Here is a 72089-nt window from a genome sequence, read left to right as displayed (position 1 = left end):
TAGGGTTTGCTCTGGATGAAGAGCTTCATATTCCCTGAAAGATTCCTTTGCTTCTTCCAGTGTTAAAAACCCTCATTTATGAATTATCATTGATTGATGTGTAAATGGTGCTGCTTTTTCCCAGGCATCATATACTCCTTTCATGGGGCCATTATAAATTACATAATATTTTTTATCTTGGGTGGATTTTTTGATAATTTCAGCAATTGTTTTATTTTCTAGAATTTTTTCTTCACCTGATTTGTCCACCACGCTTAGCTGGCTGAACTCTGATGGTTTTGGTTGTTGTGTTGATTTCATTGCTTCGATAGCCTTCTTGAGGGATTGGATCTGTGTCCTTATTTGCTGACAATGCTTGCATTTTTCGAGTTCTTGTTCGTATTTCTGAATTTCTTGATCTAATGCGTTGTAGACGAACTCCATTCTCTTGTTAATGTATCAATCGTCCATGATTATAATCAACTTTTAAATTATATCGTATGAAACCTGTTAGGTAACTTGAATCCGTCCTTAATGTAAAATCTCTGGGTAGTAAATCAATTTTTCATTTCTTAAGAGATTTAATTGCTGCTAGAGTTTCCTTTTCATGAGTGGTATATCTCTGTTCTGTTGGAGTAAAAGTCCCTGAAATATACCTGCAAAGTAATTCCTTTGGGGAATATTTAGAATCTAATGATTCTTTTTCTTGTTCCAACCTTTTTATAGCTTTCTTAGCTTTTAGACATCCTGACCAGGTTATGTCTGAAGCATCTGTTTCTACTATTAAGTAGTCATTTTTTTCTGGAATATAAAGTTCTGGAAGTTTTTCACAAAGTTCTTTAATTCTTTGAATTTGCATACTATCTTTTTCATCCCATTTCCATTCTTTTTTAGTACTTATTTTTGGAAATAAGCTTTTAGTGTATTCTGTTATATTCTTTAAAAATCCTTGATCGGAAATATAATTTATACACCCTAAAAATCTTTGTAATTATTTTCTATCTTCTATTTTATTAGAAAATAAATTTACCTTTTCTAGAATATTTGGTTGAAGTTTTAGCTTACCTTGAGTAGATAGAATTAATCCAAGAAACTCTATTTCTTGTTTTGCTATTCTTGCTTTCTTTTTGCTGAGAACTAATCCTTTTTCTTTACATCTTTCTAAAACTATTAATAATTTTTGAAGATGATCTTCTTTATCCTGTTTTATAAAAATTAGTATATCATCAATGTATACTAAAACAAATTCATTTAGTTCTTTTAGATTTTCTTCCATAAATCTTTGATAAATACCTAGGGCTTGTTTTAATCCGAATGGTAATACATTCCATTCATAGAGCAACACACTTGTTGATTCTTTTGTTGGGCAAGTAAAAGCAGTTAATTTCTTTGTTTCTTCGTCTAAACGAAGTTGCCAATACCCTGATTTTGCATCAAGAGATGAAAACCAAGTTGCTCCTTTTATTTTTTCTAAAATAGAATCTTTTCTTGGAAGTTTATGAGCATCACCAATAGTTGCTTCATTCATCTTCTTATAGTTAATAACCATTCTTTGTTTTCCCCTTTTAATTTCATTATTGTTTTCGACATAAAAGGCTGGAGCCGCATGAGGACTTTTACTTAATCTTATAATTCCTTTTTCTAAAAGATCTCTACATTCTAATGAAAATTCTTCTCTATCTCTTGCGGAATAAGGAATTTTATTTGGAACATTTATCTCTTTTGTAGGATCTTTTAATTTAATACTTACTAATTCGTTATTTGTATTTTTAATATCTAAAGGATTTTCAGAACAAATTTCATCCAAAAGTTCTTCTATCTTTATTTCAAGATTATTTTTTTGGATATTTATCTGAAAGTATAGATTTAAATAACATGTCTCTAATATAGAGAATATTTTAAATTTTAAGTTTTTATCTATAGTAGTAGTTGGTATTTTTATACGTTTTGATTTTTGATTTATTGAAGAATCGTGTGGAGCTTTTAAAACTATATATGTTAATTCTTGAACGAATGGATGATATAGCTTTAAAAAGTTATTTCCTATGATAAAATTCATTCCAGAATCTAACATATATATTGATGGAACAATGAACCTATAATTTTGAATAAAAATTTCAACCATCTCTGCTTTTTGGTCAATTTTATGTATTGATTTGTCAGCTATTCTAACTCTTAATGGTTTCTTTAATTTTTTCCAATCAAGTTTTATACTTGAACTAGCAAAGCATTGTGTTGCTCCAGAATCTATGAAAGCATTTATAAACTTTTCTGTTATTTTTATAGTAATAAATGTAGCATTATTACTCAATCTCTGAGTCTGTTTCTGAGACATATTCAAAAATATAGTCTAAGTTATCATCAAATTCCTCTAAAGGTTCCATGAAACAAGACTTAGCAATTTCTATTTGCTTAGTAAGATCTTTTTTATCCTTCTTTTTGGGACATTCATTCGCATAGTGTCCTTCTTCTTGGCAATACCAACACTTGCAATTTTCTTTTTTACTCGGGCAATAGTCATTTTTTTATCTTTTGTTTTTATTGTTATCTCTTTTTCTAAAGTACCTCTTTTTTCTCCAGTTTGGATAGTATTTTCTTTTTCTAAATTGATATTTTCTTTTTCTTTGAAAATTTTTATTAAGACCATATTTTTGGGGTATTTCTTCGTTATCCTGACAGCAAATTCTAATTATATTTGCAAATCTTTTTTGAGTCGCTTCTTGCATACAACGTTCTTTTATTTCCTCTCTTATTGCAGAGGTTGTTCCACCAAAATTATTTTCAATTGTCCATCTATTTATTTCTCTTATAAATCTTCTCATTATAAATTCATTAGCAGGATATGGAAGTTTTGTTATATACATACTAAGATACTGATTTTTATCTTCTTCTTTTAATTTGTAATAATGTATTCTATATTCACATATATAAAACTCTACATTACATAGATCATATATCTGAATATTAGCTAGATAACTTTTTGTTTCTTGATATTCTTTATTATAGTCTTCTTGTCTATGATCTATAATATTTTTTCCAAAAAATTCTTTATATAGAATCATCATTATATATAATATTTTATCATAAGCTGTTGTTTTTGTTGCTAATTCTTCTATTATTTGGTTCTCTATTGATGTCATATAATCTCTTATAGCTCCTTTAGTATGAAACCCTATGTAATTCCAAATATCTCTTCCAGACAATTCACTAAGTTTTGGATTAGTAAAGGCTTCTAATAAAAAGGAATTCAACCAATTTTCAAAAATTTCCTTTTCATTCTTTTTACAGTCTAAGTCAAGCATTCTTTCTCCTTCCATTTCCTGAATTTTAGGAACGTATTTTGATGGTATTTTTGTATATTTTGAATCTTTATTTATAAACCCTTTTTTGAAAGCATAATTATCAAAACCTGTTTCCCATTTAAATTGAGATTGATTATCCTTAGATGTTCCAGCTTCATTTTTTACTTGTATTGGAATTGCTGGTTCTTCGTCACTTGAATAATCTAGAATGTGTTCTTCATTTTCTATATTTTCAGAGTTAACTAACTCTTCTTCTATTTGAAAACCATGTTCCATAATATTATTTTTTTGAGCCATTTTTAACTGTTTAAAAAGCATTGTAACTTCTTCTAATTTTTCTTCAATATTCATAATTTCAATGGTGGTTTTACTTTTAGATCTGTTATGTTGATTATATTTTGAAATTTTTCTTCTTTGGTATTCTCTTTTTCCTTATCCCTTTGAAATTTTATGGATACTAATATTTCTTCAAGCATATCTACTATAGAATTTAATTGTGGGTTGAAGGTATGATAAAGATGTGGAGAATCATTTCCATGGTAACATTTTTTAGAAATTCCGTGTGAAACATAAGTTTTTTCAGGTTTTTGAAGTCCTTCAATAAAACTTATAGTAAAATAAAGATTTTGAAAAAAATCATTTTGTATTGATTTTAAGAATTCGGTGTCATTACAATTAACATTAGTTAAAATCATTAATTTTTGATCTATTAATTTTGATAACTTAATTATTTCTTCTTTTAAATCTTTTAATTTATTTTTTTCCATTAGGTGACGTTTTTCTTTGTAAAGAGTTATGGTTTTGAGTGAAAAGTGTAGTTTTAAAATGTGTGGTTTAGATTTTGCCACATCATTATATCTTTAAATCTGTATAGATTTAGATCTGTACTATATAATTCTCTTTTATTTAATGTTAAAAAAGATTCAACTAATATGCATGACGGTTGTGGTCAGTATTCTGACCATTACTAAAAGAAAATCATTAATATTTTGGGTGCGAGTATGTTCAGTTGTATACTCAAAAGCAGTAATTCTTTAATTTCTTCAAATTAGCACAATAAATTGCATCATTTTTTTAATAAATAAGGTTAGCAGTTTTTTTTTTTTTTTACTTTTTGAATACCTAAATAATAATTATAAACTACAACGTTTCAAAATAGTCTTATATCCATAATAAAAATCTTGCTCATATTCTTTTAGGATTTTATTAGTTTATTCTTTACCACTTGTGTCAATTATCCTTGGCAGCATAATAAATTACTATACAATGAAAGATAATGTGATAACCTGTAGCGGAATTAGCAAAACAGATTATCATACAATGGAGGCAATGCGAGAAATTATAAAGGAATCAGCACAATAAATTAGCATAATATCACTTAAAAATAACTTTACTGCTTTCCGTATAATAGGATTCGAGGAGTTTCTGAGAGAAATTAATTATGAAAGTGACATTCTAATGGTTAGGATTTAGTTGAATTAATCCCATATTACTTAGGATAGTAAATAAAGTGAGTGGCCTAGGCTATAAATATGAGACTAAATTCTCTATATTTTTTGCATAAGTCGAAAACACTTAAAATTTATATCTGACATTTCTTTTTTCTATACCTTTTGATTAGAGAGTATTCTGAGGTATAGTTAAATATTTGCTTTGAGAGTGTGGGTGTATTGGAGTGCCAGTGTTAGAGAAAAAGAAGTCTATGTGTTGTAACAATTTTTACATAATGATATTTTCTGGTTGTCATTTGACAACGGTCGTGATTTTTTTCTCCAGTAATTGGAGTTTTCACATTAAATTTTTGTAGTGTGATTGTGTTTATTTTATTTCTTTGTAAAATGTATTTTCTCAAAAAAAATGGTGTATTATTCCCAACACTGATGACGATGATAAGTTTAAAATGAAGTGCTAATATACAACATGCTGAGGTTAACTATTTCCAGAGTGGATTTTATGGTTATGATAAGTGGTATATAGGCTAGAAGTGAGCCAAATTTAACCCAACTAAGCCAAATTTAAATTCGCTTCATGAAAATTGAGTTTAACTCCTAATTCAATATATTTATAATTGAGTTTATTTATAAAACTCAAGTTTAACTTTTTAAAAATTTATTAGCAGGCTCGAATTTACAAGATAACTAACAAGAACATAATTTATAATTATATATAAATAAAAATTTATGTCTATTAATTATAATTTTTATTTTTTATAATTGTGTTTGGTTATAAAAATAGAAAAAGATATAATATTAAGAATAAAATATAAATGATAGAGACACAAAAATTAATATTTTTATATTTTATCTATTGATAAATTAAATATAAAAAAATAAATTATAAAATTTAATTTACCATATTTTTTATACAAAATCTTTAGAAAGAAAAATATAATGATAAAAAATTAATAAGAATAATGAAAAAAATTTAAATTGTATTTTTTATTAGTGTTTCGGTATTTTTTTTTTGTCAGAAAAAACACAAAATACATTAATTCAGTGTCTCTGAATACAAGTCTGTATTCATGTCTCATATACCAAACATGATTTTATATTTATGTGTTTCTATCTGAGTGTCTCGTACTTGTAAACAAATATAGCCTATCATACTTATATATAAAACTTAGAGTAAACTACCTTTTTCACTTACAAAAGTTGAAAACGCTGACACATCTACTTATAGAAGAAGAAAATTACCATTTGTATCCATGAAACATCGATTCTACACAATAAAATTATCCAAACACTAAAAAATCACTTAAAACTCTTAAATTATCCTTCTCTTCACTATTATTACCATCATCCCCCCTCTTTCTCTTTGCATTCTCTCTCTCTCTCTCTTTTTTCCCTCATTCCCCATTTTTCTCATTTCCACCCCTTTTTACATTGGACTTCCGCAGCCGGCCTCCCTCAACGCTACCTCAGCAGCCAAGAGACCCACAATCACCACCACTAGTACACCTTTTCCTCCACCTTCCAAGGCCTCCGACGTTCTCCCATTCCCAATCTGCTTCGCCAATAAGCAAACTCTATTTCTACCTCCAAAAACCTTAAACTTGCTCAATTCCTTGAAGCACTGTGACGTGATCTCCATCAGCCACAGCGACTTCAATTCACCAACCATCAGCACCGTTGTACGATCTATATCAGCCACGACGAGCCAAAAGTTGTAGAGCATGAGGACGCGGTCTTCGACAAGGCTGGATTCCGTGGCTTCGCAAGAATATTAGAGGAGAATTTCATCCACTGGTGGTTGTTGTCACCGAAAAATCAGAGGACAGGGAGTTTGCTGAGAACCATCATCGATGACTTAAATGCCTAGTTCTGCAATGGTATCTTTCAGATCCTTCATCTCTTCTCTCATTTTTTGTTACCCCTTCATCATTGTTGATTGTGCTGTTATTGTTGGAGAATGTGAAAAGAAACAAAGACAAAATGGTGGATTTGCACCTTGCGGATTGAATTTGTGGCCATAGATCTGTTTTTTTTTTTTTTTTTGCGATAATGTGGTTGCGCTGGCTCAATTGGTTTCTGGTTCTTCTCCATTTGATGTATTCTGCTACTGTTGTTGATGCCTCTATTGTAACAACATACATGTTAGAGAGAGAGAGAGAGAGAGAGAGAGAGAGAGAGAGAGAGAGAGAGAGAGAGAGAGAGAGAGAGAGAGAGAGAGAGAGAGAGAGAGAGAGAGAGAGAGAGAGATGTGATGATGATAAGAGTAATTTAGGATTTTAGATAATTTTTTAGTATTTGGATAATTTTGTTGTGCGAAACCAATGTTTCATGGTTACAAATAATAATTTTTTTTTCTATGAGTAAATATGTCAGTGTTTTCAACTTTTGTAAGTAAAAATGATAGTTTATTCATATATGTATACACATGTCTATGAAATACAAAATATTTATTAATATAAATAATTACAATAAATGTTATATACGAACTTAAATTCAAGCTCAAACTTAAGTTTGACACATAAGTTCATGAGCCAGTTTATTGAACAATTAATAAGTTAAATTTTGAACTGATTCATAAACTAATTTGAGTCACTTCTAACTCTAATGATATATTGTAATTTTTTAACTCACATGTAAAATTTATTTTAATAAATATAAAAAATTATTTTTAGTTAGCATGTACTAATCAATATTTTTATTATAAAATTAGTGTGTAACTGTTGTATAGCTAATTACATTGACAACTATTTTTTGTTAGACATTTAAAATCTAATTGAGACTATCAAAAATATCCTAGTTCGACTAAAAGGTTAGTGGTTCAAAAATTTTAAAAATATTAAATTAAATAAGAATTCAACCTTAAAAGGCTTTTAGCAAGAAATATGAGAATCTCTGAGTTTATTAAAAATTGTACTGAAATAAATAAGCATTGCTAATTTGATATATATGTATATAATTGAAGAGAAGAGAAACATCTATTTATTATTGTATTGAAATTCGTATTTTATTTTGCGTATGTTAATAAATAATAAATTTTTAAATAAAACTTAAATTTATAGCCAATTAATTCATAATTTATCAAATTAAAAAATATAAAAAAATAATTTATCACGACGAAGTAAATAAAATATTTTATTGCAATTTTTGGCCCATTAAACAAAAGGAAAAAGGAAAAGAAAAAGTGACATAAAAGTGCTACATTACAGCGCAACTACCACTAGGGAGTCACATGCATATGTATCTCATCCCTTCCCCATATGCAATAACTACTACAAACAAGTTCTTTCACTCTTTTATTACTACTATACCCTTCAAATAAGGTAAGATGTAGAATCAAAGCGGTGAAAATTATAGTCAACACAAATAGGAAGCCCCATCGAAATTCACCAACACCACGATGATGAATTAATGCATATGGCGTGTTTAATATACCAAAGACATACCATCACTTCAGCACACTCATTTCCTAGCGAAAAAATGTAGGCATGGAGCCCAACTCCTCTGGCACTCACGTTTAGTGGCCCCTGAGGTTGTCAGTATGTGAACTGAATGATCCTGCAGTTTTTTTTAATTCTATACATAATAATTGACCACCGGGCTTTCCAGTATCCAGTGGGAATTCAATTGCCAGGCCAATTGATGGTCCTCTGTGAACGATTAGCTAACCACGGGTGGATTTGAATCTTCTAAAATTTGAATTTTACTTTAAAGAATAAAGTATGATCTCTTATTATTAATTGGAAAAGTTTAGGGGGCCAGCAGTTTTATTGAATTTTGGCCAGCATGTAACCAGCAGAGAAAGGTGAGCCATTGGATAAAATTTCACACCAATCTCACACCATCAAATCATCATTGATGGTTAATTGATGGCTAACAATCACAAAAATTGCTGGCCCCCTAGCATTGCTCTTATTAATTTTATAAGTGGGATCAAAAATAAATATGATAGAAAAACTATTCAAGAATAGAAGATTACACTTTATTCTCTAAAGTAAAATTCAAACTTTAGAGAATCCAAATTCCGTACTACGGAGTAGCTTCTATAATTTAGAGTAGATTTAGTTTGCGTTTTCAACTTTTCAAATTTTCATTATTTTTATTTTTAATATTTTTTGTTTTTTAAATTTTGTAAAAAAAAAATAAAAAAATTTATTATTTTTATTTTTTCACAAAATTTAAAAAATAAAAAATATTAAAAATAAAAATAAAAAAAATACAAACTAAACACACTTAGTATTTCAAGTTTACTAATAAATACGTACGAATTAGTTTTCTACTAGTAAAGTCTCTTTTTTTTAATAATTTAATATTTTCAAAAAAAATCTTTGAAGTCTAATTTATTTTATTTTTATTTCTTATTTTTTAGAAAAAAATTATTATTTTTATTTATGAATGTTTAGAACGCTAATAAATTTATCGATAACTTAATAAAATTAATTCTGTACGTATGAAAGATGAATATTAATCGACAAAACTAAACAAACCATAAAAGATTATTCAAAAATCTTAAACTACTTCTCATATTCTAATCTATCTAATATCTAATCGTTCACCACAACCTCTTCAATACATAAAGATGGAAATAGGCCTGGCCAAACTAGACTTCATCGATAGGCTAGACTTACAATAAGATATGTTGGTATGGACTTGACATGTAATGTATTATAGACTATTTATTGAATACTAATCTTACATATTGATTAGTCTAGTTTGACTTAAAATTTATTAAAAAGTCTAATAATTAAAAAAATAAAATAAATAAATAATCAAATAAAATTAAAGATATTAAATATTATTAAAATATATATATATATAATTAAAGAAATAAGTAGTCTAATATATAAGTTTAAGTTCTTATAATGTTATTTTAAATTCAAGCTAAGGCTATTTTATAAATCTAAGTCTGGCCCTATTAAAAATTTAGACTTTTTAAATAGCTTATATCTAGACTTATTTTTTGTTAGGTCAAATTAGTTTAGACCAAATACAAATCAGTTGTGCAATTCCTAATAGATTGTCTTGACATTTTTTTCTTATCAATACTGAATCATTTATCACCATTACTCGAACTCTCATCCCTAACTATCATTGTAAGAACTTAATTTTTCGTAAAATAATTTTTTAAATTTTCTATGATTGAAATTTGCAAAATTTGTGAATTACAATTCGTTTTGTTTTAACAGGGCAAAGTCCTATCTAAAATAAAAAATGACAAAAATAAAAATATTATTTAATTATATTATTTTTTATTTATATAAGATAAAATGTACTTTTTAGAGATATTATTATGATGATCTAGTTTAAATTTAATTGATAACTTTTTTATCAATATTCTTTGATCAATTTAACTTCTCCAAAATATATTAGAGTTATTTTAGAACTAAAATAATATATGACATCAGTACCTTTTTGTTCTGAGTGTTGCCTGAAATGATGAGGTCAATTTCGGACTCTTCTGGCGTGATCGGAGCTGTCGTGTTCGACTTGTCGGACCTTGAGGTGCTGCTGGTCCTTGATCACCGGAGGATGGTGGTACCTGTAAGAGATTCCGAAACTTAAGTTAGCACGAGTTTCGAGCAGGTTTTTTTTGTAGAATTGGAGTATATGTTATACTTGGGTGCTCCAGTGTATTTATAGTAGTGTGAAATGACCTTCCTTGAGATAAATTAGTTATCTTATTTTATCTTTTGGCCAGCTGCTTTCAGGTGGGCTGTAATCCCCTGCTTTGGGCCTCTATGGCGGTTTATCCGAGCTCTTTAGGAAAAGGTCGGTGACGAGCCAACCTTATAAGAGGTCGGTCGTTTTGTCTTCGTCCAACCCAGACCGAATAGCTTAGTCCAGGGTATGAACAGTACCCCTGCTTGAGTTTCGATCTTTCCCTTGAGGTCGTGTTTTTAAACTTCAACCCCTTTGAGGAAGTCGTGTTCAAGCATCCTGGTCTTGCTCCTTCTTCGGGCAAAATTTTCGCATTTCTTTAGTGTCTTCAGAACGCAAGGCATTTTTTTCTTTAAATGCGGCATCATTCCCTAGTGCATCACTTTTGGGTTTTCGTGAGTGCTTTTAAAGCCTTTTAATAGGGTTTTAATTTCTTTTTGCCGTTTTGTTCCCTCCTTCGTTTGAAATCAAAGAGATTTGGATTTTTCAGTTCTTTCTTCGTTTGTTTCGTTTTCATTCTTCTTAAAAGAACACCCTCTTGCCCAAATGTTGCCCCAAGCTTTTCTTCTTTCTTTGAAGTTTTGAAGCTTTCATTTGGACCGTTCGTGCTTTCGCTACGCATCCGTCGCTATTTCTTGTTCTCCTTTGCAGGTTAGTGCTTTGCTTCATATCCTTTCTCGTTTTTACATGTTTTACATGTCGTCATTCTTTGTGCTTTACTGCTGCATGCTTCCTTTTTGCATAAAGTTTTGATCTTGTTGAGCCTTATTTTGAAAAGGTCGAAGCTTTCTTGGTGATTACTGTATGCCTTTGTTTCTTCAAAGTTGCAATCTTTTTGTTTTGCTATTTTTTGTGAAGAAAAGTTAGTGTCTGGGTTTCTGTTTGCCTCCTTGTGTTTTCTTTTGTTTGAGAGGGTTAGGGCTTTGGCTTTTGCGTCATTTCTTTTTCTGCATTCTGCTCTGTTGCCTCCAAAGGGTGCCCCTGAGATTTTGGTACTTGATTTTTCCTTTTGGGGAATTCTGGGGAGCCCTTTGTTGCCATACTTATTGCTTGTCGGTTGTTTTCTTCCTTTTTTGTTTTTGTCCGAGTTATTTAGTAGTGACCCTTTTATTTTCTTGCTGTAGGTGTAGTTGCTTTATATCTTTTTGTAAGAACATTGTCGAGATGTCCACAAAGGTCCCTGCTGGTATGGCTGATTGGTTAGATTCCATAGTCCTGATGTGTGTTACCGTAGCCGGCCCGAAATACTGTGAAAAGCTTAGGAGGTTTCATAGAATTTGTGAGTGTAGGGAAGATGAGAAAAATTATGAACTGGTGTCGCCCGACCTTGAGGAGAGAGTTAACTTCCCTCCCTTAGATCAGACAGAGCGTCCTTTCTTTTATGCCTATGACTATTTCTTTAGCCAATTAGGTATTACCCTCCCTTTTACTGCCTTTGAAACCGAACTCTTGTGGAACTGTAATGTGGCCCCTTCACAGCTTCATCCGAACTCTTGGGCCTTTATAAAGATATTTCAGTTGTTGTGTCAAGAACTAGGCGTCTATCCTTCCCAGTCCCTTTTTCTTTACCTGTTTGTACTGACCAAACCGGGAATGGCCAAGAAGAAGGTTTCTTGGATCTCCTTTCGAGCTACCCAAGGGAGAAAGATTTTTTCCATGTTTGATGACTCTTTTCGTTACTTTAAGAACTTCTATTTTAAAGTCCGAGCTGTTGAGGGTGTTCGCCCTTTCTTTCTGGTTGAGAATGACGAGCCGACCTTTCCCTTATGGTAGCAGAAAGATAATGTAGTTCTTAAGTATCTTTGAGAGAGTTTAGATGAAGTAGAACAGGCCTTTGTGGGTATTTTAGAGGAGCACTGGGGGGAGCCTCCTCACCTGGATACTAAGAGGTTTCTATGAGATCCTTCCCTCTTTCGTTCCGAACTAGGTAGTATCCGATCTCTTTTTTTCTGGAAGTGGTTTTCTTTCACTATTCGTGGTCTTTGTCCTTTTTTCTACTGTGTAATTGTTTTCCTGGCTTCTCTTTTAGAAATGGTGAGTTCTTCCGATTCAATGAAAATGTTTCGTAAGGCAAAAAAGGCGATGACCATCCAGAACTTGTCAAGGAAGACTTCGGGGGAGGGTTCTTTGGAACAGTTGCCTCCGAAGAAGCCGGCAACTGAGTCTCAAGGTCCAAGGAAGATTATCCCGATCTCACGAGTTCGAAAAGTTTCCTCTTACCTATGACCTATCTCAGATGGCCTCTGGTGCTGCCTCCTCCCCTACTTCTGCTAGTCCCCCTCCTAAGAAGCAATAGATTGTTGGGACTTATAATCTGAACGATAAAGAGTTCGATGGTGTAGCCTTTGTCACGGAGTTGATTGCTCCTCATGGAAAGGTTCCTCTGGACGACATGTCAATCCTCCACCATCTTGATTTTATATCGAGCAACAGTATTCGGAAGGCCAATCTTGGTGCGGCCTTATCTCAGGTTGTCCGGGATTTCCCAGTCCATGCTACCAAGGCCTTTATGAAGGAGGCCAAGGCTGAGTACGACAGGGTGAAATGTCTGAAGGATGAGCTGGATGCCAAGGTTGCTAAATTGGAGATTGATGTAGAGAGGGAGAAGACTCGGACTACTGCTGCAGAGGCGGCTGCAAATCTGGCTGAGGAGACGGCTAAAAAGTACAAGGAGAGCTATACCCGCACATATGGCGTGTTCTTGGAGACTAGGGAGAGGTTTCAATCTGCCTAGGATGATTATGCCGAGCTTCAAGGCCAAATGGTGAGCAGTATGACCAACATGTTTGAGAATCTGAAGGCCCAGGTTCAGGTTCTTGCTCCTGAGGTCGACCTCTCTTTATTCAGTATGGACAATGTGGTGGAGGATGGCAAGATTGTCTCTGCCTCAGATGATGATGAGGGTCCTCCTCTTGTGCCGCCAGCTAAGGCTTCCTCAACTCTGCTACTGTTGCTCCTTCTGCCAAGGTGGTTCCTCCTGTGCCTGAGCCTAATCTGGAGATACTGAATGAGCCGGATGGAGTTGTCAATGCCACCTCGATCTCGACCATGCCTCCTTCTCCTAAAGATGTAGCTTCTGGAGCGAATTTGGATCCTTTATGATGTTTTTTTTATACCTCTGTTTTGATTATGTGTTGATATGGTCCGGTCTGTGGACCTTTTAAACTTTTTGCTTTGTATGTCTTTATGGGTGACTTTCTGACACTTTGTTTCAGTTGCTTCTTAGCAACTTTTTGCCTTTAATAAAAAACACTCTTTAACTCTTAGGTTGCCTTTGGGCAGCCCTCGAGCCTTTAATATTTTTAACCTTTGTGTTTTGCTTGATATGCTGAAATAACTTTTGAGATGCCTTCGGATTTTAGCCCTTGCATGTTTTGTGATGTGATCCTTTTATAAGCTCTTATGCCTTAGGATATAGATGTTTTTGGGATTCCCTGACTTGACACCTTTCGAGATAGTATTCGTTTTTTACGGGATTCGACCTCCTTTGGATCACGCCTTTTCTGATCGTGTTGATAACCTTTGTTTTGGTTACGTCTTTCTCGCGGCTTGCCGTCCGGGCTTCTTAGTCGAGTTCCAATAACTTTATAGGTATAAAACCTTTTTAGTTTGTTTGGACGACTTTTTTAGCCTTGTTTTGAAATTATGCTTTTGCTTTTTTTAGTAGCCTTTCAGGAGTTTCGTACCCCTTTTAGCTAGGCACTTCGACCCTAGGTTTTTCAACCTTTTGGACCTTTACTTTGTTCCCTTTTTCGAGGTTGTATTTGTCTCTTTGGGTTGCGGCCCTTCTTAGCTGATGTCGACCTATATGCCTTCGTTATCCGGGCTTACTTTTTATAACTTCTTGCATTAACTTGAGCTTCTATCGATTCACCTTGCCGACCGCTCTTAATCGGGCGATGAATTTTGCGTTATAAAAGTGTAAAGTAATACGTTTTAGTAGGAAACTTTTTAGGGAATCGATAATTTTTATTCAAATAATAATAAGATAAAAATATAAATAAAAAAGTGTGTACATGTGAGTGCTTATCCTTCTAGGTTGGGCAATATTTCAGATCTCGGCCTGGCGCCTCATTAAAAAACCTTTTAGGAAAAATTGTACACCTTGACCTAAGATCTTTATCATTTTCTAGCTATAGTACCTTCTTAGGTTACAGGCATGCCATGATCTTGGTAGCTCTCGCCCTTCAAGGTCGGCCACCCTATAGTAACCTTTCCCTAGTACTTTTGTAACTCGGTATGGCCCTTTTCAGTTGGCTGCTAGCTTCCCTTCTCCTGACCGACCTGCTCCGATATCATTTCGGATTAAGATGAGATCATTGGTGGTGAAGCTTCGCTGGATTACCTTCTAATTATACCTTAAAGTCATTCAACGCTTTACCGCTTCCTCTCTAATCCGAACTCTTTCTCGAACTTCTGGAAGTATGTCGAGCTCTTCCCTTTGAGCTTGGGAGTTGGTATCTTCGTTGTAGAGGATCACTCTGGGAGATCCTTCTTCTACTTCTATGGGAATCATTGCCTTCATTCCGTAAGTAAGTCGGAAAGGTGATTCCCCAGTGGTGGAGTGTGGTGTTATCCGGTATGCCCATAGGACTTGCGGGAACTCTTCGGCCCAACCTCCTTTAGCATCCGACAGTCTCCGTTTTAGCCGGGCCAATATGACTTTGTTGGCGGCTTCCGCTTGTCTGTTGGCTTGTGGGTGTTCTACAGAGGTGAACTGGTGCCTGATTTTTAAATCGGCTACCAGGTTTCTGAAGACCGTATCGGTGAATTGCGTGCCATTGTCTGTGGTGATGGAGCATGGGACTCCAAATCTTGTGACGATACTTTTGTATAGGAACTTCCAACTTCTTTGGGCGGTGGCAGTAGCTAATGGTTCTGCCTCAATCCATTTTGTGAAATAGTCTATTCCTTCAATGAGGAACTTGACTTGTCCTGATCCCTGGGAGAATGGCCCGAGGAGGTCGAGCCCCCACTTTGCGAATGGCCAGGGTGAAGTAACGCAGATGAGTTCCTCTGGTGGTGCGATATGAAAATTGACGTGCTTCTGGCATGGGGGCCATGTTTTGACAAACTCTGTTGCTTCTTTTTGTAAGGTCGGCCAGTAAAAACCAGCTCGGAGTACCTTTTTGGAAAGAGCTCGAGCCCCGAGGTGGTTACCGCACATGCCACCGTGGACTTCCTCTAGAACTTCCCTCGTAGCGGAGGTCAGGACGCATTTTAGGAGGGGTGTAGAAATTCCTCTCCTATATAGGACGTCGTGCACTATGGTGTAATACTATGCTTCTCGTACTAGCCTTTTTGCCTCTTTTTTTTATCTGTGGGGAGAATTTTAGACTTGAGGTAGCTGATTATGGGATTCATCCACCCTTGGTTCTAGTCTGAGATGCTTAAGACTTTCTTTTCTTCCGAGGTTGATGGATTTTGTAGTATTTTTTGGATGAGGCTTCTATTGTTGCCCCCGGATTTGGTGCTAGCTAGTTTCAAGAGTGCATCAACTCGGGCATTTTTTTTCTGAGGTATATGTCGAATCTCATCCCATGAATTTTCTGGGCTATTCTTTGGTCTTGTCTAGGTATTTCTTCATGGTGGGATCCTTAGCCTGGTAGCTCCCTTCTATTTGCGAGGTGACTACCTGTGAGTCACTGAAAATGGTAAGCTTTTGAGCCTATTTGATTGGTTGCATTTTATTAACCAATATTTTATTTTGGTGTGTGTTGTTCTCTTTAAAATTGTGATCTTTGTCTTGCTTAATTCTATATTTCCATTGTTTGATGTATGCATACACTTATGTGATCGAGGCCTTTGTTTCACTATAGCTCACATACCCATATGGCCTTATCATTTCATTATCCTTTGCAAACCAATGTTGAGCCTATTTTACCCTATTTGTTCTTTACTTTAGCACATCATTAACTCTAAACGAAAAACAATGAATGACCTTAATTTGAATCCTTGGTTAGTTTAAACTAGTGAGAGTGCTCATGATTTAAGTGTGAGAAAATTGGGTTTGAAAACATTTGGTTTGGAAATTGGGTGTTGTATATTCTTGTGAAAATGTGAAAAAGATAGTTGAGCACATATTCTTACATTCAATGCCTTAATCATATGCATTGAGAAAAATAAGAAAAAGAAAAAAATAATAAATAAATAAAAATAAAAAGAAGAAAAAAAAGAGAAAAAGAAAACAATAAAAAGGGGACAAAATGCCCCGAAGTAAGTGGCGATAGCAATGCATATGAGTTGTATTCAAATTTGGGATGCATGAATATGTGGCAAAACATAGTTAATAGGTAGTTAGATTTTGTATTTTGATTACATGGATTGTCTTAAGTTAGGTGGAAAGTTTAGGTTAATCAAGGATTCAGATTTTAGTCCACTTGACCAAATACAATCCTACCTTGACCCTAACCCCATTCAAGTTATTGAAGAAAATGTTGTTAAAGTTTTAGTCGCTATCCTGAGAAATTTTAATCCCTTATATCCACACTTTCTAGAAGTACTGAAGGGACTGAAATTTTAGGTCCTGGAACTAAAATCTCATTTCGAGTCTTTGACCACCAAACACAATACTGATTCTAAGTCTTCCAGTTTCCGTCTATGAAGCACGGATTCTCTCATGGTGCCAGCGTATCCGTGTCGGACACGAATCTGACACCGACACTCGGTGGATACTTCAAACGAGCATATCGGCGCGTGTCTTCTTGCAATGCAAAATTTTGGTGGAGCGGTCACGAATCTGAACGAGTCCGACCCGAATCTTGGTGGAGCGGTCACGAATCCGAACGAGTCCAACCCGATTCAGATGTTCATGAGACGGATCTTTCTGCTGGACTGTAAATCTTCAATTGATTTTGTGATTTTATGGCCCGATTAACCAATTTTTTCTTTATAATTGAGTCAGATGGACTTGGAGGAGAAAAATTGATATATTTTCTGTTAGCGAGATGGCAAGAGTAGATTAAAATTTTTTATTTTTTTTAATAATTACATAATTTTAAGAATTTTTTATGCAATTATATTTACTCTTATATTTATAATATGATATTTTATTAATTTAATATATTATTTAAATTTAATTCACAACGTATCCTTAACGTGTCGTATCCAATTTTTTATAAAAAGAACGTGTTGGCGTATCCGTATCGTGTCGTGTCCGTATCGCGTGTCGTATCGGTGCTTCCTAGGTTTCCGTTTCAATTGCTAGAAACAAACACTATCTCAAAGATCAACTTAAAGCTCGAAAAGAATTTTAAGGATCAATTTAAGTATTAACTCCAACAAACTTAATTTCAAGCTGACAGTAAAATCTAGAAATTCTTGGTTAAGACAAATAATGCACATCTTTTTTTTTTGTTTCCCACAACATTCCTTAATCGGCCAACTATTAGACTAACTCAAATTGGTTAACTTCATGGTTCTAAAAAATCGAACCAAACTGGTCGGTCGAACTGGTCCTGCCGAAAACTGGGAGACTTTAAGGTTCGGTCCATGTTGAGAAATCTCCATTTTAGAAACCACTAAAGAACCATTGAACCGATCAAAAACTAGTCGGTTAGACCGAACTGGAACTTGGTTGGTTTACACAAAAGGGTCAGATTCCAAATTCCTTTGTTTCTTCTCCCACCCTTTCTCCCTTTATTTCTTTCATTGAGAAAGAAATCACAGAAACTCAGAGCCAAAAAATCCTAGTCATCACCACTATCGTAAGCAATGGCACAATGTTGTCGTCTGTCACACTCAAAGTCCATCGTCTATCCCTCCATTCATCTAGCTTCCCTCGTGCTCTAAGTCCCCAACTTCTGTTTGTTGTCACTGATACAACTGTTCCTTCGAACTCGGCGTCCGTCGTCTTTGTTTTCTCATCCACGCTTCCTCCGCCGTCCAATCGCGCTCAGGAGCTTCCATCCTCGTCTAGTCGGGTTGCTCCAAGTCTCAAACCCGTTTTCTCATTCACCAATGGTGTGGTCGTCATCTGGTCTTCATCTGCTTGCCGTCGTGCTCGCTGTCATTTGGTCATCGTCGTCCATCGCACTCAACCGCTCTTCGTCATACTTTGCCCAGACTATTCAAATCGAAAGACAATGCTCATTACTAGTGTTTGTTCTTTTTTTATGCTGTGTTTAGAAATCATATTGATTATTGAATGTTTTGTGTTTTTATTAAATGATTATTGATTAGCTTTGGCTGCTCTACTATGTTATTGTTCTGTATTTTATGTTTTTCCTTTTTACCTAGTGTTGTGCTGTTGAAATTGTGATGTTTTGTGTTTTTATTGGGTTTAATTATGCTTAATTGTGCTATGTTGCTTTAGTTCAACCTCATTAATTTTTGTTTGTGCTTAATTATGCTGTATTTGTGTTGTGTTTGTGCTCTAATTCATCACTTCATCCTCATTATAAATTTATAAATGATTAATCTTTCATATATTATGTTATGTTTGTGCTGTGTTTGTCCTCGTTACAAATTTATAGAATTAGGGTTTGTGTTGTGTTTGTGCTTAATTATGCTGTGTTTTATGTTTTTTCTTATATTTTTTATGCTGTTGAAATTGTGTTGTTTTGTACTTTAGTTCCTTCTTATTAATTTTTGTTTGGACTTAATTGTGTTGTGTTTGTAAATTATTAATCTTTCATGTATTATATTTAAAGTTGGATGATATTTTAAGGATTATATTAAATTATAATTATATTTTAGTATGTTTATTTATATTTTATTTATTATTTTATTATAAAATAATTATTCTAATGGGTAAAGTATATTTTTTATCTCTAAATTTTGACAAAAGTTTAAAAAATACTGCTAAATTTTATTTTATTTCAATTTTGTCTAAGAAGTTTTCGATTTGCAACAAATATATCCACGACAGCTAATTTTTCAAAAAATTTAAGACCAATTCAACAACAATTTTATAAGAACAACCCTCAACACAAGCAAATCAACATAATTTTCATGCATTATTGTTAGGTTGGTCTTAAATTTTTTGAAAATTTAGCCGTCGAGAGTATATTTGATGCAAATAAAAAACTTTTGGGACAAAATTGAAACAAAATAAAACTTAGGAGAATTTTTGAAATTTTTGCTAAATTTCAAGGACAAAAAATATACTTTATCATATTCTAATTGAACCATAGTTGAACTGATTGAACCAATGAATCAATAAATCAGTAGCTAAAGAGGTTTGATGATCGATCCGGTCTTCAGAATTTTGGTTAAGTTTATACATATATTTACTTTGTCATGTTATGCATAATGAATTTGAATCCTCTAAATTTTAAGGGCAATTTACCAAAATAAATAAGTGTCTTTCAATTTTACTAGATTACACATTTTGCAAAATAAATACCAAAATGTATTTTTTTTTCATAAACTATGTAATCCGCGACAGGAGACCCACGATTTACAAATGAATGTGAACCGCTATAGGGGTCTTGCAAATTACGTTCAAAATCCAAATGCACATAATCCGCGGTAGGGGTGTCGTGGTTTATGTATGAGTTGAGAATATGCATAAACCGCGACCCTTTTCGCTTCTACATTTCTATCTTCTTGTTCTGCATCACCATGCATCACTATACCCTGGCATTAGTCCCACTGCATTGCTAAGTTTATTGGCTAAGTTCTCTGCCATTTGATCAAATCCTTATTCTTCCTTCAAGTTTAAGAATAATTTATTTTTATATAATATTAAATATGAAATAAATTACAATTTTAAAATAATTAATTATATTTATAGATTAACTATTAAAAAATAAGACTAGTAAGTTAATATATTATTCACCATAACTCTTTTAATTCAGGTAGTACGTATTCAGTACTAAATAAAAAAAATTTAACAAATATACTTGTTCAATTTTAAATTTTAGAACTATAAATTTTAAAATTAAATTGACTATAAATTCAACAAATGTATTTCATGTTTGATATTATATAAAAATAAATTGTTAACTTGATAAAAAATTAAATAACTAAAAACGTATATTTAATGAAAATATAATTTTATAATTTAAAATATTAAAAAATACATTTTAAAAATAGACCAGCTAAACATATTTTTATTATTTTCAACATTTAGAAATAAGGTATTTTTTTAAAAAAATTTAATGTAAAAATTGAAAATAAAAAATATTTTTAAAAATAAAAATAAAAAATAAAATCTAAACCTGTTCTTAACAATTCTTTTTCTCTTTTATGAAACATTCAAACTTATTATTGTTTAAGTAGGAAGATTCAATATAATTATTCCTTATTCGTCCTAATATTCTAATAGAAGTCATTTCGTCTGCGACAGCAGAAAAATGGCCGCTATTTTATTTTGTAGGCGTCTCATTTTGGCATATGTCAATGGGTAGATATAAAAAGATGATTTCAATCTCTAGTTTGCAGGCACCATGACTAAAATGATGTGTAATTCCATTTCATATTTAAAGAAATAATCATTTTATCTTATTTATATAAAAAAGCACAAACCACACCTTGTCGTTGAGCATCAGGGCTTTCCACTGATGAGATGTCAACCATGGGTAGAGAGCATGAAGCTGAAACTGGTGAAAATTATGCTAAAGTTGAAGATCCAGATTGAAAAAATGTTCAACTAAGAACAAAAAATGAAGCTAGTGAAAATTATGCTAAAGTTGAAGATCCAGATTGAAAAAATATTCAACTAAGAACAAAAAATATATACACACAGAAACAGCAAGATCTCTGCTGCAGTTTTTAGCCATTTTACATATCAACATAAACTGCTTTACGTTCATTTGTAAACCGTGGATCCCGGTTACAATTTTGGTATCCGTTTTACAAAATGTGTATTCTGGTAATATTACAAGCTATTTTATTTATTTTGATAAATTGTCCAAATTTTAAATTTTTATTTTAGAGAGTAAATTGTAATTTCTCATTTTTAAATAATTTTTCTTTCATATTTTCTCTTAGTTTAACCTATTTTTTCTTAGTCTATCTTATAAAATAAATAATAAAAAGTTATATTTTTTCTTTTAAAATAAAATTCAAAATTTTAAAAATTTAAATCCGTGCATCATTATGTGAAAGAGTGAGACAAACAGGTTTCTCCTCACCAAAGAAAGGGAAAATAGAACATGAAGTGAGTCTCTTCCACAAAAAAGATGCTTTCTAGCTCGTGCGAGAAGATGGTGTCCATAACCTTATTAACACGTTGAATGTGAGAATATCAAAATATTGTGACGATGCATGCCTGTCCTTTAACTTTTGGGTGAACGAAATTTTTCGACTTCAACCCCTTTTTTTATTTATATTTTGGGTGTTTCAAAAAAAATTTAAAAAAAAAGAAAAATTAAATGTGGTTTCTCGTGAGTGAACAACAGACACGTATAATGTATTTTGTGTTTTGTTAGACAGACAATTATTTTTGTAAACAATATTAATAATTAATTTTAAAATTGATTTAATAAAGTAAAATAACATTTAATTCCTAAATTATTTCTTAATTAGGATAATTATTTGTATACTTATTGAATTGAATATTCAGTCATTATTAAATATGCATGAGTAAATTAAATAAAAAAAATAATTATTCAATTAAAAATAATAAACATAATTATTTACATACCTATTAAATTAAATATTCAATATATCTATTATTTATATTATTTATTATTCTCGTCGCCTACTTATACTTTTCCTTAAAAATATAAGACTTCCTCGGTATCCATCCTTGGATATAAAAAGGCTTCTTTGTGACCATTCTCATTACACGAATATTCAAGTAAATAACAGAATAGAGATTGGCTTTTCATTCTACACCTCATGGCTCTTGTTCACCTTTCTTCACTCACAATGGGGTTCAATAAAATGCTTCCATTTGAGAGAAACTCATCACTTATTGAAACCAGCAAGAGAAATATCCCTTCACAAATTCAATGCCTACCATTGAATAAAGCTTCAAATAATGATAATACGACAGTTTTCCGACGCACCGCAAACTTCCAACCTTCAATTTGGCATTATGAATATATCCAATCATTGAATACTGATTATAAGGTCTTCTTTCTTACTTTCATTTTTCTGGTGTTATATTATTTGTCTATATTCTGCTTATCAAATCACATTATTCTTAAACAACTTGGAGCCTAGCTTTCCTTTTACATTATGGATACAAATAAAAAAATATTTTACAAATCTTTATATATACATCAGGTTTTTAATTAGATTCATAAAATTTAAAGTTTGTAACTAGATATATACATAAAATAAAAAATTGCAATTTAAGAAGAAGGATCTAATTAAAATTTGGTTAAAAAAAAAGAAAAAATTCTATAAAGAAGATATGTGTTCTACTCAACAGGATATGAAAGAACTCATCTCAGTATTCTTTTAAATAAAATATAAAATCGGAATCAAAATAATATAGATAAACCCCCTTAGCTTTTTTTTAACGTTTACGTATTCATTTATATAATAAATATAATATCAATATATTATGTGTAGACGAAAAATAAACTATCAAATAAATCACTCATAAAATATATATTAAAAATAAATTAAATAACAGACGTATTTATACATAAATATATAATAAAATGACTTTGAAGACTGATTTTTTATATAATATATAATATGCAATTCAAAAGTATCACCCTTAAATTAAGGATATGATTTGAAATGTTTTGATTTTACATAAATTCATCAATTGACTATAGAAAGCAAGAGGTTAGAGTTTAGGAACACCCAACTTAACTAAGCAAGCAAAGCAAGAATTTAGGTGTAAAGTTAAGGACTATTGTAAAATCCAAAGACAGATAATAAAGTAGGAATCGCCATTAGCATTTTTAGCCAATAATCTAATATCTTTAGTTCAACGATTTAGTATAATATTTTAGCAAATATTTTTAAATATTATTGACTAAAAACAAGATATTATGATGGCCTAAATATTATCCTGTTATATTCTCTTCTAAAAATGTGTGAGGCCAACATGTATCTAATAATTAGCGCAGGAAGAATCATACAAAGAGAAAATTGAAGTGCTAAGGGAAGAAGTAAGGATGGTCCTTTGCAAAGTGGAAAATATGCTTGATCAACTTGAGCTCATTGATGTCTTGCAAAGACTTGGAATTGCTTATCATTTTAACAATGAAATATGGAACATATTGAACAATATTTACTACATGGATAACTCCGAGAAGAAGAGTTTACATGTCACAGCACTTGAATTCAGGCTCTTAAGGCAACATGGTTATAACATTTCTACAGGTTTTTAATCTCTTGCGACTGAGTGCTCTTAAATTATTAACCAAATTTGTCTCCCAATGAATAAATTCATAATATTTTAGTATACTTTTTTGAATTAATTTATGTCGCTAAAAAATATTTATATTTGATTTTTTTTATATTAGATTTTTTTATTATTTTCTTTATTAGGATAGACACCCAAGAAAAAAAGAAGTAGAAACTACTGCGGCGAAACTAACACTCTTAACAAGATTGATTTTATCACTATGATTTTATTTTTCGCCTAGAAATAGAGTCATCATCCATATTATTATTATTATTTTACAGAATTCTGCAACATTTTTTTCATTTTGTTATTTTTTTTCATTGACAATAAATAAAAAACTTTTGAAAAAAAATATAATTTTATAAATAATAGCAAATAAGTTCTATATTTTTTTCTCCTCTTCCTCCTTTTATTTCCATCTCTTCTTCTTCCTCTTTTTTTTTTATCTATATAGTTATTTTGTGTTCAATTTCACAAATTTATGTCTTTAGCTTTATACATTTATGTGTTTTTTTTTAAATTCTGCAATTTTTTAATTTATTTTTTTTCTTCCTCTTATATTTTGTCTATGTAATTATTTTGTATTTAACTTTGCAAATTTCTGTGTTCAACTTTATAAATTTCTATATTTTATCATTTTTTTACAAAATTCTACAACATTTTGTTTTTTTTTTTGACAAGAAACACAAATTTTTTTTAAAAGAAAACACATAACTTTATAAATAATAATACAAAAATTTTATATTTTTCATTTTTGTTTCTCCCTCAAAAGAAAAAAGAGAGGAGAAACTAATAAAAATGCAAAATAGAAAAAAAGAAGAAGAAATAAACGAAGCAACAGCAACGAAAGAAGGGGGAAGAAGAAGTGTGTGAGTCATATGCATTTTGTGTAGGGTTATTTTTATTGGGATAATCAGTAGGCCAACCAACTTGGACTTGATTACCAAAAGCATTCGTACGTGTAACAATACCGAAAAAATAAATGAATGATTGTCAAACAATATGAAGTAAGAATTTCGTAAAAGGAAAATATAGGTAACCAACAATATTTTTGAATAATGTGTGAACAATATGAATTAATAGGTTAAAAGAGTAAATTAATTTTAAATTTAATTAATAGCATTAAATTAGAGTGTAGTCTATTTTTAATTGATTGGTGATTGTTCATGTTGTTCAAAATGGTCATTCTTTATCTAGCACTCCCTGTTTGTAAAATCATATATGCCTCTTAATAAGCTGCATCTTAAGTTCAAATCTTGGCAAATGCACTTAGTATTGTGTGAATGAATGTGTAGTGTAAGTGTGTTGTAATATTTAAAATTAGAGGTTATTCAATCTATCTGACAAAAAAAAAAGTAAAAATTTTGTACTATGATAGAATTTTTCGTACACAAAATATTTACAAAAAATATAATTTATTATCTTGGTTATATTCCCATCTTAGTACTATATTTATTTATCTAACCAGTTGATATATGAGATGATGGTATTAATGTGAGATTATGTGCTGTTGCTGTTGTTGTGGCAGATGTTTTTCTTAGCTTTCTTGATGACATGCATGATTTCAAGGAATACCAATCGGTAGATGTTCAGGGAATGTTATCATTGTATGAAGCCTCATTTTATTCAATGGAAGGAGAAACAATATTGGATGAATCAAGAGATTTGACCACAAAGTTTCTTGAAGAATATTTGAACCAAAACGAATGTAGCTATTTATCACTACTAACTCAACATGCTTTGGAGCTTCCATTACATTGGAGGATTCCTAGGTGGGAGGCACGATGGTTCATTAATGCATACAAAAGAAGACACAACATGAATCCTACTTTGCTTCAGTTAGCTAAATTAGATTTCAACCGTCTTCAATGCATCTATCAAGAGGAACTGAAGTTTACATCAAGGTGTATGGTAAATTCTTGAAAGGTTACATTCCAGTTATGCAGTTTTTCCTTTAAACTTTCGAAAACGTGCAATTTGAGTCTTTAAAGTTACCGAATACTGCAGAGAAGATCTTATGTTAAATTTTCATCCTAGAATATCCTCATATGATGTTTTATTGATAGTTTGATACAATTATCCCTTAATAAAAGGGTCATTTTGGAAGAAAATTTAGCAAAAATCCTTTATTGGACCATTTTATAATTTCAGGGAGATAAATTGAACATTTTCAAAGTTTAAATAACAAATTGCACATAAAACAAATTTCAAAAAGGTAAATTATAAGGTGAATACTATGGTGTTTAAGAGGTGATGCTTACTTGTCAAAAAAAATTAAAAATTAATATTTAATTTAAAAAATATAAAAATAAATATTTTTTAAAAAATCAAAACTTATTACAAAAGATAAGTTAAACAAAATTTAAATAACAACTCATAGATACTATAGAATTTGCCAAATTACAATTCCCATTCTTGAAAGTTTAGAACTATTTATAGTATATTTAACTTGAAATTAAGTAGATATGCTTAGTTTTTATACTCCTCTTACTTACATGGCTTATATATATGGGAAATAGATCTTCCCAATTTTTTTCTTTCAAAATAATGTTGTCAAATGTGATCTTTTAGGGTTTAAAGTTTAGGAAACATACAACAACTTCCATCACATGTTATTTTGTGGTCCCACTTAAACAGTGTACCAAGAAAAATCGCACTTTATAACATCACTTCCATTTTCTTATGTTTGATCTTGTTTAAGATGGTGGAAAAGTACTGGCCTTGCAGAAAAGTTGAGCTTTGCCAGGGATAGGTTGGTAGAGAACTACATCTGGACAGTGGGAACAAATTTTGAGCCAGACCTTGGATATTCAAGAAAAGTCATAACAAAGATTAATTGCTTCATAACCGTAATTGATGATATTTATGATGTGCATGGAACTTTGGAAGAACTAGAGCTCTTCACTGAAGCTATTGACAGGTCATTAAACAGTAGCTACTCAATCATACCTTTTTTTTTTCTTTTTTTTTTTTTTGCATATCATATGCAATTTTAAAACAGAAATTAACAGTTATTACCTTTTATATTTTTATTCTAGATGGGATACAAGGACCATTAATGATCTCCCAGATTACATGAAAACTTGCTTTCTTGAACTTCATAACTTTGTCACTGAATTGGCCCTTGAGACCCTAAAAAAGAATGGGGGTTACATTGCTCCATATCTAAAGAAAGTGGTAAGCAACTGTTTGATTTATTTTTCTTAATTAGCATTTTTTGCTATGAACTTTTATGCACACAATATTGTACTTAGATTAATCGAAAGGTTTAAAATTTGATGGACTTCTTAAACAATTTACAGTGGACAGATCTATGTAAATCATATTTGGTTGAGGCAAAGTGGTATCATGGGAAATATAAGCCGAGTTTGGAGGAGTACATGGAGAATGCATGGATTTCCATAAGTGCGCCTGTTATACTTACTCATGTTTACTTCCTAATCCCTCATTTATTTATAGAGGAGGAACAAGTTCCCCTAGAAGAGTATTCTGAGACAGTTCGGCTTTCGGCAACGATTTTACGGCTTGCCAACGACCTTGGAACATATAAAGTATCCACACCAAATTTCAATCTTGCTCAATCTAAAACTCTCATCTTCTTATATTCTAATTTTTGTTTCCCATTTCCCCCCTTTTAGCGTGAGAATGCCACTGGCGATGTTCTCAAGTGGATTCAATGTTACATGAATGAAACTGGAGCTTCTGAAGTAAAAGCAAGGGAGCATATAAAATCCTTGCTGTGCATCACATGGAAAAAGATGAACAGAGAAGCTCATAATTCTTCTTTGACTCAACGTTTTATAGAAACTGCAGTAAACCTTGCAAGAATGTCATTGTGTATGTACCAACATGGAGATGGTCATACTATTCAAGATCCTAAAACCCAGAGCTGTATACGATCATTAATTATCCAACCCATTCAATGATCTATGTACACAGTGCTTGCTAGAAAATAATTAGAAATAGCCCTAGCAATAGCAATAACTTTAAGGAAAATGATATTTTCATTCCATGTCAATGGCTAAAGATCTACGCCCATTACAAAAATGCTATGTGCACACAAAAAATTAGCCATCAAATCAACTATTATGTATTTGTGTATGAGTACATATATTAAGTCATTCTCAATGTGTATTTTGTATTTCATCTTCTATTTTACACGGGTAGCTTATTTTTAGTGTACACCTAACAAGGTTATATCCATTATGTAGTAATCAACCACTTGTTATGATTGCTTTATATCTTGTGCTATTTATCAAGAAACAAATAGACAGGTTTGCTTCTTGACCTTGACCTCACTTAAACCTCAGAAGTGATCTGTGGAAGATACGGGCTCATGGGTGTCGCAGCCGCAGAGGATTGATAGTGATGTGGTGGCAGTAAACAGTGACAGAGGGTTGATGATGGTGCAGTGGTTGGAAGACGGGTTGAAGATATGCAACCACATATATCAAAGGTCCTGTTACTCCATGACTGGTTGATGATACCTTTTGAAATAGTAAAAGTGGCCACTCTTTATTGGTAGCAAGGTTGAATGAAAAAAAATTTTAGATGGGTGAAGGATGATTAACAGCCCTACAATGCTAGTCTCGACCAGGAAAAGATGAACCATAAGGGTAGGATTGACTAGACAAAGCTAGAACATCGATATTGGGGTAAAGAACAAAGCTTCTAGAAGATAATACAGATACCAAGATTGAAGCAAGATTCAGAGATTTAGATGTTCAACCGAAGTTCAACAAAGTTAAATTGGATATAATAAAATAATAAGAAAATGACAATTAGATCCTGAATCATTTCTTGCAAGAACACATAAATCCCTAACAAAATTAGTCTTTGACTATTGAAAAAGGAGATAAATAAGCCTTTTTGTAAAGACACATAGGTCTTTTTGTTAGTGAACATAAGGATTTATGTGTCTCATTTGTTCCAATGTTCAAGAACCTATAAATATTTAATTTTGGTAGAGATTTATGTGTCTTCACAAAAAAAGGTCAAAGATCAATTTGTCATTTTCTCTAAACCGTAATTTTGTATAAAATATATTTAAAAAATTAAGAACTGATTTTCTGGTAAAAACTGGACAAATTGAACTGGTCACAACCATAGAATAATTACAGCAAAAAAATTCAAATAGGACATAATAATCAAAATTAGTCCCTCCATGTTTAAACTGATCACATAGTCCCCAGTTTTAAACTGCCAATCAAGTTAAACCTTTCTTCAATTGACCAGTCAAGCTGAAGTGACATGGCAGTTAACGTTCCACGTCAGCTTTCCATTAAGTCATTGACCAGTCTGTTGACAGGGGACTAACTTGATATGTTTAAGAAGATGGACCAATTTGATCATCGAGGGAAAACTAGAGGACCAATTTGATTGCTATTTTCAAATATATGTATAGACTACAACTACCTATGTACATGAATATATCATTAAAATCTACTCAATTTCCAACATCGGGAAATTAGAAAGTAGAAACCCAAAAGGAGAGGAAAGATGAAAGCACGCCATACCTCTTAGAACTAGGAGCTCAGCAAAGAATGAGTAGAGGTTCCTTGAGTGAAGTTGATCTAAGAGATTTCAAATGAGTTGTAAAATATAATTAAAAATTTAAATAATGAAAAATAAGTATATTCACTTTTTCCCCACGCTAAAACCCCTCCCTGTTAGGTATCTATAAAATACATGTGCAACAGGAAAATACACTTAGAACACAGGGCTTTGTAGGATTTTAGAAAAGATTCCCACAGTTTTTCTCTTCCATTCCTAATCTTAGAGTAGCTAAAATATCCGTCACGAGTCCACATACAGTGCAATAATCTCAGAAATTGTTTTCCCTGCAGAATTCTAATCAGAAGATGACTCATGACTGTATATGACCTTTGTGTTTGTGGATTGATCTGCACTCACAATTGAAAATACTTTATGAGTACAATCTAGTTCACAGGTCAAAACAAGGGTGTATAATTCCCATGCATGACAACTTACAAACTTCAGAATCTAATTTAGAAATTTCAACCATAAGAAAGTAAAGAGATATCTTTTGGCATGGTAAGATGTGAAGTTTATTGAACTTACTATTGATGAAGTTATTGTTCTCCATGTTGCAGCAAATCAGTTCCACGAGACTGAGCAGCTAAGAGGTCTTCCTTCATTCAACTTGGAACTGCAAATAAAAATGGGTTGTATTTTAAATATTTATAAAGATATGATAAATGAATATATGTTTCTAACCCACTTGTGACAGAGACAAAGGCGATTTACCAATACACGGCATTCAATAGTTATCTATGTAGTTAGAGTCTCACAGTTAACCAACAATATGTGAAGGTTTATCATGCATGGCTTTGTATGACAATTGGTGAATGGATATGAATACATGTATTCCTAAAATTATGGATTTGTCTATATTTAAAGCTATTGTTATGTCTTTATGCATATGATTTATAATTATGAAAGCATACTTGAATGTTTATGATACTTCAATAGAGATAGAATACGTATATGACTGTATGCTTTGATTTAGGTTTTAATGTCATGCCATATTTGGTTTCGCAACAGTTGTATTTACTTGGACGATTTGATTTCTTATGTATGATCGATGCTCCGTTTTCATTTTCTTTTATCAGCACAATAAAGGTCAAAAGTTGTATTAAATTTACCTGGCTACACAAAGACTCCTTTTATTATCACAACTTGTACATAAACAGATACATTCAACAACAACAACATCCTTATCCCACTAGGTGGGGTCGGCTACATGGATAAACAAATACGTTCACATATATATATATACAAATATCAAGTTTCTTACCACATGGGCTTTAGCGACCAAGAATAATTTGAATGATGCCAGATTCAACAGAGACCACTACCAGTAATCACCTCAGAACATAATCCATCTGAAAAGTGGTGAAACCTCTTTGAATCTCAAATAATGATAACACACTTATCAACCTGCGAGACAAATTTCTCAGAGGTGTGACAATCACAGCAAATTCCGGAGACCGCTACCAGTAATCACCACAAGAACATAATCCATCTGAAAAGTGATGAAATCGCTTTGAATCTCGAATAATGATAACACGCTTCTCAATCTGAGAGACAAATTTCACGGTGGTATGACAATCACGGCAAATTCTAAGGTTCTTTATTATAACTAGTGGCTTATCAGCGTTAGTAACCAAAAGTCCATATGCAAGAGCTATCTTCTCACTGTGCTTGTTGACCATATTTATTTTGACCTCCTCATCAACATCATGGAGAATGGATTCAGTTTCAGACACAAAGCCAACCTCCTGAATTTTTCTTATAAGTTCTTCAAGCTTCTTATGTATTTTGTCTGAATCAGGGTGAGAATAGTCATCCACCATAAACCGGTGGATTTTACTCCCATGCTCGATAAAGCTGCATCCAGGGTTTTTAGTTAGAACATTTCTCTTCATCAAGGTCCTCAGTTTTGACGCTTCACTCCATAGGCCTGAAGCAGAATATATGTTGGAAAGCATAATATAGTTTCTAGGGTCATACGGATCTAAGGCAATCAAATTCTCTGCAGCTTCCTTCCCAAGATCAATGTTACCATAAACACGACAAGCACTGAGAAGGGCACCCCAGACTGCAGAATTTGGTTGTAATGGCATGTGCATAATCAGGTTACGAGCATCACTAAGAAGACCACAGCGCCCAAGAAGATCAACCATACATGAATAGTGATCCAATCGGGGTTGAACCCCATAAACATCAGACATAATTCGGAAATAGTATTTTCCTTCCTTGACAAGCCCTGAATGGCTACAAGCACTTAACAAATGAGTAAAAGTAACATGATCAGGCTTCATACCTGCCATTACAGTCCTTTCAAAGAACTCTATTGCCTCTTTCCCACACCCATGGATGGCATAGCCTGCAATCATTGCAGACCATGCCACTTTATCAGGTTTAGATATCTCAGCATAGACCTTTTTAGAAGCGTCCAATCTCCCTAACTTTGAATACAAGTTCAAAAGTGTGGTAACAATTGTCACATTTGAATCAAGCCCGCAGGTGAAGATTACACTGTGTAAGGCCTCTATCAACATTCCTAAAGGCAAAATTTCACAGGCTTGAAGCAAACTCACCATTGTGGCCTCATCAGGAAAAAATCCATTCATCCTCATCATATTAAAATAGTTAATAGCTTCAATGGGGATTCCATTTTGGGTGCAGGAAGCAACCACCGAATTCCACGATATCATATTTGGCTCTGACATAGCCTGAAACAGCCTGAAAGCACAGACAACGCAACCAAACTTTCCATACATATTAATAAGAGAATTAGCAACCTTCACCTCAGTAAGCATACCCAACTTCAATGCACAACAATGAAGATACTGACCTTCATCCCTAGCCTGAGCAGAAGCACAAACCGAGATAACAGATAGTAGTGTAAGCTCATTCAATTCCAATCCATACTCAGATTTTATCATAGAAAACAAACTGATGCACCTGCCAAGGTGGCCCATTTTCGAAAACCCAGAAACTAAGGAGTTCCACGACACAAAATCCTTGTTGGCCATTTCGTCGAACAGCTTCTCTGCGTCATGGATCAAGCCCATGTTGAGGTAACTTGATACCAGTTGATCACCGATAAACCCATCTCTGAAATCCAGCGATTTGATTACACGGGCATGGATGACCCTGCAGCAAGAGACAGAGGATGAACATTTCAGAGCATCGAGTAAGAAAGTAACAAGAGGGTCTCGATATGAAGAAATGGAACGGCATGGTAAAGAGGCTTGGGAGAGGAAGTAACAGCGGGAAGTAAAGGAATGCAAGTGAGGCAGGAGTGCTAGTTTGAACAATAGAGGCTTTGGTTGATGTGCAGACAGAAACATGCGAGCCACGATTTTCGCGTGGAACCACATTCATCAATCATCATTCATTTTACAATTTTTAGGAGTAAACGATTAGGGTGTGTTTGTTTTGGCATTGGAGGGTTGAAGAGCACGTTTAAATTTGTTTAATAAAGATGCTAAGTGTATAAGTTTTTTTTGTAATTAAGTTAGTGCAAAGTTCGGTAAAAAAATAATAATAATAATAATAATGCATGCATATGTCACTAACTTTTTTTCTTTGTTCAGCATATAAATTTTCGAAGTATAACATATAAAAATTTACATATAGCACAAATTTATTTAGGCATATAGCATACAATTTATGTATAATACACATGTTTTTATACATAATATACAAATCTTTGCACATAGTAAAAATCTTTGCTGCAAATATATTTTGTTTAATTAGGTGAGTTAATGTTTTAGGTATATAATTTTTTAAAAAATTTTATGATATAAGATTGTAAGTATATTACACCAAAATTTAATTATGTGTTGTGTGTATTTTATTAGTTGGATAATGTTTTAAACATATAATTCTTAAAAAAATTTTGTGCTATATACTTAAATTTGTGAGTTGTGCACTAAATTTATGTTTGCGTATTAAAATTTTTATACTTTAATTTTCTGAATATTTACAAGAGAAAAAGATAATAAAGATGACGAGGAGATAATAATAAAAGAGGATGAGAAGAATAATAATAAAAGAGGCAATAATTGTTAAAGAAGAGAGAAATGGTGCGCGAATAAGTTTTTATTTTGAGAAAATTCCACTCCTGCGAAATGCTAAAATGACACTCCCTTCCCCTCTATTTTATAAATGTATATTCTCCTCCTTTTTAACTTTTAAAAAACCTACTCTTTAATCCATTTTAAACTTTTTATGTTAATTAATATTAACTTTATCTATTTTTTAAGGAAAAAAATTATTTTAAAAAAAAAATACCCATTTGCAAAAATTTTATTTTTTATCATTAAATTTTGCTTACCAAAATATTCTTTAATAAACTATTCTTTTATTGATTAAATTGTATTTTACCAAAATATTTTTAAAAAAATTAATAATTAAATTATTTTTTCTAAGATACCTAGCCTTTACTAATTTTTTAATTATTAAATTTTGATTTTACTAAAATTTTTGTTAATAATTATTTTTATATTTATTATTAATTTTTTATATCAATATATATTATTTTAACATTAAATAAAAAAATCTTACCACCGTTAATATGTATAACAATTAATATATATTGATATTGAGAAATAATCTTATTAAAAATTTTTATTTAATGTTAAAATAATATATATAGATGTCAAAAAACTAATAGTAAAATATAAAAAAATTGTTAACAAAAATTTTGGTAAAATTATAATTTAATAATTAAAAAATTATTAAAAGGTATTTTAGAAAAAAATAATATAATTATTAAATTTTTTAAAAAATTCAATTTAATCAATAAAAGAATACTTTATTAAAGGATATTTTAGTAAACAAAATTTAATGATAAAAAATAAATTTTTTGTTAATAGGTATTTTTTTAGAAAATAATTTTTTTTCTTTAAAAATAGATAAAGTTAATATTAGTTAACTTAAAAAGTTTAAAATGGATTAAAGAGGAGGCTTTTTAAAAGTTAGAAGGGAGGAGAATGTACATTTATAAAATAGAAGGAAGGGAAGTGTCATTTTAACATCTCGTAAGGAAAGGGAGTGAAATTTTCTCTAAAATTTAACTATGATTGAAAAAATTAACTATTGACTAGATATTTGAATCATTTTATAAAACTAAATATATCTTTTAGAAATCACTTTATCATTATTATTTAGGTATTATTTTGTCAAAACCAAAATATTTTAGATACTAAAATAACTATTAACTCGACAAAGAAAACACCATCTAATTATTTGTGAATGTTTCACCGCCGATTTCCAAGTATATGTTTATAGCTTCTATCGATTCAAACTATGACAGCTAAATTATTAGAAGCGAATTCCCAAAATACCATGCATTTAACTGAATAACTAAGCAAAGAGTAAAGCTGTTGGCCTTAATCCTAAACCTTCAATTTCTAATTTCCCAGCTCAGTAATTTGAAGTTGGAAAAGTGAACATTTCCATAATAATAAATGGCAAGGGCAGAGATATTTAAACATACAGAACAGCGTTGCTATAATTCTCTACAGGATCAAAATATTAAAAATTATAGTTCTTTGTGTGTGGAATTTGGGTACTTATGTGGGACTACTCTGAGTCCCAACTTTCCACTTCACTATTGAATTTGGGAACGGGACACATTCTCCACCTCAATAAACTAAAAATATGTACCTAGCCAAGGAGACACAACTAGAATTAATTATAAGTAAATTCCAAAGGAATGTTCCTACCTATGTTAAAATAAATATATGAATAAGTACATTATCAAGCAAAAATGTCTTCAGTAATAAATGATTCCTCAGTATCCATACAGCTTTCTGAAGCTAGCTGAAGATTCTCATAGTTTAGTTGTCGTGAAGCTTCATACAAAGCTATGCCAACACTTACAGAAAGATTCAAACATCTGACATAAGTTTCAACCATTGGGATCCGAATAGTTCCCCCGCCAAATGGTTCAGTTTTGCAATCTAGCAACGCTTCAGGTGGCAGTCCACTGGTTTCCGAACCGAACAAAAGATAATCACCTTTTCTGTAGGAAAATTCCTGCAAGGTAAGAAGGAAGCAAAAATATAATTAGGACCTTTGTATTCTGCAAAAAATGATTTGTTTCGGAAACAACGACAAATAAACCCTTTGAGGCATAATAAGTAAAGTTTTCTTGCAATATTGCTAGCCGTCCCTAACCATGAGAAATTGATTACCTGACCTTGTACTGAAGTCTTCTTCCCCAAATTCCTTTTGAGGCACAATTAACCAAAGTAGTAGGCTAATGCTCAATGTGAATGGGGACAATTTTAATAATAAATTATGGGAACCATGTCTAACAAAAGCTCATAGAGTAATCCATGTAAGAAGATGAGGTGTTTTTCCAATCAAGGGTAGTATAATGAGTCAAACTTCAATATAAATGTTTAGTAGCTAACCACATCTTTTAGGTTGTGTTTATTTGCAAAAACTGAGACTAAGACTAGGAGACTGGAACTCAATATCATATTTGGTGATCAGAGACGAGAACTAAAATTTCAGTCTCAGAACTCAAAATTTCAGCCTCTTTAGTACTTCAAAAAGTAAGAACATAGGAAACTGAAATTTCTGGGGATGAGAACTGAAATTTTAATAACATTTTTTTTTTCTAAATCTACCCTCATTCAAGACACACTCTTTCTTTCTTTCTTTCTCTCTCTAAAACTTTCCAAGCACAAAATCCATGCCTCTTTACACATATATATGAAATATCACACACGCTTTGCTTACAATAATCAAACAAGTTTTTTTGTAATTTTTTTAATTTTTGAAAAAAATACACACACACACACACACACAAACACTTTTTTATGTGGAGGTTGGCAAAGTCAACATGCAAGATTTGAGGATTCTAATGATTGAGGTTCTTGTTCTTCTGTTTTCAAAGATATAATCTTTCTGCTGAATTGGGTTCTAGGGTGGTGTTATTTTTGAATTTTTGGTGTTTTCTGATTCTTTCTGTGTGTATAATAAAAAGGGTTTAATTTAATCAATTTGTGTTTTGTTTGATTTGGAATTCAACAATTTCAACCTGTCTTGTTTGTAAGAATAACTTCTCTTTTAAATAGGGGTATCTTGGTGATTTCTCTTATTTCAGTCTATATATTTATTTTTAACCAAAACGGATACTAAAACATAACTCAGTCATTTATACTTTAAACCAATACAATATAGAGACGGACTTAATTCAATATCTGTCTTCTAATCTCTATCTTTCACTCTAAATCTCTCTTCCAAATGCAGCCTTAAAACTAGCTCTTGTTTAAATCAATCTTAGCCTACTGCTTTCTTTAAAAAGTAAATGAGAAATAATAGTTTTTTTTTTCCTTTCCAAGATATCACTATTTCTAAAACTTATAGACAAAATGCGACCTTTGTCAAATTATTTGCCCGGGTGTCATCGGTGGCACCTTGTACTTTTTTAGCGCGCTAACTAGGAGGTGCCTAAACTGAACAAGACTTTCATGTGAAAAATATTAAACAGGGAAGTGCATACAATAGCAAAAACGCTAAGCCTTTAGCACCTTCCGCTTTGGATACGCTGAATACGTTTCAAAATCATTAAACGTGAAAGCGCCTCCAGCAACTTGTAAAAACTACAAACTAATAGTCTTTTAATTTATCTAACATAATTAATAATTAATAATCAATAATTAACTAATATTAATATAAATATAATCTCATATTTAAATATATTTATCATTCTAACTGTAGGAGCTTGGTTCCTCCCACTCAATCCTAATCTCCACAAGCAGTTTAAGTACACAACCTTAGACAATAATGTCAATTTTCTTTAACTAAAATTATGTATTTCTATGGCATTTTTTTTTTTTGCATTTCAGTAATACCTTTATATTAAGATCTCAATCATAATAAAATATAATACTCTCATTAATATTTTTTATTATGTAATAAAAAATATCAAATAATTGATGAGAGTACTATATATATTTTTTTTGTATCTTTTTTTTAACTAACACTCTTGCATTAAGATTTCAATCATGATAAAATACAGTCTATCAGTTATCATAATATTTTATCATAATATTTTATTAGATAATTGATGATATGACAAAACTTCAAGATAATTGATGATGGTAAAATATCATGATAATTAATAGGAGTATTGTAATTTATCATAAGAATTTTCTTTAACCAAGATTTTATATTTTGCTATAATGCATTGTATAATTTTTTTTGTATATTTTTTTTTGGTGTCTATATTTTTTATTTATGATATAAATTTAGTTAGATTGATAAATACATTTAATTGTACCATTATATTTAGAGTTTAATTTTGATGCACTGACAATGTAAAATATTTTATACAGTCGTGCAATCATATAACTCTGCCTATACTACAGTTGCGGTACATAGCTGGTCCAAAGCCCAGATAAAGGAGGGTTATGTTAGGCCTTCGACAGCCAACATAAAAACTTAGTCGAATCTTCATGACATAGATCAAAGACGTTATTGCGCTTAAGTTAGGTCGTTGCCCAGAAGCAACATGTTGTATGGCTCGCGTACACACAGTGTCAAATGAGCAAGAGCCGCTGCATCGATGCCCGGGTGTAATGTTAAATCAGCAAAGGTTCCCGCGTTTTCGTAAACGAACGAGGATAAATAAGCTAGTTCACAAAAAAATAAGGTAAAGATAAAAGTCGGAACGACAGAAGGTTGAGATTTGGGATATGGAACAAAGGCACTCTAACAAGAAAATCCATAGAGGTGGTGGATACCATGATAAGGTGAAAGATTAACATGTGCCTACAAGAAACAAAATAGGTCGGTGCGAAGGTTAGGAAGTTGGATATTTCCGGGTTCAAACTTTAGTATACAGGAAATGTGAAGAATAGGAATAAGGTAAGTATTATTGTGGATAAACAGTGGAAGAAGGACGTAGTGGATGTCAAAAGAGTCAGAGATCGAATCATCTCTATCAAACTTGTAGTGGAAAGAGGTACTTTTCATGTGATTAGCACCTATGCACCGCAAGTAGGTTCGAACGAGCAACACAAAATAAGATTTTGAGAGGATGTAGAGAGTTTAGTCCAAAAATTACCTTTGGAAAATAAAATTTTCTTAGGAGGAGATTTAAATGACCATGTTAGAAGAGAAATGACTGGGTATGGAAGTATTCACAGAAACCATGGTTTCGAGGTAGTCAATATCGAGGGTAAAACTATTTTGGACTTTTCCTCAACATTTGATCTTCTCATCGCAAATACATGTTTTAAAAAAAGAGACATCTTATAACCTATAGGAGTGGCATGACAAGCCCTCAAATCGACTTCTTGTTGAAAAAAGTTGACTGAAAATTTTGCATTAATTATAAAATTTTTTCGAAAGAGAGTTTAACAACACAACATAGAATGTTAGTCATGGATTTTCACGTTAAGCAAAAGTTAAGAAAAAAAACATCATACGAATAACCCAAGGACGAGGTGGTGGCGGATGAAAGGTGAAGAACAAAGAAACTTTCTAAAACGGGTAGGAAAAAAGGCAAAGTGGGATGAGAATAGAAACGCGAAAAAAATGAAGAGCGAGATGACAGAACAATAAAAGAAAATTTTGGTGAATCTAGAGGAATAGGACCAAGAGACAGAGTCCTGGTGGGGGAACACGAGTGTACAAGAAAAGATAAAGACAAAAAGGGAGTGCTTTAAGGAATGGTCTTTGTACCGCAATGCAGATAATTGCAAAAAATATAAGGCGACTAAGAAAGAGACAAAAGTGGCAGTAAGTAAAGCAAGAATAAGAGCATATGAGGGTCTCTACCAGTCTTTAGGCACGAAGGAATGAGAAAAGGTATATATAGAATCACAAGGAGCCGTGAAAGAAGAACGAAAGATTTGGATCAAGTTAAGTATATAAAAGATAAAGACGGAGAGGTTTTGCCTCAAGAGGAGAATATCAACAAAAGATGGAAGAGCTACTTCTATGAGTTATTTAATGAAGAACATAAGACTCTTATGAGTCTTGGTCGGTTATGCACGATGGAAGAAGATCAAAACTTCGAGTAATCTCAAAGGATTCGAGACTTCGAGATAAAACAGGCTCTAAAGCGGAAGTAAAATGATAGGGCAGTATAACCCAAAAATATATTCCAATTGAAGTTTGGAAGAGCCCTAAAGAGAAAAGCATCAGTTAGTTAACCAATTATTTTTAATGAGATTTTAAGATAAAAAAAAGATGCCAGATAAGTAAAAAAAGAATACTTTGGTATCTATCTACAAGAATAAGAGAGATATACAAATTTGCAAAAACTATAGAAAGATCAAGTTTATAAGTCATACCATGAAGTTATGAGAAAATATGATAGAACGGAGGCTGAGACAAGAGACACAAGTAACAGTAAACCAATTTGATTTTGTGTCAGATAGATCCACCACTGAAATGATATACCTGTTAAGAATGATGATGGAGAGGTATTGTTGTAATAAAAAGGATCTACATATGGTGTTTATTGATTTGGAAAAAGTATACGATAGAGTGCCAAGAGATATCTTATGGACGATTTTGGAAAGAAAGAGAATAAGAATAGCATATATTCGTACAATTAAAGACATGTATAATGGGACTACAACTAGTGTGAAGACTCAAGGTGGTGTGACAAATTTTCTATTGGTATAGGATTACACCAGAAATCATCCTTAAATCCATACATTTTCACATTAGTCTGGACAGTACTCACAAAGCATATCCAAGAACCTATGCCATGGTGCATGTTTTTTGCCGATGATATCGTCCTTATGGACGAGTTAAAAGAAAACCTAAATAAGGAGTTAGATTTATGGAGAGAAGCTCTAGAAGTGTATAGTTTGCACATAAGCCGTAGCAAAACGAAATATATGGAATGTACGTTTGGCCGCTAAAGGGAAAACCCTAATACAGAGGTGAAGATTGGAGAAAATATCCTACAAAAAGTTAAAATTTTTAAGTATCTTGGGTGCATCATACAGGATAATGGAGAAATTAAACAGGATGTAAATCATAAAATCCAAACAGGTTGGTCAAAATGGCGGAGTGCGTCTGGTTCTATATGTGACAAAAATGTGTCTTTAAAACTTAAAGATAAATTCTACTGCACTGCTATAAAAACGGCAATGCTTTATAGTACAGAGTGTTAGGTGGCCAAAGAAAAACACGAACATAAGTTAAATGTGGCAGAATAAAGATGTTAAGATGGATGAATGGTCATACGCGATTAGATAGAATAAGGAATGAAATAATGAGAGAGAGTTGGAGTAGTACCTATTGTGGAAAAAGTGGTAGAATCATGTCTAAGGTGATTTAGACATGTAAGAAGAAGACCGACAGAGCACCCAGTCACGATGGTAGATGAGATGGAAGATGGACAAAGAGGTGAAAGACATAGGAAAACCTAAGAAGACCATCCATGAAATGGTCAAACAAGATCCACATGTAAACGGTCTCTTTATAGACATGATACATAATAGAGCTCAATGACGTCATTTGATTCATGTAGCCGACCCCATCTAAAGGGGCAAGGCTTTGTTGTTTTTTGTTTGTCTGTTGTTGTCGCGTAGTCATATCTGTCTTTTTGGATGACCATTCACGTAGTTAATGAAAATAATAATTCTTTTTATAATGTGACATTATGTGATTGGATGCACGTGTAAAACTTCTTTTATACTGACAGACATCAAAGTTAAATCTATTTATATTAGTATTTTTGCTAAAGGAATACTAGAGGGTCATCAAAATTTATTATTTTTTACCATTAATTAACCAACAATGTTTAAAAGTGTGGGCAAAAGTATATTATTGAATTAATAAACAAAAAAAATTGAGTTAATGCTAAAAGTGTGACAAAAAACAATAAATTCTCTTTTTGCTACCCATGGATTAGCGTTTTCCATGGGGATGGCGTGTTCCGCTTAGGCGCCTCCAATACACTAAAAAAATAGAAGGTGCCACGGTGGCCAAATGATTGCACCTAAGTAAATAGTTTGAAATGTGACACTTTAATAAAAAGTTTAGAAATAGTGGCATATTGGGAAAAAAAAAAAAGAGTTAAATCTCAAAGTGGTCTACGAGATTGGCAGTTTCACCGAAAAGGTCCTCTAGATTCTAATTGCACCATAAACGTTCTTGAGATTAAAAAAATTGTACAATGTTAATCCTTCACTCTTTTTATCGAGCTATTCCTCAAGCCGTGAGTGACCTAGCACATCCCTTCTACATTGGACTAGACAAAACGACGTCGCTTTAGTTTTGACTCTAAATGTTTGATGAAATGACATTGTTTAACCTTAATGATCATACATTTATTTGTGGGGCATAAGACATTTTGTGGTTCATTAAGGTTAAATGACGTTTCATCAGGCATTTAGCCTTGAAACTAAAGCAACGTCATTTCGCCTACTCCAGTGCGAAAGAGTATGTGTCAGATCACTCACGGCATGACGAGTAATTTGAGGGAAAGGAGGTGGGAACCAACGTCGTGCAATTCTTTTAATTTCGGGACCTTTATGGTGCAATTGGAATCTTTAGGATCTTTTCGGTGCAAGTGGCCAATTTCAAGTGGCCAATTTCAAAGAGCACTTTGAGATTCAACTCGAAAAAAAAAAAAGCAGAGATACTAGCTTAACAAATGATTTTGTAACCAAGTCTTCAACCAAGTACTATAACAGCTAATGTCTCTTATTTATTTTATTTTTTTTAAATCCAACATAGAAATTTCTCAAATTCAACACAGAAATTGTGTAAAAATAACAGAAATTATAACAAAACAACATAGGAGAGTGATAGGGAAACAAAAGAAAAAGAGAAGGGAAAGGAGGAGCAGGAAGAAGAAGAAAGAAAAAGGGAAAAAACACACAAGATGAAAAAGGAAGGAGGAGAAGTAGGAGGAGGAGGAGGAAAGGGAAAAAGAAAAAGAAACATAGAAGCAGAAGAAAATGAAGGAAGATGGAGAGGAATAAAACGGAGGAGGAAGAGAAAGAAAAAGAAAAAAGAAAAGGTAGAAGGAGAGGAAGAAGAAAGGGAGAAAAAAAACTCAGAATAGGGGAGGAAAAAAATAATAAGAGAAGGAAAAAGTTGGAAAGGAGGACTTGTTGGAGACTTGTATGAGCGCAAGAGTGCAAGTGTGATTATTTTTCTCAACCAATCCCTAAATTATTCAGCTTTGACACTTCTACTTCTATTGGATAACCCTAAAATTAACCAAAAGAAGAAAACAAGCTCTCTGTGAGCAGCCTCTCAAATTTATTTTGTATGAATGCTGTGGTATGGACTTATGCTACAGAGTTGTATATTCAATTTTCTTTAGCTTAGCTCTAATATAATTAATATCAAATACAATCTTCAGCATCAGGCTACTCACACTCATTCATTATATTATTTTAAACTGCCTTGTGATGTGATTCTTTTGCCAAGTGATTCTTCGCACATTTTCTCATTAGTCACAGATTAGACTATTAGAGAGTTGGAACAAAGGGCTAATTTTTAGTAGTGTTTTATGAATGCATCACTTGCTTCTTTAGTGGACAATGTTCTTTGAAGTTCTGATGCAATAACAGAAATATATTGAAACGAAATAATTAATAACAAAAAACACAGGTTATACTAACACTAAGGAATATGTAATTAGTATGAAAAACTCACAGAATGAACTTTTGTTCCTCTCTTTGTAAATGCTAGAAGCCGCTTTTGTCCTTCCTGTATTAGATAATACCAAAATGTGATCAAAGGAGGAGTATGATGCAAGTATTTGGAATTTAAATTGCAGGAATAATAATTACCTGTTGCCTGAAATAATCACGAAAACTTGCCCAAGTGTCATGAACTTTAACAACCACATATCTGCAATTTTATGTCCATAATGGAAAAGCACTGAACACCCATGCAGTGTATTCTAGAGAGGAATCACATATGCAGCCTCGACCACTTTTAAAAAATCAGGGAAATTGTGATATAAATTCCAAAAGAGAAGTGTTTTCAAAACAACATATGATTGTTTAGGGTCCTTTTTTCTATGTTAGAAAAGTATGATGTATTCATCTTAGTTGTTACCAAATCCGGGAAGCAGTATTCCACCTCCGAGAAAATTCTATATCTATCGCTCCTCAACTGCCTTCATATAGTCAAAATAAGATTAAGAGGACACGAGAGCTGTTGATTATTGAGGAACTTGATTTAAAATAAACAGTCATGGATAACTGCAGACTAGCCAAGATGGTAAAATATTTTCCACCCTTTTTAGATTATCAGGAGAGATGCAAATGACTATAAAAGTTACAATCATAAAGAAGCAAATGACCATGGATACGGCCAATAATCCAGTCCAGCACGTTTTAATTTGGAATCATCCACCTGAAATCCTAATGGCTGAAAAAAGATAGAGAAATACAGATGCTATGATAAATTTGCCAAAAAACGTGAAAATAAAATGGTCTTCTAAAAAATGATTAATTAGAGTTAGACTGAGAAAATATCCTCACCCCAACTAAGTGCAATCCAACAGCTGATGCAGCACATGATCTAGCAATGCATCCAGTGTTTCCAGGAATCTATCAAGAGGAAAACATGACCTGAATTACTGTCAGTAATTTAGATAGTACAAAACTGAAGCTATCAGAATCTGTGCTAAGGCCAATTTATATGCTAAATTTTCAAATTTCTTCAAGGAAATCTAACCAACTAGTGATGAGAATTAGGTGAGGATTTGATAGATACAACTCCATTTGTTTCATACTGACTGATTTTAGTGTATACAAAAATAACAAAGAACAATAAAAAAAATCAATGGTTTGCATTACTAACATTATTTTAGCTCGCTTTACACTTCTCCTGACAGTAACCATGGCCAATGCCAAAAGATGAATAAAAAAATTCAGACGCAATTAATACATAAACAATATGGATAAGAATATCCTACATTTTCAGAACAGTAGCATTATATTCTAATTAAGAGGGAAAAATTAAACAAAAAAATGAGATAATATAAATATCCATCACTAACTTGTCTTAGTTTACAGCACTTATTCCAGTAGAGGATTAGACATTTCATTCCTTTTCTTTATATGTTTTTTCTTTTTGCCATGATATTGGTTTCATTTCAAACATATTCTTATCATTTAACAAATAATTAAACTAGAAAGTGATCGAATTATGTGATTGATCACTCCAGTTATCAGGGACATAGTTACTTATGAAGTTCTATTGCAACTTGAATAGATGTTAAGACCATGCAGTTTGGCAACTATCCTTATTGTTTAAAATGGAGAAGAAATATTAACTGTGCACAATGCAATGTAAGCAAGAGTATGTTTTAACACATATCATGAACAACATAATCTGATACAATTTGAACATAAGCAAAGAAAACATGTTGGTGCATACTATCCACAAAAGTTCCCCACTCATCTAATCATGCATACCTGAAAACAGCCCCTAAATTCATGCATTGCCAATCTATGACGTACAAATCTTTAGCATATCTAATTTGGCTCAAGACTAGTCAAGTACCAAGTTCTACCTGATTGAACTTTTAAATGATATAGTTAACCCTAACATTTCATGCCTAATTCCACTGTCCTCCATATGGGTTTGGCCGTGCGTGCAATTGCTATACAGTTACGGCTGAAGCTTCTCCAATCTAATTAACCCAATAAATTCTTGTTATGCAAAAGAAATGGCCTAACTGAGTAAGCATAGATTAGGAAAAGTGATGAAATGCTCAAGAAGTGTCTCTGTTACTCATTGATGAAATTATACACATCCTCTAATCACATAAGCTAAAAGCTTTAACACATAAGCTTAACTAACTAACCAACTATTCAACTAACTGGTTGTGTAACAAACTAACAAACTAACTACTTACTATTGCTCCAAAGTCAACTAAACAGATAGCATTTCCATGATGAACAACTACCAGTAATAACTGTCATCTAAATTCGTACCTGAGGGGACACAAGCACAACCTGAAGAACCTTGGAACGTGAAGCTCCTCCATTCAAGGCCTCTCCAACACCCCGAGGCAAAGTTCCTTCCTTGTTTATCTCAGCGGCACCATTCGCATCTGCAACATATAATAAAAAAATAAATAAGTAGACAATTGGACTCAATGAAAGGAAGAAGCATAGAAATGAAGTATGAGTAGCAAGAAAACTGAAATAAAGGAGTGTGTGAGACAGAGGGACTACTGAGAGAGCAGAATGGCGAAGAAAGAGAGAGAAAAGTGGTGGGTTTGGGTCTGAAGTGAAGAAAAGTGAATCGGCGAACAAGGGGAAGCTTTGGGCGGAAACGAGAAGGGTTTGGTATGTTAAGGGATTTAAGACCGTTGATGTCCATTGTTGACACTCACTCACTCACACGCTCTGCTTCTTCCTGCTTTCCCCTCTAATCTCTTATCGCGTCTTCAAACGAGGTAAGCTTTTTTGGTGTTCAAATTTTTCTTTTTCTTCTTAGCTTTTTAATTTGAGTATAAGAGATTTTTTTTTTATATAAATAAAATATATATATTTTATTTTTTAATATACGTAATTCTGAGATAATTTACACATATAAAACTAAATAAAATTCTTACACACCTCAAATGCAGTGTATCAAATGTAATTAAATATTTAAATATGTAAATTTATTGTATTACATGTATTTGGTATACAAAATATTTATTTTACTCATATATAAAAAAAATCCAAGTATAAGAGGATAGCCCATTTTTTTAAATTAAATAAAATAAAAAAGAATAATGACATTAAGAGCATTTGAAAGCATTAAGTTCAAATAGAAAAAAATGGGTTATAAAAGATAAAATAAATTCATATCAATGCACAAAAAATACAAGTGTTATAAAAGATTAAGTGCATGTTTGGGCGCCATTATTTTGTTAAAAAAAAAATCTTTTTCAATGAAAAAAGATCTTTTTTTATTTTTTAACGTGTTTGTCAAATTTCTAGGAAAATGTCTAAAACGAGCTCAACCATTATGTGCTTATTGAATGAGCCATGCTTATATAGGCCATTAGATTTTATTAGATGAAAATCAAAGGCTAATATAAAAGAAGAGCATTGATAGACTCTAATAAATATAGAATATCCTAATACATAAATAAATGCTTTAAATGACAATACTTTAATATATAATACTTTAAACGGCAACAAAATCTTTTATTTTTAAATAATTAAATATAAAATATATAAATATAAAATATATGATTATTTTTTATTTAATAAAATCAATTATTATGCAAAACTTTTTTATAATATTAAAAGATTATATTAAAATAATATTTTAAACTGTAACATAAAAATGTAAAATTATTAAAATTTTATTTTATATTACTTGATAAATAATTAGATTATTATATTCAAAATTTATTAACTAACTACTTTTATTAAAGATATTAATATATATATATATATATATATATATATATATATATTTTATTTTACAATTTCGTATATATGTTCAAATTATGTGACTTATTTTTTAAAATAAAGATGGTTCTATTGATAAATATTATTTTAAACAATTTTATTGAAGTTAAAAATTTAAAAAAATAATAATAAGTTATATTATAATTTGACTATTTTTATTTGTAATTAGTTGTTTAATTATTATTATTTAGTTAATTTTAATTAATTTTATTTTTCAAAAAAAAAAAGTCAAACGGCTAGCATTTTGTACCCACTTTAGTTGGTAGGACGGACCGGCCCGTCCCTCTTAAGGTGCGGGCCTAGGTGAGGCGGGGCGGGTTGGGGCGAGCTGGCCCGCATTGCCACCCCTAATATATATACTATTTAGTAATTTTTTTATATATTAAATAATTATAATCATATAATAACATTAAAATCAAAAAACATATTAAATCTGTTACAGTATAACTATTTAAAATATCATTTTAATATAATATTTTAATATTATAAAAAAAAATTGCATAAAAATTTTGCGGGTTTGGCGAATTTTTTTAATTTGACAGGTTTCAAATTCTAGTCCAACCCACCTTTTTTAGCGAGTTCGGCGGGTCGGCTCGACGGACTCGACCCATTTTGTCACTCCTAATATATATATTAAGAAGATTATCACATATTTTACTATATAAAGGTAGAAATTTTTTGTTCTAAAAAGTATAAATTAAATAAATACAAAAAATATAATTTTTTTATTCATTAAGATTAATTATTATGTAAATTTTTTTATAATATTAAAATGATATTTTAAGTTATAATATAAAAATATAAAATAATTAAAATTTATTTTATATTACTTGACAAATAATTAGATTATTATATTAAAAATTTATTAACTAATTACTTTGTTAAATATATTATTATATCGTATAATTTTTTATCAAAATATTTATAAAAGTAAAATTTATTTAAAAAGTTATATATAATACATGAAAATATTAACTTTTTTATTTAGGTATGTATTTAAAATTATATTATTTATTTTATTTTTTTTTAATTAAAAAAATTAAAAAATTAATATTTTTATGTATTATATATAATATTTTAAATAAATTATATTTTTAAAATATTTTTATAAAAAATTATATTATATAATAATATTTTTAATAAGCGTAGTTAGTTAATAAATTTTAAATATAATAATCTAATTATTTGTCAAGTAATATAAAATAAAATTTTAATTATTTTATATTTTTATGTTAGTTATAGTTTAAAATATTATTTTACTATAATTTTTTAATATTATAAAATTTTTTTGCAATAATTTATTTTAATAATTAAAAATATTCATATATTTTATATTTAATTATTTAAGAATAAAAAATTTTGTTGCTGTTTAAAGTATTGTGTATTAAAGTATTGTCATTTAAAGCATTTATTTATATATTAGGATATTCTATATTTATTAGAGTCCATCAATGCTCTTCTTTTATATTAGCCTTTGATTTTCATCTAATAAAATCTAATGGCCTATATAAATGTGGCTCATTCAATAAGCACGTAATGGTTGAGCTCGTTTTAGACATACCCAATTTCTAGTAGTAAAAGTAAAAGCACTAGTAAAATAAAAAAAAAATATCTTTTTTGAGAAGCTGTAATTTACATCTTTTTTTAAAAGATCTTTTTTCCTTAAAAAGAAGATATTTTTCATATAATAAATAAACAAAAAAGTACTTTTATATTGTTATACCCAAACATAATTGATAGATAAAAAGACCTTTTTACATGAGATATCCAAACATAAAATTACTTTTACTTCTCTATAAGATCTTTTAAAAAAAGATAACTCGAAAAAAGATATTTTCTTAAAAGCTCACCCAAACAAGCCCTAAGTATTGATCTATAAATATCATCATCCAACAATATAAAACAAATCACGAAACACCAAAACAATGCAAGAAATAGTCAACAGTTGAATAGAAAAAGTTAATACCAATGAAAAATAGCAAACTTAGAAAAAAAATAAGAAGAAGCAAATAGTTAAAATGCAATAGATAAAAGAAAAAAAAAGAATAGAAATGAGAAGTGGAAACTTTTTAAAAAGAAGGAGGAGAAGAAAGCAAGAAAGGAGAAAAGAAACAAGAAGAAAGGAAAAGAGAAACGATGCGTAAGCGTCGTCCACGCGCACGCACGGAAAGCAAAAGGAGGAAACGACGCGTACGCATGAGAAGTAAAAAAGAGAAGTTGACGCGTACGCGTCAGTCACGCGTACGCATGGAGAGTTTTCGTGTTCTTCGCACACTACTCGCACAATTTCAGCACAACTCTCTTGTTTTTGCACCAGACATCAAAATTTTGGCGTTGACGCGCACGCGTCATCCACGCCCACACGTGGATTGCTGGAAAAGTGAATAACGTGTACGTGTCAGCGAGGCGCACGCATGGATTTAGTTGGGTAAAATGAATAAATATAAACATCCAATATACACTTAAAAGAAGGCTTTCAACTCTTATGTGATCCATTTTTTATTAACAGACAGTTCTTTTTTGGGTGTGTGCCGCAAGATTTAGAAGAAGGAGAAGTAGACTCAACAGAAGTATTGACAAAGAAGTTTTAAAAAAATGCAATGAATGAATCTACACTCCAATTTGTCTTGACTAGGCCACCCCTTATAACACAATCTTTAGCATCCCATAAACTTCTATGCATTCTTATTGGCTTTTTCATTGGAAATGTCACATTCCTTAATTCATAGTTCTTGAATTCTCTAATGGGAATGCCATCCACGTATAACCTGAGTACACATATTATTAGTTAAATGGAACAAATAAACATGCATGCCTTTAGATTAATTTAATTAAATGAATTGATGCAGCAACAGCAGCAACAACAACAATAAAATCTTGTTCCACTAGGTGAGGTTGGCTCATGAATCAAACGACGCCATTGAACTCTGTCATGTATCATGTCTATAGAGACTGTTTATATGTAGATCTCGTTTGACCACCTTATGGATGGTCTTCTTAGGTCTTTCTCAGTCTTTCACCCTTTGTCTATCTTCTATCTCATCCACCCTTCTAACTGGGTGTTCCGTTGGTCTTCTTCTCACATGCCCAAACCACCTGAGACGCGATTCTACCATCTTTTTCACAATGTGTACTACTCCAACTCTTTCCCTTATATCTTCGTTCTTTATTTTATCCAATTGTGTATGACCACTCATCCATCTCAACATCTTCATCTCTGTCACACTCAGTTTATGTTTGTACTCTCCTTTGACTGCCCAACACTCCGTACCATAAAGCATAACTGGTCTTATAGCAGTGCGATAGAATTTACCTTTAAGTTTTAAAAGCACTTTTTTGTCGCATATAAAACCAGATGCACTTTGTCATTTTGACCAACCTACTTGGATCCTATGATTTACATCCCGTTCAATCTCTCCATTATCTTGTATGATGCACCCAAGATACTTAAAACGTTTAACTTTTTGTAGAATGTTTTCTCCAATCTTTACGTCTATATTTAGGATTTTCCGTTCTCAGACCAAACTTACATTCCATATATTCCGTCTTGCTACGGTTTATGCGCAGACCATACACTTCTAGAGCTTCTCTCCATAAGTCCAACCTTTTATTTAGGTCTTCCCTTGACTCTCCTATAAAGATGATATCATTGGCAAAAAGCATAGATCACGGCACAGTCTCTTGGATATGCTCTGTGAGTACTTCCAAGACTAATGTGAAAATGTATGAACTTAAGGATGATCCCTGGTGTAATCCTACACCAATACACCAATAGGAAATTTCTCTGTCACACCACATTGAGTCTTCACACTAGTTATGACTCCATCATACATGTCTTTAATTACACGAATACATGTGATCCTTACTCTCCTCTTTTCTAAGACCTTCCATAAGACCTTCCTTGACACCCTATCGTATGCTTTTTCCAAATCAATAAACACCATATGCATATCCTTTTTATTACTATGATACATCTCCATTATCTTTCTTAATAGGTATATTGCTTCGGTGGTGGATCTGCCTGGCATAAATCCAATTTGGTTCTCTGTTACTTGTGTCTCTTTTCTCAACCTCCGTCCAATCACCCTTTCCCATAACTTCATAGTATGGCTCATGAGTTTGAACCCTCTATAGTTTTTGCAACTTTGTATATCCCGCTTATTCTTGTATATAGGTACCAAGGTGCTCTTTCTCCACTCATCAGGCATCTTCTTTGACCTTAAAATCTCATTAAAAAGCTTGGTTAACCAGTTGATGTCTTTTCCTCCAATGCCCTTCCAAACCTCAATCAGAATATTATCAACTCCTACTGTCCTGCCATATTTCATTTGCTTTAGAGCCTCTTTTACCTCGAAGTCTCGAATTCTTCGGTAGTAGTCAAAGTTTTTATCTTCTTCCCTTGTGCATAACCGATCAAGGCTCGGAAGAGTCTTATGTCCTTCATTAAATAACTCGTAGAAGTAGCTCTTCCACCTTTCATTAATCTTCTCCTCTTGAGCCAGCACCTCTCCATCTTTATCCTTTATGCACTTAACTTGATCCAAATCTCTCGTTCTTCTTTCACCGCTCTTTGCGATTCTATATATACATTTTTCTCCTTCTTTCGTGTCCAAAGACTGGTAGAGACCCTTATATGCTCTTGTTTTTGCTTTACTTACAGTCACTTTTGTCTCTTTTTTAGCTACATTATATTTTTCCCAATTATCTGAATTGCGGCATAAAGACCATTCTTTAAAATACTCTCTTTTTATCTTTATTTTTTCTTGTACACTCGCATTCCACCACTAAGACTCCTTGTCTCTTTGTCCTATTCCTTTAGATTCATCAAAACTTTTTTTTTACTGTTCTTCTAATAACTTCTGTCATCTTCCTCCACATCTCTTTCGCACTTCTATTCCCATCTCACTTCTTTTGCTGATGTCACATGATTTATTATAGGTGTTATTTTTACATTTTCATTGACACCACAACCGATTTTGTTAATGAAAAATGTTTTTTTTTCTATTGTTGGACATTTTTATAGTTTTTTAAAAGTATAAAAAATATTTTTGTCATTAATAAAAGTCAAGCATTCTAATAGTTTAACGACGGAAATTGATAATTAATTTATATTTAAAAATATATTAAAAAAATAAAAAATATGCAACTATGGTCGTTGAAAAATACAAAATTCTTTAATAACATTAAAAAATTTAATTTTTTTATTTCTAACCTAAATTTAAAATTAAAAAATTTATTTAAGTAAATCCGTTAATTTCTTTGCTCGCAATATTTTTTATTTTGTTCATGTTTGTAATAAGTCTATTTCACTTATTTTGTTATTTATATTTTTCTTTTTGGGTTTCGACTGGATAGGTCAAATACCGGATACCATTAAGCAGTATCGTAGAAGTAGCCTGTTTTGGAGAAACCCAACTTGCCCATTGAATTTTGTTCTTAACTTCTTATCCATTACCATTTTACGTACATTGCTTTCTCACGCCGCAATGAATTTCTTGAAGACTTTGCATATTCACAACTCGTATAGCCAAAAGGGGCTCTATTCAATCTTTTAAAAGTTTTAAAAGTTTAATTATTCTGCTCATTTTTATAGTTTTATAAAATTTTTAATTAGTCTTTATATTTATTTAATTGAGTTCTTATATTTTTTTTATTTGAGTCATTGTACCAATTTTTTTAAGTTAGGTCTGTATATAATTAAGTCAATTACTACTAAAAAGAATCTAATTGAAAAAAAATTGGTACAGGAACCCAATTAAAAGAAAAAAGAGTATAGAGACCTAATTGAAAATTTTGCAAAATTATAGAGACCAATAAAGTAATTAAACCTCTTTTAAATCCAATGTAATTAGATATCTTATTATATTAATAGGATTAAAAGAGTAAATTAATCTTAAATTTAATTAATAGCATTAAATTAGGATGTAGTATATTTTTATTTGATTGGTGATTATTTATGTTATTCAAGATAATCATTGTTTAATTAGCACTCTTCTAATATTATATATGCAGTTTTCTTAAACATTCTAGTTATTATTATTTCTTTTTATCTTACTTCATTCTTCCCAAAAAAGATTTATTATAATTAGTTTAATTTATCTTTATATCTTCGTGGCGGAATAATAATAATAATTCCTTATAAAATAAGATTTTTATTTATCAAAAATGTTGATAAAAATGAGTGAAAGTACTGTGTTAGAGACATAGACAGCAACAAAATTTATCTTTTCTAAATACATACAACTTGGTATTTATTTATCCTTTTTATCTATTGATGATATACTTTATAGAATGAAGCTTGTGATAGGGACAAGCAACACGAGAAAAACGCTGGAACTACAACATGATTATATGCGCAGTCATTCATTTGTTGATTTATTCATTCATTATCATTGTGTGGTTGCAGAATTTTGGACTTTTCCATTATGAGTCAATTTAAAAAATCTGTTTCAGTACAATGAATGGGCGACTTTGAAGACTAAGCTTTTTGTCTTGTTATCCAAATTACATTGAACCAATGCTGTGAATCTTATGGTCCTAACTGAATTTGAGGCTTATGACATCATTGATGGCCTATGTTACTTTAATGGGGTGTGTCTAAATTCAGATTTATAAATGCTAGCCACCCTTATTCCCTTAATACAGTGTGAAAGTTAAATATTTTTAATTTTATTAACTTAAAAAATAATGAGGAGTGTTCGCCACCCTTTGAAGTCTCTTTTTGAAGCATGCGCATGAAACAGATATTTTCTTTGCTTCTCCGTGCTGGACTGAACATATATGCAGGGACGGATCCAGAAATAATATTATGGGGGGCCAATAACACATATAATATTAAAAATTATGTAAAAAAATAATATAATATAAGATGTATTACAAAAATATACTAATAAAAAATATAATTTAAAGTAAAAAAAATATATGTATACTTTTTGTTAATAAAGTGGTCGATTTTTCGTATTATAAAATTCATTGATAATAGAATTTGTGTCAAATTTTTCAGTAATTTTCTTTTTAATATAATTAAAAGACAATTAGCAAGAAATTCATCTTTTATTTTGTTTCTAAGTTATTTTTCGCAATATTCATAGTTGAAAAAGATCTCTTAATTGTAATAGTTGAGACAGAGAGAATTAATACCAAATGAATAAAAAAAGACGGCCACAAAAAGAAAAATAATTTACTTTATGAGATTTAAAAATTTTTATTTAATTAAAAAATATTAGTAATAATATCCTTTTTTTAATTTTTTTAATATTGTTACTTACTTTTTAGATATTAAAAACCATTAATATTTACATTAGACTGAACATTTATTTATACTAGACTAAATACTAAATATTTTTTTAAAAAAAATTAAATTATACATAATAACTTATTACTATTAAAAAAAGTTGGGGGGCCGAGGCCGCCACTCGCCCCCCTTGTGTCCGTCCCTGCATATATGTATATCTACTTTGTTTTATTTTCTTTATCCCATCATCATTTATCTATGACAATAAATAAAGGAAATTGCTTAGAAAAATTGCATTTTGGTGTCTAAATATTTTATTCTGTTTTGACCTTTAAAGTAATTTATTAAAACTGTTGTTTGGTGTCATTTGCATATATACTAATACAACCACTCTTAACATAAAAATCAAGGACTTCACGAGTTATGAGGGAGTTTTAAAGAGAAGGCATCAAGGCAATGGATAAATATGATAGTAACACAGTCGATTATAGTTTCAAGTGACTTGTTCAGTTCTTGGTTATCATCATGAATTTTAAAAAGATGCGAGGAGACGTCCTTAATAAATGAGCTAAGAGTTGAATGTATATTGGAAGAAATACATTGATTAAGAAAAGCAAGCGCATCACTAAATCGAGCCTTTAGGACAGTATTTTCATCGATATCCTTAATGGAATGGTTCAAACAATTAAGAATAATGTTGATTATGTCGACAACTTGAGAATTTAGACTCGTGGACACAGGGGCGACTTCGTTTATAACCTCTTCTTTTTTTGTTGACGTTGCTTGAGTCGACTTCTGAACTTGAGGAATAACAGTGCTTAACTCTGGACCAGAAGACATCCCCATAGTTCCTTAAGAGGAATCAACCTGTCGAGCTTCAGACAGGATATTTTCTAGGTTAAAGTCGATGTCATTGAAATTCAAATCTCCAGCTTCTGGAGAAGGAACATTAAAAGGTGGTCCTATGTCTTGATCGACGAATTTCTATGTCGACAGTACATAAATAGTGTCTTTGTCAACAAATTTCTGTGTTGACAATTCGACAAATTTCTGTGTCGAACATCCAAAAACAATAGTGGTAGTTGCAGCAGTCAACCCTGATCCCCATGTAGACCCAGATTTTTTGTGAGTTTCAACATCATTAGGAAGAGACATATAGTGAATCTAAAAAGGAAAAAAAATATAAGAATCAGGTGACAGTCGAAAGGAACTTAACGTAGAAAATCTAAATAAAAGGAAGTACCAGAAGAGAAGATGTCGAAATATGAGATGCTGTTGTCGACGATGGATTCTGAGTCGGAGTCAGAATAGACGGACTAATAGTCTAAGTAGTCTAAATAGGCTGAAGAAAAATTCTGTTTCAGCATAAAATGACTGATCCACTCCTTGATCAGGAGGATCGTTGACATCAGCAATTTGAGAGGAAGTCCCTTTCTGAGATTGCTTCGACTGCAGTATATTAGAAAAATGATAAATCTGCAAGTACAAGGTGAAAATAGTTGCGACAGACATCATTAAGTATACAGGTTGGACTTTTTAAAGCTTTGGTGGTCCAACTCCCGTCAAAATATCAATATGACCACGCTTCTTTAAGGTTAGGGCTGCACCACTCGACCTTCCTTTACTTTGACCTTTCCCTTATTTGATCTTTGTCTTAGGGGCTATGTCTTCATTAGTGTCCCAGTTTTTCTCAACTGGTTGTAGGTCAGTAGCAGCTTGAGTGATGAGTGTCTGTCAAGTAACTGAAGATATTAAAAGGTAAGGTGAGTCGAGTATCAAAATGATGCCTAAAGAAGTACGGAGTATTTAGAAATTGAAGATTGCTTTTATACTCACTTTTGGTTTTTTTTAATGCTATCTGTACAGTAGAAAAATTAGATTCGAGAGGGCTTGATCGATAGATGTACTATAAGTAAAAAATACTTTGACCACCATTCATGAAAATTAGGAGTCGACAAGAAACAACGAGTGATATTCAGATATTAGTGTTAAGTTGATATCCTTTGATGGTTCATCTCTAACATCTTGTCGAACGCTTTTGTCTCCGACACCTCATAATGAATTATTTGAGCCTTAAGATCGAAAGACAGATGATAAGATAAGACTTAGGCTAAGCTAAACTGTTGGGCTACATATTGAGGAGAATAAACGACTAATTTCTTTTTAAGAGCCCAGGTTGATTCATGAAGTAAGCCAATAGAGAGGATTTGAGGAGTTAAGATCCCAACCCATATATCATCAACTATTGCTTGATTTTCTGGCTGAGATCCAGTAAAAGAGTTAAGATATGAAATAGAACTGGGTCAAAATAAGAATAGGTTTGGGAAATAAGAAATATTGCGGTATTCTTTAATGTTGAACAGGATCCTAACAAAGTTTCAAAAGGCGCCAATGGAAGACATGGTCTTTGATTTCATCCAAGAAAGTTGAGAAATACGGATAGCATCGATCAAAGTGTTGGAAACTATAGAATCAGAAGCTGTGAGTTGAAGTCCAAGAACAGTTTTTAGTCACAAATTTACAACACAGAGGGGGACCGAAAAGATTGATCGAAGGATCTCTTTGACAAATTTCACCGACAATCAAAGAAAGTATTTCATAAAATTGACTTAGAATCAAGACAGGAAGATACGTCGTTAAGAGAGAAAAGAGATTAGGATTTTCGAAAGGCAAGGTTTTTGGAAATTAGGGATGATTTGATTGCAAAAGTAATGATGGAGTCAGAGTACTCTATTCAAAGAACGACTCATTAAAGTCTAGGAAACATTATGTATTCTTAGAAAAATGCGTGAGAATTTGAAAAGGTTCCATGTGCCCAGCACGAGAAATATTAAAACTTGTATTTTTTGAACAAAATGACAAGTTTTAAAGGGACAATTTGTTGGTACAAAAATTGGATTTTTCTCGATAAGAGGGCACTTCAACTGCCAATAATTTTGATTACAGAAGTGGTATTTCGACTACAGAAATAGAAACAGGTAAGCTGAAGTCGAAGAAAGATGGTACAAAGAAAGTCGAAGTCGAAAAGTAGTTATTGCCTTTCCTTGAGTATCAAGGCTTGCTACTCGACCTTCAAGTTGAGTGGAGGACATGTGTGCGAAATTTGAGGAGCAAGTTGAAGAAACGTGAGACTTGAAAACCAAGGAAGACGTGGATGTCAAAACTTGAGGGTCAAGATTTTTCATGGTCAAAACAAGGTCAGGGCTAAGAAAAAGGAGGAAATAAGATCGAGGACAACATGCTACATGACAAGTCTATCTCCATGGTTTATAAATAGTAGAAAAACTCAGAAGAGTTGTGGGACTTCTTTAAAAACACTAGATCATCACACATAAGCCTCCGCCAAAATTTTCAGTTCCAGCGACGTAACCGAAGACCATAGTGTTAGGACCATAGTTGTGAGAACTTAGCCTCATATTTATAGCCTAGGCCACCCACTCCATTTGCTATCCTAAGCAATGTGGGACTAATTCAACCAAATCCTAACAATCTCCACCTTGATTGAAATAGTCACACATCTTCAGCTTCCATTGTCAACACCGACAATTTTTTGCTGCCATTGTCTATACTGTCAATCATAGTTCAGAGAACTATCATACTCCACCATGAAAATATACTCACTTGGAATTAGACCATTCCAAGCATTTCGCCTTGGTACAGATCGAAACCTTACTGAAAATTCATGGTGCAACTTCCAAATTGGCTTTTCCTGGAAGTTCTTCAGCCATCGACCTAACTCCGCCACACACCTTGCATCTCAACGCCAACCAATGCCCGTGTGCAATTGTGGACCCGATTGCCACAACTTATCCTTATCCATGGCAGTGCGGCAATACCATGTGGATACTTCTTGTCTTCTAGAGAACATCATCTTCTCTCATAGAGAGAGCAACCAGAGATCTTCTCCTTCAACGCCTTGTGCAAACCTGATTGTATCAACACATCCTTGAATTGTATTTGCCACAAGCCAAAATTGATTCTTCCATCAAATTTCTCTATTTCAAGCTTCACAGCACTTGAATATCCTGACATTGTTGCAACCGTATACTGGAATAGTATAACTCAAATGTAGACCGTGTACTAGGAAGGGTCACCAGAAAAGAGAGGTGGGTCACAATGGACACACTTAAATACCAGGTCTTTCCTTAGCCAGAACCTTTTCAAACTGCACTCTCACAGTGTCACACTGCCTTCCAGCAACAACAACAGCAACCAAAGCTCAACCTCAAGCCACAGGACAAAATTCTTTTCTGATATGGAAGGTCAGACTAGGCTGCAATCACAGAGTATACTAAGAATAAATCCCACCGAACCGAAGCTCTGATACCACTTGTTGGGAATAATACACCTTTTCCCTTGAGAAAACACCTTTGACAGAGAAATAAAATAGACACAATCACAACACAAGAATTTAACGTGATTTTTTCTCCTGTTTCTTGGAGTTTCCACGTTAAATTCTTGTGTTGTGATTGTGTCTATTTTATTTCTCTGTCAAAGGTGTTTTCTTAAGGGGAAAGGTGCATTATTCCCAACACATAAAGCACAAGTGCATGTGAATGTTGGAAGTCCACTTTCATTTGCTTTCTTTTATCTTTTTTTTTTTTCCATTTTTTTATTTATTTGTTTTCTTTTTATTATTTGCTTTACGCATTTTATTTTTACTTCTGCTCTTCAAGTATTTTTGCTTTCTTTCAATTCCAATTTGAAAGTTTTATCTATTTTCTTGCAATTCTTTATCATTTGTCACAATTCAAGCATCTCATATATTTTGACACGAATGCTAAATGATTTCTGAGTCGAGCCCACTCTTTTTCAGATGAGCCGTATCTACTCCCCGATACTTGAGGTCTTGATACAAACTTGATTCGACACTCTGTCGAAAAATTCTGTCGCGGTTGCCAAAAATCAAATGAATCAGTACCCTAATGAGATTTATTACTCCTAAGTATGGATTAATGATTATATTAATTCCTGAAAAATATATTATTCTTTAAATTCATCTCTAATTTTTTTTCAATCAAATTAGTCTTTCAAATTATAAATTAATCATGTTTCTTCTTCCGTCACTCCATTAATATTTTTTTGTTAATGATTAATTATGTGAAATGTTAACTGACAACATACATAATATATTTATGAAAGAAAGAATCAATGCTGCAAAAATGAACAAAATGCCCATATTTTTATCTTTTTCAAAATTCAGTATTTCTTATTCTTTCTTCTATCTTAAAAGAAATTTCTATCAAATTGATATGAGTTTTGTCGAAGAAGATCCGTCAAAGATTTAAGGTTCTTCATTGACAGGGGTATCTAATTAAATTATTTCTTAGTCAGAGAAGACTTAAGATAATAATATCTAACATTCTTAAATTAGTGGAGTATCTAGTTTAAGTCTTACTTGAGAAGATCAGTTAAATATTTAAGATTCTTAATTGGTAGTTTATCCAATCGAACCAATTTATAGTCTTAAAAGGGTTCTCAAATAATTTCTAACATTCTTAGATTGATGAAGTATTCAATTTAAATCTTGCCTCAAAAGCTCTTAAGTAGTACTGTAATTGTGATGCAATCCAAGTCAAATGAGAAAGTTCAAGGCAAACAATATCTTTTATGCACTCATTCTATTAGTTGAACTTTAAAACTATTTCAAAACTGAACGTAAACATTTTAAGTCAAATCAGTTTATATCACCGGTGTATTTTTTCTGTGAACTCTTACCTCTAGCAAGGGATCATTGAATCACAAACGTTATTCTTATTCTTATAGAATTATTTTAAAGGTATAAACTTTGCACGTAAACAATGGAGGGATATGGTTGTTTTGATCCGATGCTTCTTTGTCATTTAGAAACCTTGCAACCAAAGTCCAGTGTTTGCCTAAATTTATGAAGCTTTAATAACCTTAAATAATAAAGCGCATCTCATAAGCTCGATTTAGATATTTAAACTAATAATCCAAGAGATAAACAATATTGCTTATAATTGATAAGGAAGAGGAAAAAAACAAAATCTCTGTTAGTTTCTCTGTCCCCCCCCCCCCCCCCCCCAAAAACCCACTTTTATTTCTTTCTTTATTTGTTGTACTACTAAAAAGAAGGAAAAATTCAAATTAATAATAACAAAAGCTAATAATTTATTTCCAGAAGATTATATACACTTTGTCCTGCTTTTTGTTTTATCTCTTGTTCCGGTAGAAAAATGTGTTGAATATTTTAACTTGAGAATTGATGTGTTTGAAATTAAAATGCATGATGCATCGATAATGGGCAGAGTTAGTTTATGTTCTTTCGAACAATTGCAATCATTTTAAACTAACCAATTCTCATACAAAAAATTTTAAAATAAATGAGTATCTTTGTAAAATAATTTTTTTATTATTAAAATTTGATAAGTTTACACCAAGTAAATTTATTTTTGTGAATGGCCAAAATTTTTCTAAAAAAAAATTTAAAAGTCTATAAATAAAATTTTGTTTCAATTTTTTCTGTACATCATCTAAATAATTATTCAGACATTTTTACAAAAATTTGAATCGGATAAACAAATTGTTTGTTAAATAAACTCATATAATATTTTAAAAAAATATTTTTTTTGTTATTTATTCATATATTTAAATTATTTAAATACTAATTTGTCATTAGTATTTTTTAAAATTATTTTTATGACAGATATAATGTTTTTAGTCCCTCATAATTTACCTAATAGTAATATTCAAAAGACGCATATAAATGTATAATATATTCAAGAGACAATTTTTAATATATATTTAAAGTGAAAATTCACGTGCAGTCGATTTCATATAAAATTGATATTTGAAAGCCGTTAGATGATTTGATTGATTTGACTAAATTTTTATCTAACGGCTCTTAAATATCAATTTCACGTGAAGTCGACTTCCCTGAGTTTTCACCTATATTTAAAAGGTAAAAAACCGAAACCGATTGGCCCTTCCTGCAACCAAAGAACACTTGACGTACAGTTTTATTCTTCTTATTCACCACCAATGCATACAAAGGGTTGCTTGGTCAATAAGCCAAGCATCACTTGTCAACTTGAATTTATTCTCTACTAAACTACTGCTTAGATAGCATCTTCTTCATTTCAATTTATGAAATACAAAGCCTAATCGTAACATCTTATAACCGCATTGAAATTGTACATAGTCAAAAATTGAATTCACAAGTGTACACTTTTTTTTTGTTTTTTTAAGAAAAGAAATCACTTATGTAGTAGCTACACATTATTGAACTATTTGACTTTTATTAAACAAGTCAATTGAACAATAATATTTCTTTTATTCTTTATTGAGGGTCCTTTTGACTTTTTTAAGTATATTTATAGATTAATGTATATAATTTTTATTTAAATATATTAATATTTTATTTTTATAGCATTTTCTAATTCAACTATCTGTTAAAAATTTAAACTCTATTTAAGCATTTTTTTTGCTAATAAATTATTATGTTCAGAGAACAAAATTTAAATTTTTGGTACTCTATTTATTTATTTATTTGTTTATTCAATAGATTAAATTTATATTTATTTTGTAAAAGTATTTTGCTAACAAATTCTATACATTTGATATCATTAGAAATTTTAGTTTTATTTTTTAACAAAATCTTTCATCTTTTGTATTCTTCACAAGAAATTTTTTTTGTAAAATTTGTTAGAATTGATTATAAATGAATTTTTTCCCTAAAAATATTGTTATTAAACTTTCACTATTTAATGTTAGAGAAAGTCTTGAAAACTAATGTTATAAAGTTAACATTAAAATTAATACCCAAAATTTTAAGAAATAAGAACATTCAAAATTCAATTAAAAAATTATTCAAAATTCAAATTTAACAAATGTTCATTTTTAGTGGGTTTTATTCTATCTTATTTGGCAAAGTGCTATAATATTATGCAGTAGACAGTAGTGCTAATTTCCTGCCATTTTTTTATCAAAGATAAGTAGATTCAAACCCACAACTTCTTAAATGAGTATAGAAAAACTATGATGTCATTTAAACTATGATTCATTTTCTGTCATTACTCTTAATGTTGTGGCAAATATGAAATATGAGAACCCTAAAACCAGATTTTAAAGTTTGACGGTTTCTAAATTCTACCTTATTTGTCAACGGCAAGTGGATGAACATTTAAAAAGGTAAGAATGGACCACATTATCTGATCAAGGCATGATTGTTATAAAGTGGAAACATAAGGGGTTATTAAATAGCAAGAAACTGCATAAATATGTCACAGCCTCACAGGGCCAAGACACAGACAACAACAATCATAGCTTTCCTCTCCACACACTCTCCTACCTGTTCTTCCCTCTTGTCTCTCTTGAAAAAATAAAACATCTCTCAACCTTGCTGGAACTGAATGCTCCTGTGCCCTTCATATATAGCCTTTTCAGGTAGGGGCTCTGTTCAGGAACGATTCTGCTGAACTTAGATTAATTTTCTTCGTAAATTGCCATTTCCAATTTGTAATAAATAACAATTTTGTTTTAATTTTGTTCAATCTTTGCAGATATTGGCGATTGGGAGCTTTATTGAATTCCTCTTTCAATATATAGTCCAATAACAACTTCATAATAACCAAGTAATTAATAATTTTGTATTAGTAATTTAGTATATAACTTTATACTACCCTGCTTTGGTTCTCATTAAATAGTTGCTTAGATAGCTTATGAAAGGAAATAATAAATGTTTATTATTTGTTATTTTCAGGTGATTATTTTATAAACAGGATGAGTGTTATGTATAGTCCTGTTCTCAAATACTCACATGGAGTTCTAAGAAAAAGCCATGAAATGATTTCAAATATTAACCATCATCAGCATCAGGATCAAAATCATCATCATCAACAACAACAGCAGCAAAATTCTAGATTATTGAGGTACCGTTCTGCTCCAAGTTCATTCTTGGAAAGCCTTGTTGATATTAACAATGGTGGTGCTAGTGTCAATGAGGACCCTCCTCTGGGACATGGTTGTTACCATCATATTCCATCCACAAGCTCATCACCAGAGGCCATGTTTTCCAAGCCGATACAATCAAACAATGGATGGAGCCGCCGCGATTCGGAACCTGTGCAAGTCCAAGAAGAGTATGGAGGAAGCAACAACAAGCCTACTGTGCTGAAGGAGGAAACTGGGAATTCTTCTTTCTTAAAGGAACAAAATGGTTACTCTTATTGGTCTCAGCAAATTCAAAGTTTGCCAACAAATAACAATGGTTATGATGGCTCTTTTGGTGTAGTGAACTCTGTCAATTCAGATCACTCTACTCAATCTGAAATGGGTGTTAGGAGTTGCTCCAATCTCATCAGGCAAAAGAGTTCTCCAGCTGGATTTTTCTCCAGTGAAAATGGTATGCATTTTCTTTTAGTAACTCCCCTCTGTGAATTAAAATTGTCAATTGATAGAAAAATGGTAAAATTAATGTATATTGATATCATTTATAAAACGATATAATAATTTCATTTATTAAGTGTAAGATTGACAAAATTGATAAAAAAAAATATTAAAGTGTACTTTTATAAATTTTATATCAATATGTAAAAAAAATACACCAAAAAACTACTATTAATATAAATTCATTTTTGGATGTATAAAAAAAATGAGTCACTTATCAAATTAGTTATTGGTATAAAATATATGTATTGAAACACAAAATATAAATTAAAAATAAATTAAACAATATATGTGTACAACAATATTTTTGTTGATAGACAAATTTGATGACTGAATTTTTATATGCACATAATATTTTTGTTTCTCTTATCTGTGTGCAAATACCAATAATGATAGACGGATTTAATTTAGAGATTATCACTACAAAAATATTCTGCATATAATACAGGAATATCCAACAAGTATTTAATATATTTTGCGTGTATCCTGATTCCTGAGTGCATAAATACGTGTATTTTGAGCATAAAAATATGTATATTCTAAGTACAATAATATGTGTTTTTGTATGTTGAAACTATGAGTATTTCAAGCATATTTGTATTTTTACGTTACGAAGTCTCTATTTTGAGCATTAAAACATATGTATTTTGTTTGAAGGTAGCTACGTATTTATGTTAGAGATATCAGTATCAAAAACAAAAATTAACTTTGGTTGATTTAGTGGCTAGCTAATCTGCTTAAGTAATTATTGAGAGTTAGAATTCTAATTTATGTATACAACAACCTATTAGTGAGCGATAAATTGATGTATTTATGAGATTTATGCGGTGATAAGGTGATTGAAGAGTTTTTAGTTGTACACAGAGCATTAGTCTCATTTCTCTTAAATATTTGTATTTGCAGCATTGAGAGAGGTTGAGAGGTTTAGATCCAATGATGTCTCATCTAATAGGTCATCCTCTTGCTTGAAAAGGATGCCACAGATTGCCGAATACGAAAACGAAAGTCATGAAGGAAACCTGGTAAATGAGAATGGCAGCTCTAAGTACTATGTGCCTAGCTTCACCGGTGAAGTTTGGGACGCCTCTTCATTCAATTCCCAAAAAGCAGCAAGTGCAGATGAAATCATGTTCTCCGCTTCAACTGCTTTGGAATCTCAGGTATATCAATAAAGTTGGTAAATATTTTCGAATGCCTCATGTACTCCCTGAATATTTGTTAGGTAATATTTTTAAATCAAACATTGAATCAAATTGCTGATTTCTGATTTCAGGATTCAGACTTCTGCTCACAAAATCTTGGTTTGATTCATCATTTGAGTCTGCCTAGTTCTTCTACTAAGATGGGATCTATGGAGAAGTTTCTTCAACTCCAAGGAACCGTTCCATGCAAAATTCGAGCCAAAAGAGGCTTTGCCACTCACCCTAGAAGCATTGCAGAGAGGGTAAAATTCGTAGCAATTGGTTTTACAACTATAATCCATTAGTATTCATTCTAGATTCTACCATACTAGTGAGGCAGCCATTGAATCGTTCAACAAATGTTCAATTTCAGGTACGAAGAACACGAATTAGCGAAAGAATCAAGAAATTGCAAGGCCTTTTCCCGAAATCGGACAAGGTAACTAATCTAAAACTCTATCAATAGCACTCATGTTAATTGAAACTTCATATGCAGTTCGATAAATCGGTTGCTTCCCTCTTTGCAGCAAACAAGCACAGCAGAGATGCTGGATTTGGCTGTAGAGCACATTAAAGAACTGCAGGAACAAGTTAAGGTACATAACAAGAAAAGAATCTTCATTGCTAATGCTGAAATGATTAAACATATTAAAATTGCACCAAAGTCTATACTATTTATTTAACCAAATTACTTTGATCTCATGCAGATGCTCACAAATATTAGGTCAAAGTGTAGATGTACAAATACTCAGAAGCAATATTCTTGACCCCTTTTTTCATGATTTAGTTCCTTGTAGATAGCAAAGGGCAGGAGCCTTTTCTTTTTTGTGCCAAAGTTGGCAAATTGTATATTTAGATATATATAATTAATAATGATGATGTTTTCCTAGTTTGAGTTTTGTTTAGCTTCCTTTAAGTATCATACTTCACAGTCATGTTTAGCTGAAGTCATTGTAGTTTTTCCCCCCTTTTACTTAAGAAGTTTGATAGCATTAGCATTTACCATTTCGAATGTTTTTTTTTTTTTGCTGCAACTTCAAATTACTTCTTTCTTGGTGTATTACCCTAATTATTTCTCCACCGATTTGAACAACCAACCAGTTTAGTTCATATATATTGTTTGACTTTTGGAAATGCTGGCATTAAAAATTTCCCAAGGAAAGGGAGAAAATAGCCTCTGCTCTTACAATGAATTTCCAGAAAGTAAATTTTTGAACCATATATAGTTTTTCATTTATTTATTTATTTGTTTTGGTCATAAACGTAACACAAATCTATATTGCCCCTGTCGTTAAGAAACAAAGTTTACATTGCTCTTCCAACAAAGGGAAAAAAAAAGGAAGAAAATCACATTGCTCCAATTTTTGTTATTTCAATCTATATGACATCAATCTTTATAAGATATAGACAAAGAGTCACTTAATTAAAAAAAAAAATACCTGTTTGCAACTGTGCTTGTTCTTTTATTTTTTATTTTTTGTTCTTATGGTATTTTCCAGTCCGACAGGCTAAGAACTAATTTATCGTAGATTGGAACTCCATTTAAGAGGACTAGTAAACTAACTACTACACCAATCGAAGTTCGTTTATGTGCATGTTCTTTGATTGCACTCAGGTGCTGTTTGATCAACTACTTTGTATTTGGACCTTTTCTTCCGGTAGGCGTTGCATGTGGACTTCAGCATGCTGGCTATGGTTATTCTTAAAAAATTTCAGACAACAAAATAAAATAGTAATTGGTTCAACTCCATCGTCAAAGATAACATGTCTTCTTGACACACACCCTTTCCTCCTCTGAGAAAAAATATATACTAAAAATAGAGTTGATAAAAAAGCGTCATCTAAAGTTTATATTTTTTAACCAACTTGTTCCAACATCTTGTGTGATATGCACGAACTTACAACACAACTCTTGTTAGTTTGTCATAACTACATAAATTAACACCAGAAAAACAAGGATTTAATACTCAAAATAATCCCTGAAATTTGACTCCGACTCAATTTAGCTCTCAAGGTTTCAATTGACTCTAATTGTACTTTGAAATTTTGATCTGTACCTATTCCTCAATTTAACCCTTACGTCATTTTTCGTCACCAAAAATCCGACCTAGCAATTTTAAATGACGTAACGGTTAGACGACGTGGTCAAAATTTTCAAGGCATCAAATGAAACTCTCATAATGTATGAAAATAAAACCTAGTGCAGCCTCAATTCTCTCAAATCATAGTAGTCGTTCCAAGAGTTGGGAAGGATGTTGGGAAGCAGCAGCCAAAACTCAGGTAGTTCTAGCAAAGCTCGTTCGCATGGTGATTGGATGAAAAACGCATAAGACCCAAAATTTTTTAAAATTAAATAATTAGCTATTTGTGAGTTAAAATATTATATTGAAATGTAATTTTTAAAAAAAATTATTTTTAACAAAAATAATTAAATAAAATTTTATAATTATTGAAATCTAATTTAATTATGACTTATTTTATTAATTTAAATTATTTATTAAAAATTATTTTAATAGACAAAATTAAGTTAAACTATTATTATTATTATTATTATTATTATTATTATTATTATTATTATTATTATAAATGAATCCATTATGTACATATAATAAAAAAAAAGAAATGAAACTTGGCCCTTTTATATATATATATATATATATATATATATATATATGACCGTGTACAACTGATCCTTCATTTAATGGAACTATGATACTTTGATTAGTATTATTATTTAATATTAATTTCCTTGGTTCTTTTTTTGGCTTAAGCCATTAAGAAAACAAAAATCAAGAAAAAGGCAAACTCATATAGCTTGTTTACATATATGTATATGTATACATAATGTGACACCTATTCCTTTTATTTCCTTAAGCACCTATCATCATCTTTCATTTGTTTGATAATCACCACCGAAGCAATATGAAGAGATAAGAGAAGAACGTGACCGAGAGAGAAAGAGAGAGAACCGTGATTTTTTTTATCTTCCGGCTTCGATTTGTTTAGATTCGTAATTCCAATTAAAATTCTAATTCGATAAAGGTGTTCGTATCCTCCTCTTCTATACGTTGACGTTACTTTTGTCCAGTAGAAGTTGACGGTGACGTAGCTCCTCTTTCCTTTGAGTATGGTCAATTGGAGTTTTAGGAGACACAGATGATTTCTGACGTTTTCTTTTTCATTAATTCGGTCAGAAAGCTTCTCCAAAATTTTCGTTAATTCTGATTTCGTACGAAAGTAGAGGATTTCATGTTGAAATTAACTGTTTTTAATTTATGAATGTCATGAAAGTCAATTGAATATTTGCAAATAATTTATGATTGTTTGGACTTTGAAATGACTGAATGATAAATTTGAATTGTTTGATTTCTTAATTGTTTAGGAATGCTGAGAATTCTGATTGTTGAGTTGGAAAGTCGGTTTGATTTGTTGGTATTGAACTGAGATTTGAAAATGATTTCTGATTTTGGAAATGTTTGAAAAGAGGTTGAGAATGGTTCGGTTAGAACCCGAAAAGATTGGACTTGAAAAAGGTTGGACTTAAAAAATTGTATTATTTGACTTTTGATTTATTAAAAAAAGATTTACGTTTGTGTTTGATTTATTAAGAAAGACTTTATATTTTGAGTTTGACTGTCGTCCTCCCTAAAGTCTCGAGACCCTGCCGTGAGATTTACTTAATAAATGATTCTTTTAAAGAGGTTTAAATCTGAAATGGTTTTGAAGTTGGGTTGGAAAAATCATGGTTAAGAAAGAACTGATTTTTGTATGAAAGAAGAATTTGTTGTAAGTAAAGTGGTTTCGGAGGTTTGGAAAGGTTATAAAGAGAGGTGCTGGTTTTAAATAAAAATAACTTGAATTCGGTTTATTAAGTAAAGGGACTTCTGCCACAGAAGAGCAGAGAACAGTGACTGAAAAGATATTGAGTGTTCTTGGGCTTTAGTGCCAAGTGTCTAGTGAAGACGGCGATACGTAACGCTCACTTAACACAATAGAGACAGTTTAGTGAGGACGGCGATATGTAATGCTCACTGGAGGCCGTGGGATTTATATGTGAATGATTGTGCGGGGATGTCCGTGTGTATGGAATGGCTTCCAGGAGAATGTGGCACATGTTTCAGCTGGAGAATCAGCGCCTGCAAGTACTTGCAGAGGTCATGTTCGGCATACTTCAACTAGAGAATCAGCGCCTGCAAGAAGTAAAAACTTGCAAAGGTTATGCCGCTGGAATGCCTTATCTGACTTGCGAGTCAGATTGCATCGTGTGCGAGTCAAAACCGAAAAATGAACACAGTACCTGCGATAGGACTAGACATGCATCATCATTGTTTGCACATTTACATTTGATTGTGTTTGCTTATCTTGATTGAGATTTGTCTTAAGTTCAGAAAATTTAAAGAAGATAATTAATTATATAAAGTAGTAGTAAAAATTATTTTCAAAAGGTTTGATAAAAATATAGTTTTATTGAGTAAAATTAATTATTTGCATTTTATTTCATTACACTTACGGCATTCTTATTCCCTAATGAGAACGCGTGGTTTGTTTTCACCCAAAAATTTTCCACCCTTTCAGTGACACAGATTCGAAAACTCAGTTTAAAGCTGCGAGCGATTATTAGTCTTATTTGAGTCAAGTTTGTGTTGAGTTGCTTTCTTAGAATTCTCTCACCTTTGTTAGTTAAGATTTTATTTTATACAGAGGGATAGGAGTTGTATCTGAGTTTCATTTGAATTCTTTTGTATGATATTTATTATTATTAATAACTATGTGACTAGTATTGCTTAGAGATCTTTCATATATGATTTTAATTAATAAAAACAAAACTTTTTGGCTTTTTCCTAAAAATTGAAACGTGAAATTGAACTAAAGGTTCAATATTAAATAGTAAATACGGAAAACATGTTAGTAATGCTTCACTTTTGGTACAATCATGACGTGCTAAAAGTTAGGGTGTTACAGTGACAGAAGTGAAAAGGTTCCGTATTGGTGCAGTTGTGGGTCGCGTCCTATTCTTCGACGGTGTGGGACGGATTCCAATTTAGAGAGACTATTTTATAGATGCCCTAACAATAATTTAACTCATCTAGACTACGATTTTTTATTATCATCGAAGATTTGCATATTTAATTAAAACTCAAATCCAATTTTACAAGCATTGCATTGTAGATTGAAAAATTCTAAGACAAGATGTAATTAACGTAAAATTCTAAATAAAATGCACAAAAAATGCAGTACAATACAGTGAAAAATAAAAAAAGAAGAAAGAACGAGGTGTTGAGAGTAAACCGTTATTCGTTAAAAAAGAGAGACTGAACATAATAAAAGAGAGAGAGTGGCACGTGAGTAGGTTTTTATTTATTTTTAACAACTTAGTTGATAAAAAACTTGAAAGTCCAGCATTTTTAAAATGATATACATAAAACCAAAATAAAAATCTAATGCTTTTGCTAAAAAAAATTGACTCGAATCTTATACTTGAATTTGAAATGATCATTTGTCTCATGTAATATGCACAAGATTTACTGCCAATTTATAATTGTCACCCTCTTGATTAAAATTAAATTGTATTAATATATCAAATGTAACAAAAATTGATATATTTAATTTGGTGGATAAAAGGATATTTACAACATCCAAAATGTTATATGTATAAAAATAATCAACCAAATTAATCACTATGTATTTATGTCTAAATACATATTTTTCTATGATATTTTAAATATATAGTTTTTATTTTCACATATACTCTATATAAATAATTTGATAACTGATTTTTGTTGCACATGTACCATGATTGTACAATTTCCCAAGGGCATAAACATTTCCCAAGATATTGTTTTTCCACAGATTCCGCGATCAAAATCTTCTACAAATTTTGTATTATGCACTGAATTTGTCTAAATTCTATTGACAACCAAATTTGGTTACAAATACAAGAAATTTCATCAAAATGAAACAATTATTACCCTATATATGCTAATCGTTTAGTTTACTAGAAAATTCTCATTAAATAATCAGATGAAAAAGGAGGAAAAAAAATTGTGCTGATATCACAAGCACCTCACCTTCATTCACCTATCACCATGGATGCCTTATACGGAGCCCATATGAAAAAGGGAGTGAAAACACAGGAAAAAAAGGTTACTAGTCAACCCAAGCAGCTCAAAAAGAATTTCTAAGCTCGAAACAAGGGAAATCTTATATATGTTACAAAATTTCAAGCGCCAGCCTTTGGTTTTGGCTTTTGTTTCTTGGCATCCAATGATGACAACCCCTTGCCTAATCCAACAGGGGCTTCTGGCTTAGGTAGTGACTGGTCTTTCTTGCCATCCACTGCATCGGTTGAAGGAACATCATTTGTTTCATTTGCTCCCTCTGCGTTACCGCTTGCCCCGCTATCCGGGGTCATGCCTGAATTTATAATGTTCATAAGTTGGGTAAGGGGTGGCATGGCTTGCACTGGCACACCATGTGGTCGTAGTAGCAAACCCTTTGCTGCAGCCTTCTTCCTGACTTCTGCAGCTGCACGCGCAGCCCTTTCATCGATTCCCCTTCCTCTTGGGAGACCCTCACCCATTACTGCAGCATTTAGGGACTTGTTGGCAGAGGCACCTGAACTTCCAGATCCTCCAGCAACAGCAGCAGCTTGGAATGCATGTAGCAAATCAGGGTGCGCCTGTCGTTATAATCCCGATTGTCAGGAGAAGAAACAAAGCAATGCATTGTGTCTTGAAGAGATAAAAGTTCTATGATATGAATCCACAACATTAAACTCATGTATAACTAACAGAAGGAAAAGCCAACGAAATGGAAGAGACGAGTGTAACCTTTTCGACAAGGTTGTTCTCTCATTAATAATCAACCAAAATGCATACTACTCAAGATTGGTTGCAAAAAGTCTATGCTATATAGAAAGAACACGTGGTACCTTTAAGATATCAAGAGCTTTCTGAGCTGAAGCTGCATTCAGAGCTTGACCTTTCTGCTTTTGGGCATTTGTCTGTCAGGATAAGCCACAAGTGAATCATAAAGTACGAGAATGAAGTGATACTTGAGATTTGAGAAACAAATTCTTTAGGTAAGAACTACGAGTAAACTGATATTATTCGGAAATATAAAAGTTCTCAGCCAATTGGAAAACAAATATTTTGTACCTGCAGCTCACGCATCTTGAATGTGTTCATCCAGTTTTGTGAGTCACGCGTCCTTGAATCGTCTTCACCAAGTTGTTTGACAAGTATATCATATGTTCTCTTCTCATGCTGTAAATCAAATGCGCAAATCAGTTAACCACCTACTGTTACCAACAGAAACCAACTTTGAGGCAATACATACCTGGTGAGAAAGCTTGAAAGCACCCATACAATTAAATGCAATGGCAAGAGCATGATAACAAACTGCAGTTTGAATATGTTCTTCACCAAGAAGCCTCTCATTTTTCTTCAATGCTTCTTGCAGATATCGAAGAGCTGTGTTCATCTTTCCTATGTCCTGATACATCATTGCAACATTGATAAAAGTAGCACACCTTGAACCAATATGAGAAGATATTTAAGGTTTTAAGATCCAACTAACATTTATTTAATCTTGATGCACTGTAATTGTCCGGGATTTTTACAGATACCCAACCTTGTATCACCATGTAATTAAAAGTGTT

General features: G+C 31.7%; 6 protein-coding genes across 11 annotated transcripts in view; 2 read left to right on the top strand and 4 right to left on the bottom strand.

The window, feature by feature from the left end:
• Positions 1–14756: 14756 nt before the first annotated feature.
• Positions 14757–15606, bottom strand: LOC130946008 (uncharacterized). Its single transcript, XM_057874691.1, has 2 exons — positions 15548–15606; positions 14757–15111 (listed from the first exon to the last, which is right to left on the bottom strand). Exons 1-2 carry the CDS (start codon positions 15604–15606, stop codon positions 14757–14759), a joined length of 414 nt encoding a protein of 137 aa, XP_057730674.1.
• A 6598-nt stretch (positions 15607–22204) lies between these two features.
• Positions 22205–27725, top strand: LOC130946007 (terpene synthase 10-like). Its single transcript, XM_057874690.1, has 7 exons — positions 22205–22408; positions 23365–23620; positions 25174–25549; positions 26347–26565; positions 26684–26822; positions 26948–27196; positions 27284–27725. Exons 1-7 carry the CDS (start codon positions 22205–22207, stop codon positions 27569–27571), a joined length of 1731 nt encoding a protein of 576 aa, XP_057730673.1. The 3' UTR covers positions 27572–27725.
• Positions 27726–27938: 213 nt separating this feature from the next.
• Positions 27939–32604, bottom strand: LOC130943527 (pentatricopeptide repeat-containing protein At5g40410, mitochondrial). Of its 6 annotated transcripts, XM_057871442.1 has the most exons (5): positions 30463–32597; positions 29727–29814; positions 29458–29548; positions 29162–29218; positions 27939–28132 (listed from the first exon to the last, which is right to left on the bottom strand). In XM_057871442.1, exon 1 carries the CDS (start codon positions 32552–32554, stop codon positions 30659–30661), a length of 1896 nt encoding a protein of 631 aa, XP_057727425.1. In that variant the 5' UTR covers positions 32555–32597; the 3' UTR covers positions 27939–28132; positions 29162–29218; positions 29458–29548; positions 29727–29814; positions 30463–30658. The 6 variants fall into 6 exon arrangements, with proteins under 6 accessions (XP_057727425.1, XP_057727427.1, XP_057727424.1 ...); XM_057871444.1 differs by lacking the exon at positions 29458–29548; XM_057871441.1 differs by having other exon boundaries at positions 28037–29218.
• A 2007-nt stretch (positions 32605–34611) lies between these two features.
• Positions 34612–45622, bottom strand: LOC130946761 (uncharacterized). Its single transcript, XM_057875606.1, has 7 exons — positions 45371–45622; positions 45128–45246; positions 43667–43735; positions 43495–43553; positions 42968–43028; positions 42831–42884; positions 34612–35219 (listed from the first exon to the last, which is right to left on the bottom strand). Exons 1-7 carry the CDS (start codon positions 45516–45518, stop codon positions 34941–34943), a joined length of 789 nt encoding a protein of 262 aa, XP_057731589.1. The 5' UTR covers positions 45519–45622; the 3' UTR covers positions 34612–34940.
• A 16409-nt stretch (positions 45623–62031) lies between these two features.
• LOC130946918 (transcription factor bHLH130-like) lies at positions 62032–65318 on the top strand. Its single transcript, XM_057875816.1, has 8 exons — positions 62032–62246; positions 62363–62434; positions 62563–63204; positions 64152–64408; positions 64522–64692; positions 64803–64868; positions 64957–65025; positions 65137–65318. The coding sequence occupies exons 3-8, from the start codon at positions 62583–62585 to the stop codon at positions 65194–65196; spliced, it is 1245 nt and encodes a 414-aa protein (XP_057731799.1). The 5' UTR covers positions 62032–62246; positions 62363–62434; positions 62563–62582; the 3' UTR covers positions 65197–65318.
• A 4929-nt stretch (positions 65319–70247) lies between these two features.
• Positions 70248–72089, bottom strand: part of LOC130946005 (clustered mitochondria protein-like) — a 17437-nt gene continuing 15595 nt past the window's right edge. Inside the window, exons 27-30 of the mRNA XM_057874689.1 lie at positions 71768–71960; positions 71587–71694; positions 71361–71432; positions 70248–71108 (exon numbers count right to left, since the gene is read on the bottom strand). Of these exons, the coding sequence (XP_057730672.1) occupies positions 70650–71108; positions 71361–71432; positions 71587–71694; positions 71768–71960 (832 nt within the window). The 3' untranslated portion in view covers positions 70248–70649. The remainder of the gene's footprint in view (positions 71109–71360; positions 71433–71586; positions 71695–71767; positions 71961–72089) is intronic.

This window comes from Arachis stenosperma, chromosome 8 (genome assembly GCF_014773155.1).
Source record: "Arachis stenosperma cultivar V10309 chromosome 8, arast.V10309.gnm1.PFL2, whole genome shotgun sequence".
Lineage (NCBI taxonomy): Eukaryota > Viridiplantae > Streptophyta > Magnoliopsida > Fabales > Fabaceae > Arachis > Arachis stenosperma.
Note: the sequence above shows the minus strand (reverse complement) of the source record. Positions and strands in the feature narration are given on the sequence as shown.

Coding starts and splice junctions, on each gene's coding strand:
- LOC130946761 (XM_057875606.1), bottom strand. CDS start 45,518: ATGGACATCAACGGTCTTAAATCCCTTAACATACCAAACCCTTCTCGT. Junction 43,736..45,127: donor TTGTGCTTGTGTCCCCTCAG/GTACGAATTTAG, acceptor TCCTCTTGATAG/ATTCCTGGAAACACTGGATG. Junction 43,029..43,494: donor GCTGGACTGGATTATTGGCC/GTATCCATGGTC, acceptor ATAAAATTGCAG/ATATGTGGTTGTTAAAGTTC.
- LOC130946007 (XM_057874690.1), top strand. CDS start 22,205: ATGGGGTTCAATAAAATGCTTCCATTTGAGAGAAACTCATCACTTATT. Junction 22,409..23,364: donor CATTGAATACTGATTATAAG/GTCTTCTTTCTT, acceptor TAATTAGCGCAG/GAAGAATCATACAAAGAGAA. Junction 27,197..27,283: donor ACGACCTTGGAACATATAAA/GTATCCACACCA, acceptor CCCCCCTTTTAG/CGTGAGAATGCCACTGGCGA.
- LOC130943527 (XM_057871442.1), bottom strand. CDS start 32,554: ATGTGGTTCCACGCGAAAATCGTGGCTCGCATGTTTCTGTCTGCACAT.
- LOC130946918 (XM_057875816.1), top strand. CDS start 62,583: ATGAGTGTTATGTATAGTCCTGTTCTCAAATACTCACATGGAGTTCTA. Junction 64,869..64,956: donor TTTTCCCGAAATCGGACAAG/GTAACTAATCTA, acceptor CCCTCTTTGCAG/CAAACAAGCACAGCAGAGAT. Junction 65,026..65,136: donor AACTGCAGGAACAAGTTAAG/GTACATAACAAG, acceptor GATCTCATGCAG/ATGCTCACAAATATTAGGTC.
- LOC130946008 (XM_057874691.1), bottom strand. CDS start 15,606: ATGCGTCCTGACCTCCGCTACGAGGGAAGTTCTAGAGGAAGTCCACGG. Junction 15,112..15,547: donor AGTCCACGGTGGCATGTGCG/GTAACCACCTCG, acceptor TTTAAAAATCAG/GCACCAGTTCACCTCTGTAG.